The 72,089-nt window shown below is 33.9% G+C and overlaps 4 protein-coding genes, 1 long non-coding RNA gene and 1 other non-coding gene across 6 annotated transcripts; 4 read left to right on the forward strand and 2 right to left on the reverse strand.

Moving 5' to 3' along the window:
• Positions 1–981: 981 nt before the first annotated feature.
• Positions 982–3,659, forward strand: LOC112766073 (uncharacterized). The gene is made up of 4 exons (XR_003184098.3): positions 982–2,243; positions 2,850–2,919; positions 3,012–3,088; positions 3,283–3,659. It is a non-coding gene; the product is annotated as an uncharacterized lncRNA (long non-coding RNA).
• Positions 3,660–6,420: 2,761 nt separating this feature from the next.
• Positions 6,421–12,904, reverse strand: LOC112767113 (myrcene synthase, chloroplastic). The gene is made up of 7 exons (XM_025812995.3): positions 12,719–12,904; positions 12,210–12,465; positions 10,256–10,637; positions 9,555–9,773; positions 8,936–9,077; positions 7,873–8,121; positions 6,421–7,185 (listed from the first exon to the last, which is right to left on the reverse strand). Exons 1-7 carry the CDS (start codon positions 12,800–12,802, stop codon positions 6,889–6,891), a joined length of 1,629 nt encoding a protein of 542 aa, XP_025668780.1. The 5' UTR covers positions 12,803–12,904; the 3' UTR covers positions 6,421–6,888.
• Positions 12,905–16,063: 3,159 nt separating this feature from the next.
• On the forward strand, positions 16,064–18,278 carry LOC112762720 (protein MAIN-LIKE 1-like). The gene is made up of 5 exons (XM_025808576.1): positions 16,064–16,135; positions 16,663–16,731; positions 17,171–17,544; positions 17,662–17,749; positions 17,844–18,278. Exons 1-5 carry the CDS (start codon positions 16,064–16,066, stop codon positions 18,276–18,278), a joined length of 1,038 nt encoding a protein of 345 aa, XP_025664361.1.
• Positions 18,279–40,729: 22,451 nt separating this feature from the next.
• On the forward strand, positions 40,730–42,140 carry LOC112765969 (uncharacterized). The gene is made up of 2 exons (XM_025811832.2): positions 40,730–41,147; positions 41,573–42,140. The coding sequence occupies exons 1-2, from the start codon at positions 41,045–41,047 to the stop codon at positions 41,839–41,841; spliced, it is 372 nt and encodes a 123-aa protein (XP_025667617.1). The 5' UTR covers positions 40,730–41,044; the 3' UTR covers positions 41,842–42,140.
• Positions 42,141–44,203: 2,063 nt separating this feature from the next.
• On the forward strand, positions 44,204–44,632 carry LOC140180475 (uncharacterized). The gene has a single exon (XM_072221661.1). It carries the CDS (start codon positions 44,204–44,206, stop codon positions 44,630–44,632), a length of 429 nt encoding a protein of 142 aa, XP_072077762.1.
• Positions 44,633–65,221: 20,589 nt separating this feature from the next.
• On the reverse strand, positions 65,222–65,329 carry LOC112768358 (small nucleolar RNA R71). The gene has a single exon (XR_003185794.1). It is a non-coding gene; the product is annotated as a small nucleolar RNA R71 (small nucleolar RNA).
• Positions 65,330–72,089: the final 6,760 nt, after the last annotated feature.

The raw sequence follows: 72,089 nt of genomic DNA on the forward strand, positions 1-72,089 counted from the left end.
AAGCAGTCTAATGGTATGAGAGCAATATTCATGTGTGCTGTAGAACCATGTTCTCAGAGGAAAATATATTGGTTTAGTAATTTTTCATATTAAGCTTCAATTATAATTACCATTGATAAACACAACGGCAACAAACAAATCCATACAATTACAATAAAAGAATACTAAAATAAGTATAACGAAAATTAGGTAATTATGCAAACAATAACTCACTACAAGAAAAAGCGTATTTATCGCCGCAAAAAATCGACGGCTATCTCTCCCGTCGATATTTTTCGACGGCTTGCTGTCGATATTTTAAAAAATAAAAAATAAAAATAAAATAATAAAATCGACGGCCTGTTCGTCGATTTTTTTATGATGCATTAAATTCCTATTAACTATCGTCATATTGTCAACGGACCGGATGGCGAAAATACTTTTATTTTAAAATCGACGGACATTGCGTCTATTTTTATATTTAAAATATCGACAACCTTTCCGTCGATAAATTTAAACAGTTCAAATTGCTTTCTTAAATAAAAGAAAGGGTGTGGATTTAATGTATAAAATAGACGCTAAAGGCGTTACTTTTTTTCAAATTAAAATCGACGTGAATGGCGTCGATTTTAGTAACAATGTAAAATTCCCAAACTCATATTATAAACAGAAACAGTGTCGATCTCACTACAAGAAAATATTAAAAATAAAATATTAAAATCGACGACAATACTGTCTATTATTTTAGCAACTTTCAACACCTTCTCCCTCCAATCACATTGCCGACAAAGGAACGGATAATAATTGTTTTTCTTTAAAATCGACGGATCTTCCGTCTATTTTAATAATTAAAATATCGACAATTTTTTGCCGTCGATAAATTTTAACGATGGAGATCTTCTTTTACAATAGGATGAACGGTTTAAATTTATTATATAAAATTGATGGTTAATAGGTTAATTTTTGTTTTAACTAAAATCGACGAACCTGCCGTCGATTTTTATCTAACAAAAAATTATGCCCGCGTTTATTACCCGCGTCCTTCGTTTCAATCAATTTCCCAAACATTAACCCCAAACCTCCAGAGACTCAAAGTTCAGAGTGAAGCTGCTGTTGCTTCTTCTTCTCCAACGCTTGAGAGTAGAGACCAGAGAGGAAGTCACCGTCACGGAGAGAGGCAGAGAGCAGATCAGTAGAGCTTCTTCTTCTCCGACGATTGAGAAAACCCGCCGTCTTTCGTCGGAGAGCAGAGCTTCTTCTTCTCCTCCTCCGCCGAGCCCGCTGTCGCGCCTGCCGCCGCGCCATCCTGTTCATATAAGTTCCTCTCAGTCTCTCTGATTATTATACTTATTTTTGCAGTTGTTGTATCTACTATTTTCATAATGAAATTTTGAATTTGCATTTGTTAATAACAATCGCATCACTGAAACCTAGTTAGCATAATCAATTCATCACATTTCATCAATCGCTTCATCTCTCTGTGCCGTTGTTGCTGCTGCCTTCAATTGACCGTGCTCAATCAAAATCAGTTACTCTCTCTCTTTCGTTCTTCAATTGATTTTTTTCATCAATAAAAAATTTTCAGGGAAGAATCATATCTTGCATTTTTAGGTAACAATATTAGGCTTATGACCTCTTTCCATCGCATTATCACTCGAATTGTGAGCTTAATTTCTTTTATTGATAATTTCTATGGTGTAAATAGTTGATGCATTACTAGTTTGTGATGAAGAAAATGCTCACAGTGTGTTGTGTCGTGTGATGTGATTGAAAGAGTTTATAAACCTACTTTTGATACTTACAATGCTTTGATGTCTGAATGTTATTTGAAACTGTAATGTGAATAAGGCAAGAAAATTATATTGTAAAAGTGTTCAAGAGAGGTTGTTCCCTGATGCTAGGAGTTATAACTGATAACTGATTAGATATATGCCATTGGAGTTGGTGTTGAAGGAAACTGCAGTTAGTTAATCCCTGTTATGGTTTGTTCTGTCTTCTGTGAACATTGATGAATGTTTTGGAATGTGCTAATGATAGGGAACAATGACGGCGCTTGTTGACTGCAACTGGTGCCACAATGCCATGTTGCTGTGGAATTCAGTTATAGCCTATTGATATAATTTAAGATTCTGGTGTTTATACACATGTCATTTGAATTGTTTTTGTTATATTTTAGCTGCTAGATTGCTTGCAGGTTGCATTCTTTTCTATTACAGGTACATAAAGTTTCGGCTGAGGAAGGGTAATACTGGTCTTATTTCAAGGTAAGGGTTTATCTTCAGGTTCAATGAGTTCGTCCACTAATGGAAAAACCTAAGAGTCAAATCCAGTTGAGGGTGAAGTACAATTGGAATTTGGAAGGACCGAATTGCCGAAGTTTACATTCTTTATCACCATCTTTCTCTTGCTGATTGTATCCTTCTTGGTTGTGTTTATATTAAGGCTCTGGAATCATATAATAGCATTAAAGCAAGATGAGTTCCATCTCAAAGTCTGCATTTGACTTTCCTATTGAAGAGGGTTATACCTGCTAATGAGATTGTCATCTATTGATGTCATAATAAAAGATTAAAAGTACAAGCATATGTATGAAATGCTTAAAAAATACACATTATTTGATTGCATTTGGAAGACTATTAAGATGGTAGGAGCTAGAGTCAAATACTTTTGCTAATGTAGTCGAATGTCTATATAATTTGTATTAGCCGTACTATGGTAGTTTTAGCCCCATTTGTTTAGGCTGTGACTAAAAAGTTGTAACTTTATGTTTCCAGAACTAACCTGCGTATTAATCCTTGGTTTATTTCCTTGTGGTCCATTTCTGCAACTTGAACTAACCTGTGTATTAATCCTTGGTTTATATTTTTCAGTGATTTAGTTGTAGCTTCTCCTGTGGAGGATTACTTTTTATACATTGATGATCAGAAAAATCCTAAAAGGGTTAGAATTTTGTTCAAATTACTTTTCTACTTTATCTCCAAAGAAAGAAACTCTTTTGACTCAATTCCTTTCCTCGTCATTGTTAATGGTAGGAAGAAGCTGAGAAAATTACACAACCAATTTTAGATGCTCTTGGTGAAGACTAAAGACTATTCTGTTTGTTGCCAAGGTAATGAATGAATCACAGTTAGTGTTAGCCTACTGATTGTTGAAATTATGCAGTTTTATTTGTAATTATACCTGAATCCTTTTAAATTTTACTGTAGGAGCTGCTTTTTTTCCTTTGCAAAGCTGCATGAACCATTCTTGTTAGTTTTTAGATAAATTAATCTCATTAATTTTCTGTCTTACCTTTTAATACAGTATTGAGAAGCAGCCCCCACATCAAAAAATTTAAAAAGCTGGAATAAATATGGTTGTTTGAGACGGAGATTGCGGCTGTGGCTGTGGCCGTGGCCGAGGCCGAGGCCGAAAGGGGAGGCCTAGGTTATTTAGACTCGGATGATTCTGACGATCTTGATGACTCGGATGATTATTTAGACGAGTATGAGTAGGTTATTTAATTATTTTACTTTGAATATTTTGTATTATTAGTGGATTGCAATTTAAACGAATATAAGTCTAAGTTTAGTTATTTATCTTGTCTTAAGTCTTTTATGTTAGAGGATTATTTATTATTTTGATAAGTTTGTAAACTCATTATCTAATATTTAGTATAAATTTTATTTTTATATTTAAAAGTTTATTTGTCTTGTTATTTATATTCTATATAAATTTTATTTCTATATTTATTTGCATTAATTGTTTACTATTTTTTAAATAGAAAAAATAATTAAAACATATCTATTAAAATCGACGGAATGATTGTCGCTTTTTAATTTTAAAATAGACAAGAAAAATTAAATATAGACAAAGAATTTGTCGGTATCTAAATAATAAAATCGACGGCAACTGTGTCGATTTTATTGGATCAAATATCGACAGTCACGTTGTCGATTTTAGTAAGCATATAATGAACGAAAACACTGTCGATTTTATATAATAATATCGACGGCAACCTTGTCGATTTTAGTAAGAATATAAAATTCTCAAACTCATATTATAGACAGTAACGCAGTCGATTTTATTAAATTATTATCGACGGCTAGGCAAGCCGTCGATTTTATTAGAATTTTGAAAAATCGACAAGCTTTATAGTGACCACCTCCGCCGTTCATTTTACCGTCGAAAATTAATATTATCGACGGCTAAGCCGTCGATTTTAACGATGTTTCTTGTAGTGACTAAGAAAATTTGTAACTACATCTACATATTAACAACATTATTTCTCAACAAACCATATACTCCTCAATCCTCATACTCAACTAAAGAAACGTCCAATTAATTAATTAGTTAGTTAATAATCAGTATTAAGTGACAAGTGATAAATTCCTAATCTCTTAACTTCTTACCAACTTAATGACACATGCTTCTACGATATTTAGCAAGCACTCATATTCTCCATGCTGCACCAAATCCTTCCTTAGATTATAGGCAACAACAAGAAGCAAAATTTTGCAACAACAATTATATGCTTATTTTCTGATTCGAAGTTTAATTTCAAAATCAGCGAAAAGATATAAATATTAATTGCACACAAAAAACATATCAAACATAGCAAAACTCAAATCGATGGGAAGAGAAGGAGAATACCTTCTTACGACGGAAAAATAAGAAAAGGGGTGCGAGTTAGAAGCGACAGTGGAGAGTGAGATCGAGATCAAGGTGAGAGAGATCTTTAGAGTGAGATCGAGATGAGAAAAATCATAAGAGCTTGACATCGAGAAGAAGGTGAGAGACGGTGAGCTATCAAGAAAAAGGGTGAGAAATAGTGAGCCAGCGACGAAGAAGGTTGAAGGCTTCAGGCAGTAGACGGCAGCTAAGGCGACAATGGCGCAAATAGAGAGGGTGTTGTGCTTCAGACGGTGGTCACATTAGGGTTAGTGAGAAGTGTGAGGAATCTGAAGATAGTGTGGCTAGGATAGGGCTAGAGTAACTGAGTACTTTCCCTTTTATTTAAACTAGAGATGGATTTAGCGACCGATTAGTTTATAACACTATTTTCATATTTTTGTCGCCGAATCGATCGCTAAATTTAGAAATAACGACCACTTTAGCGATCAACATCTTTATAACAACATTTTATAATTGGTCACTAAAATTGGTCGCTAACTTAGCGTAGCGACGAAATTGGCGACCAGCTAATTTTATCCTTTTTTTTTTGTTGCTGAATCGGTCGCTAAATTAAAAATAGCGACCGATTTTGTGGCTAAAGACAAATTTTTCTATTTTGGTTGCTAAATCAGTCGCTAAAATAAAAAATAGCGACCAATTTTAGTGACCAACTTCATTTCGGTCAAAGAAAAATATTATTGGTTGCCAAACCGATTGCTATTAGTGACCATTTTTGTTGGTCGCTAAAATTGATTGCTGAATAAAACTTAGCGACCGATTTAACGACCAACATTTTTTTTTGTCCTAAAAATCTTATATCGATCGCTAAATCAGTCGCTATTAGCACTAATTTTTTCAGTTGCTAAAATCGATCACTGTTCTAATAATTTTTTGTAGTGTGTGTTTGGATTGAGCCATATTGGGTTGGTTGATCGAGTTTACAGGTCACACCCGAAAACAATATATATATATATATATATATATATATATATATATATATCAAGTATTAATTATTTAATCCTTCATTTAGCATAGAAATGGCACATAAGTAGGATAAAGTAGAGCTTAAATTTTACCTTCATCCTATTAGCGAATTTAAATTCTCAACTCGAAATTTATTCACACTCTAAATCTCTCGATCTTACTTTACTCGATTTGCAAAAAAAAAAAAAATTATTTTTACTCTGATACAATATTTAGTCCTTCTTCCATAATTTATAGTATCAAATATTATATATTTATGATTAGTGAATTGATCAATTGCTTCCTTAGTGGCATTATGTATTTGTATAAAAGACAGAAATTTGGATTTAAATCTTTACTCGCTCATCGTATTTGATGTATTCATGCAAAAGATAAGAATTTGAATTCAAATATTTACTCATTTATTATATGTATATATATATTTTTAGGAACATTCAGGTTATATATTAAATAAGATGTGAATTGAGAGGATAGGATTGGCTTGGTATTCAAACTTAATCCTACTTGCTATAAATTGAGTTATCAACCTGTTTTAACTATATTGAAGTGGATTAAATATTCACAAATGTAAATTGTATTATTGTCGGATCTAATTTAGCATGACAAAACTCTCTTCATTTACTTTTTTCTAATTTTTTTAGTGAGGTTATTTTCTTTAGTTTTGTAAATATTTATAAATAGAGTAACGATTTTATAGAAAAAAAAAATTGAATAAGGATTTTGACTTTGTGTAGTATAAATGAACTTGATTAGAATGATTAATTAAATTGAGTAAAGTAATTTATGAATTTCAGTGAACATTAATTTAGTAATAGCAACATACATCTTTATTATAGAGCAGGTATTACAATAGATACACTGATAGAACACAAGCCACAATACAACAAATGATGAAAAAACTAAATGCAAAATACAAAAAGATTATAAAGACAAACAAATAAAGCAACAACACCTTATGAAGCAAGTCTTCAAATAGAATCTTACTTGCTCTCATCCACCATTCTTGCATCTAATTCTCATGTGCTTTTATTTGTTCCTTTATATCTTGTCTTATTCAAATAATGTTAAACACACACACACATTTAACAATAGAAACATTATGATTTTTACCTTTGAATTTTGTTTTTATTTATAATTTTGTTCACATTAAAATCAGCAACTAATATTTTTCTCTGACAGAAAAATTACTTGCAGATTCATGTGAAAATAATTCGCAGGCAAAAATTTGTAAATAATTTGCTATATTTTTTAGTAGTTCATAGACAAAAGACATTAACATGTAAGAGGAATTGGTCGAATGATTAATGACAATATACCACTCTTGGCTTCAGAATCTTGAAAAGTATGGTAATCTCCATGATCATACATGGCTAATACCATTCTTGTAAGGCCTAAAATAGAGTCTATGAAATCTTGAGAGAGAGAAGAATGATGAGCTTCTTTGTTTATGTTCTTCCAGAGTGTATTTATAATTGATCTAACATGCTCACATGCCTCTGCCTCTGAAGCTCCACTTTTGTTCATGTAGCATTCAATTGATGAAGGAGCATCTCCAGTCTCTTTCTCACGCTAAACATCAACAACGAAAATACAAAATATTATTCGTATGCTAAAATTAGTCACTAAAATCAATCATTAATATATTTGTGTATAAATATATGTGTGGTTTAATTTATTTTTGATATATATTTGTATTTTAATATACATTTTATACTAATAACTAATTTTAGTAGCTGATTTCGGTAAAAACGTAGCATAATCGATACACTAACATTGTTAAACCATTTTAAATTACTGACAAATTAAATTCAAGGATTTGAATTATCATTCAAGTAAATGGAATGATGGACATAACTGTATATATTATCGAAGAAGAGCATAAAATATTTTATATTATCAGTTATTAATATATTATTTAAATTGAGAATTTAATTTTAATATATAATTAATTATTATAAAAAAATATTATATTTCTATTTAATTATATATTGTTATAATGACAAATAATAACTATTTTATATATATATATATTACATAAATAACAATTCAAAATAACATATATAAATGAATGATTGCGTGGTAAAAAAATTTAAATTATTAATGAATTAAATTAAACTTCCAAAATAAATCTTAAAAAATGTTAAAAATAAAAAAGTTTAACAAGTAAAATAGAAGATAGTGCTGCTTTTTTAAGACAATTCTTTTGTTCCAATGAATAATCATCTTTAATAGAAGAAGATATTTTAGTTTCCGTACCTTATATGTACCAAGGTCATTAACAAGGCGGCAAAACAATGACGTAAGACGAATCATGTTGGGATATTCTTTTAAGGAATCCAATTGCTCCTTTTTTAATGCATTCGGAAGTGTGAAATAAGCATGAAGAAAAAGAACATGTGAGCTTATAGATCTCCAACCATTCTCCAAGTACTCTTCAAAAGTCGGTATATAACCACTATAGTACCATTTTGCCTCAACAAAATATGCCTTACATAAATCTGCCCACTGAACAAATTAAAAGCGGTCAAAAATTGTAAAAATAAGCCCAAAATGATATTAACGCCGGTTTAGATACACAGTTTAATTAAATTTTTTTAAAAAATAATTTAAATAATAAATATTTATATTAAAAATAATTTATAAATAAATTATTTTATATTTATTTTTTTAATTTTAAAAATGTTTATTTTAAAAAAATATAATAAAAAAATTTTATTATGAGAGAAGTTATTTTTTAAGTTTTTCTATAAGTACTTAAATAGTTTTTTAAAAAATTATAATTTTATTTTAAAAAATTGTACCAAATATTAATACTACTATTTTTCATAAATAAAAAATAAAAAATAATTTTTAAAATTTTTTAAACAGGTCCTAAATAGATTTTTAATTAAGAAATTGCAACATAGAAGTTATATATGTATGTCATCATAATTATTAAGAAATTTCACCATAAAGTTGTATAAATTTTGACGAAACTTGAAAGTAATTTGCTACTTCATCATAAAATTAAACTTTATTTTGATTGAGGATTTGGTTTTAAAATATTGGGTTACAATCCTATTTATAATGTTCAAATTTTATGAAATTATTACATATATATGCCTAATAATAGTTAAGATAATGTAGGTGATTCAACAATTGGATTAATTAAAAAAAGTTATTCAATTTGTAAAAAGGTTTGCATGACAGGCATGGCTTATTATATCTTTTGTTAACGAATTATATATATATATATATATATATATATATATATATATATATATATATACCAACAAAGGTAATTATTGTGCAAAAATTATATTAAATAATATATACTTACCGATTTTCTAAGGAAAGGAACAATATAAACTTCATTATTTTGTAGACTTTCGAAGGCTACTTCATTAACAAAGTTATTGAGTGCAAGGAAGCACATTTTCATGTGGTATGGAAGGTTGTCCATACCAAAACTTATATCCCATCTAGAATTCATGAACGAAAATTTATGAATTAATAAGAATTTTATATAATATAAATAAGGTTTAATTACTCTGTTGGTTCTTATAGTTTCGTAAAATTTTTAATTAGGTCCCTATATTTTTTTTCTTTTTAATTGGGTCCCTGTACCAATTTTTTTTTTCAATTAAGTCCCTCTTAGTAGTAATTGGCTTAATTTTATAAAGACCCAACTAAAAAAAAAAAGAATTGGTAAAGAGACCTAAATAAAAGAAAAAAAAAAGTGTAGGGACCCAATTAAAAAAAAAATTGGTGCAAGAACTCAATTAAAAGAAAAAAAAAAGTAATACCAAAAAAAAAAAAAGAAAAAAAAAGTATGAGACCTAATTGAAAATTTTGCGAAACTATAGGGACCAGTAGAGTAATTAAACCTATAAATAAATATCATTTAGCAATAATAATAATAATAATAATAATAATAATAATAATAATATAATACTTACCTCTCAATAGCTTTGGTAAATAGCTCTAAATCTTCTAAAGTGCCAAAGATCTCATACATATCATCTATTGTATTTACTAAGCAATTGACTTTTGTTACAGCTCTTCTAAAAGAACCAAATTCTGGATTAAAATTTATTCCCACGGTCCAAAAGAAGTTTTCCACCAACCTATCTCTAGCAAAACTTAACTTCTCTGCTAAGTTGGTTCTTTTCCACCACCTAATTAAAGATACAATAAAAAAAATAATTAGGGTTAGTACACAATATTTGAAATAATGATCATAACTCATATTTGAAAAATAATAAAATTTGTTATTAAAATTTTATATATGATAGCAAATAATAACAAGTTTAAAAAATACTGTAATAATAGAAATATAAATAGTAGCTAGTATTTATGTGTTTTTCTAAAGAGGAAGTATAGGGAGCTAATGGAGTATCTATACAATGTGTACAATGGAGGTATAGGAATGTTCGATTCAGTAGGATATCAGATGTTTATTATTTTTCATACCCAGATGGTTATTCTGGATAGCATGGGTGTATTATGTTTGAGAAATTAGTAGTATTTTATCCTGGAAGTTCATTTTTTAATTCATATTGGGTCAAATTAAATAAATAGCTCATTGTACACATTGTACAAATATTCCATCGACTCTCTAGTGGGATTCTTTTCTAAATTCATAATCTCTTGTTATTACCTTGACATATCCTTCAACTCTTCTTGGTAAATGCTTTGAACGATGTTAAAATCCAATTTAGCAAACTGAAGAAGTGTAGGATTTAAATTGAGACTTTTTTCATATGTGTTGATGAACCAAAGAGCCTCCCATCTTGGCACCCTCCAATGCAATGGATACTCCAATGAATGATTGATTAAGAGGGATGTGTAGCTACCATCATCATTTCTTTTTACATGTTCTTTGAGAATTTTTGAACTATATTTTTTTGCATCATCTAATATAGTTTCTTCTTCTACTAAATAAAATGAGGCTTCATATAGTGACAAAATTCCCTCAATGCCAAGTGAAGATTGATGTTCGTTGAAATTGTTTGTTTCTTTGAGAAAGAAATCAAACACATCTACAACAATAAAAAGAGATAGTAATTTAATTAAGGTTAATACTTATGTACTTGCTTTTAAATATCTTTTGTACGTACAACCGTAATTGGGTTTCATAAAGTTAAATATTAAAAAAATATATAGGTAAATAACTTTTAATTAGTTAATTTTAAATAATGGTAATTAATAATTAAAAATTTTGAGGAAAAATGTGGTAGTTAAATAGGAAAATGTGTAACTTTTGAAAAAATTGATAACTATACAGAAAAAGATGAAAAAGATATTGTGAAAAAATAGATAAAAAATAGAAGCGAAAAAAAAAAAAGGGTAAACTATTACTTATATTCCAAATATTAGGAGTATATAGTAATCTTGTCTCAAACTATTTTTCATTCTATTGGTGTTCCAAACGTTTCATTTGAATCACTCAATGTTAGCCCATCATTAACATAGTTAAAAATTACTAATAAAGTGTGGCATATATAATAAATGTTTCATGTAAGAAGCTCCTATAAATTTCATGTAAGAAACTCCAATATGTTACCATTGTTAACAAGAGTTGAACTTCATATATTTTAGTAAAAAAATCTTTGATGCCATGTAAAATGATTTAGAAAGTGAAAGCTAGTTGCAATGTTTACCACATTTTAAACAGTTACATACTTATTATATTTAATATTACATAATTATTTTAATAATATTCAAACATATAAAATAAAATAAATAATAACTAAAAAATATAAAATAAGATAATCTTAACATATTTTAGACTCATTTTTAATTTGTTATTGTCTCCATATGACCCTTAATTATATATAGTTGATGAACAGTCACACGTATATTATCCACTATATCCAACAATAATTGTGTGGATCACAAATTAACACTTGTACTAGCTACTTGCCATGGTTTTTTATCCACTATATCCAACTATCATGCCATCACTATTATTGCAAGGAATTTGCTATATATTCACTTATTTTATTATCTGTTTTATTAATAAAAATATCTTTTAAAAAATATTAGGAATCATTATATTATTTTTATTAATATTAATAATATTTTAGACTAACATCTTAATCTTATACTATTAAAGTTTAGTATTCAAAATTTAAAATTTAAAATTTAATTAACAAAAAAAAAAAATTTTATTAATCATGTAACACTGTTTTTTTCTTTAACTAATAATATTCGATGAACAAAGTAATAAATGAGTAAAAATTAGGAAAAGAAAAGAATTTTTTTAAGAAAATATTATTGATTATTGAACAAAAATTAATTTTCAATCTTTTTCCTTTTATTATTTACATCCACATATTTATGGCATGTCCTCTAATTTAAATTTATTAAAACTTTTGATAAAAAGTGTGAAAAAATATTTTTAAATATTTTTTATTTTAATAATAATAAATTCAAAAATATTTTTAAATATTTATTTTAACAACCAATAACTGTCAAAACTACTAATATAATTTTTTTGGAAAAATGAATAAACATAAAAATTGTTCTACTAAATATATTTTTTTAGTGACTCTAAAAACTATTCATGTTTAAAAAGGGGATCAGATTATATATAAGGGTTTAATGAAAACCTGCAGATATATCATATCCATGCTGTCTTAAGAGCCTGAATCCAAGTGCTGTAGTATACAAAATATTCGTATTGAATATTTGCATGTTGTAAATGTTGTCCAAAATGCTCTTTATTTCATCTTTAAAATGATAAGCTACTCCAAGTCTTTGTAATATATCAATAAGCTCAAGTTGATGAACATGATTTTCCACTTTGTAAAGCATCATTCTTACTTCTTCCCTTAACACTTCCCTTTTCTTTATGTATGATTCTTCCTGCATTAATTTTGCAATAATAATTGAGAGATAATAAACAAATAAGTTCAAATAATCTAAAATTATTTTATTTAATATTTATTAATTATTATTAAAATAATTATGTGATTATATATATAATAAACATATATCTATAAATATTATATACATAAAAATATAAATATTAAATAAAATAATTTTAATTATTGTCATTATAATTTTAATTAAATAAATATTAATGGTTGGATATAAAAACATATATAATACTATATACCTTATATTCACTTCTCAGTGATTGAATATATTCATACTTCCAAATGGAAGGTTGCAAATCTCCAAATCCTCGTTCAGCAGCCATTGATGGATGTAAAAGACTGAGACCTTGCTACTTTGAAAGCTATTGTTAGCTCTGTGTGAAGTTTGTTTTTTCTGTGAACTAGTATGTAGTAGTGAATCGTCCTTTATAGAGATTTTCAAGAGCATAACCAGGCTTTGACTTTTCTTAGTCCATGGATGTAAATTAAAAAAATATACAATATATCTAATTTAAAAACTACTTAGATAAAAATGTCCAAAAACATCTTTTTTTTTTAGATATTTTTTAATAATTAAAATTCAATAAATATAATCGATTAAATTATATTATTTTTATTAAAATTAGACCGGATAAATCACTTTAGTTGAAAAGCCAATAAATTAAATTTTGAACCAGTTTAAATTAATATTTTTTTAATAAAAAACAACAACAATATCTCTATTATAAAAAATAATTAAAATACCCCTATATATATATATATAATTTTAAATTTCAAGCCTACGACGACAGAAAAGTAAATAAAGGACTAAAATTTATGATTCTTAAAATTAATATATATAATAGGAGTATTTTAGTTATTTTCTATAATAAAAATATTGTAGTTATTTTTTATAAAAATAATATTAATTTAGACCAAATCAAAATTTAATTTACGATTCTTTCAGTTAAATTAATTTATTTGGCCTAATTTTGATAAAATAATATAGTATAATCAATTATATCTGTTAAATTTTAATTATTAAAAAAAAAGATATTTTAGATGTTTTTATGTGAGTGAACTCCATCTAACTTCAGTAAAAAACAAACATAATTCATATTATTTTTCTAAAAACTATCAACATCTATATATGTGTTTATTATTATTATTTTTTTTTAACAACAAAAGAACACACCAAATATACTGTACATTAAATAATAAATTATGCTTCAATTCCTTTTTTTTTTTTTTTGGGTTTGATGGATTGGACAGCTTCAATTCCTTTTAGTCCTGATAATTTACATGCAAGGATGCTACCCAATTTGCGATTTTGTAATGGAAGGAAGCAAACAAACTTCGAAGGAAACAAAAAATAGAGGGAGATATTTTTGGACAGGAAGAGGGGCACATTTAGTTTAATGTGCAGCATTTTAAATGGGCAACACGAGTAATAAAATGTCAAACTTATAAGAAAATCTCTGAGCATTGTATTAAACATGGTCGCGGTGGCTTCATGTGTCATCTCAATATACAAGTCCAAAAACCTAGCTGGCCCACTTCTAATGTGATCTCGTTTTAAATGTTAACGAATGTTTTCATGACAAAAAAAAAAGAGCAATGTTTCCAGACCTAGTCAAAAAACCAAAAACACATTTTTATAATCTTTAATCACTAGAGTAGAGTGGCCGAGGCATTGCACCAATGGCCAATTAGTTGGCCTCGCAGAAGCCACATCTCAGGTTCGAATCTCAGCTATAGCTGGATAATGATAAAACTTTTAGTGTATATAAATAGATGTGTTGTATAATTTAGAATTGGGAGGCTCATATGATAAATGGCGAGAAGTCATCTGAATGCATTACTGAACTGTACGGGCGCACGGGTCATCAATGGAGCACCAAGCGTATCTGACAAACATTGTTGAGCCAATTAGCAAGTCATCAATGGACCACAGGTTAAAAAATAATAGAGTGAATACCCATCCATCCGACCCTTGACAGGGGCCTCGTTGTCCTTTCGAAGTAATTGTCAGGAGTCGGGTTGGATTTTTTTTTGTCAGGGGCCGAGTTGGAGTTTTTTTTTGTCAGGAGCCTCGTTGTCTTTCGAGGTAATTGTCAGGGGCTGATTTGGATTTTTCTCAAAATAATATTTAATTTAAAAGATATAATAATAAATTATTTTTAAAAAATCAAAATTTATTATAAAAAGTAAGTTATGCAAAATTTAGACACCAACTCATAAGAGACATGCATGAATTGAAACTTCATTATAACTAGGGCAGCTCAGCTAACACATTGGTAGTTTTAATATTTTTATGAACAAACTATTATTTTTAGGAAAAAAAATAATTTTCATATGTTAGAGGTATATAATTATTTAGGTATGATTTTTTATTAATTTAAGTTTTTCTAAAAAATAATTTATAACATAATAAAAAAATTTCTAAACCTTAAAAGTTTAGAATTCGATTTTTATTATTTCTGATGAAAAGAAAAAAATAATATAAAATAAATAATAAAAAAACTTATGCAAGAATTTATATAAATAAAAAAAATTTGTCCAAAAATGTGTTAGAAATTTAATTATTTATATATTTTTTTATTAAATTAAATTTTTGAAAGAAATGATTTTATAATATAAAACTGATAAAAGCATGTCACAAATTTTTTTCCCACTTGTAGGAGAAAATGGGGATTATTTGTTAGGAATTAAAACACTTTACCTCATTTCTTAGCATTCTATTTACTTGTTCTATACACAAGCATCTATCTATCATTTTATATATCGTATTATTATTTATTAATATATAAATTTCCATTTTATTTTTTATTTTTTATAAATTATATTTCCTTTTTTTTTCTAGCACCCCAAACTTCAATATATTCAAGAAATTCACGTATTTAACCATAGTTTATTTAGGTATTTCACCATATTGTTCCTTTTATAACTAAATTTTTTAGCCAACACTAACAAGTCTTCTTAAGTTTTAAAATTTCTTTTAGGTACCATGGATGTGGAGATTAGGATCCACGCATGCATATATAGGATGCTGCCGTCAACCCCGCCATTTCTGTCGCATTAAATTTCGGGCAAAAAATCCAAATGAGTCAAGGGGAGCTCATTTTGTCCCAAATCAACCAAATCAAAATTTAAAACCTGAATCCACTAGAACTAATTTTTATATAATTCGAATCAATAGGATTTGAATCAATTTTCCAAGTAATTCGAAATGATTTGATTCGAATTACTTTCAAGAACCATTTCAACGTAATTCGAATCAATAAGATTCGAATTATGCATGTAAAACTCCTTAGTAATTCGAGACAATAAACTTCGAATTAGGATAGTGTAGTTCGAATTATATCAATTCGAATTAGTGGGAGAATGGCACACGAGTGAGGTTCGAATCAAATTGATTCGAATTAGGTGAACTTGGTGACTCAAAGTAATTCGAATCTACTTGATTCGAATTACAAGGATTTCGGCTATATAAGTAGTTCGAACCAAGTTCATTCGAATCACTTTCTCATTCCCATACCCCACCAAATCCCAGAGAAAACGACCAACATTCGGGCCGAGTTAGACCGGAGCGGCATATTCAGGCGATGGGGGACGATCCTGGGAGGCTTTATCGCTTGGATGGAGTTGCTCATATCGCCGGGGTGATCAACGACGAGGTTAGTGGTTTATGATGTTGCGCTGTTGATAGTGTTTTTTGGTTAGTGGTTTATGGTAGTAGTTGATGAAAGCGGTTTATGATAGTCATAGCGGTTTAGGATAGTGGTTTAGGCTAGTGGTTTTTTTTAACGATTTTTTATAGCGATTTATGTTAGTGATAGCGGTTTAGGATATTGGTGTAGGCAAGTGGTTTTTGTTAATGTTTTTTACTAGCGGTTTATGTTAGTGTTAGCGGTTTAGGATAGTGGTGTATGGAAGTGGTTTTTGTTAATGGTTTTATATAGCGGTTTAGGTGAGTGTTAGCGGTTTAGGATAGTGGTGCAGGCCAGTGGTTTCTGTTAGTGATTTTTGTAATTGGTTCTTGTTAGCGGTTTTTGTTAATGGTTTTGGATAGTGGTTTTAGTGACAGTTAGTGGTTTAGGTTAGTGGTTTATGATAGAGGTACATGCTAGCGGTTTTTGTTAACGGTTTTACTTGTTAGTGATTGTTGTATTTGTTAATGGTTTTTGCACGTGGTTTATGTTAGCTGTCTGTGTATACAATGTCGATCGCTGGTTTACTATATGTTGCGTTGCACGATTTATTTTTTGGTTCTGTATGAAGTAAATTGTATATGTTAGTGGTTTGTGCATCTGTTCTAATTATGCGGTTTATCTACTGCCCAGTCTCGGCGTTGCATATCCAGCGTTAGGCGGCAGCAGGGGATGCGTCTTGATGAGAGGTACGTTCCGTACTTGCAGATGGCCGGATTGTACCATCTTGCGAGACTGAACGACAGATGGTTTCGACTTGACGAGCCCCTAGTCAGCGCATTCGTCGAGAGGTGGCGGCCTGAGACACACACTTTCCACATGCCGTTCGGAGAGTGCACCATCACGCTTCAGGACGTCGCATACTAGCTGGGTTTGCCAGTGGACGGACATTACGTCAGTGGTTGCCTGACAGACTTCCACCTTTACATTGAGGGTGGGAGGCCAGCTTGGTAGTGGTTCCATGAGTTGCTTGGTGTTTTACCTCCCGAGAACCAAGTTCAGAAATTCGCAGTGAACTGCACCTGGTTCGAGGAGACATTTGGAGAGTGTCCCGAGGGGGCTGATGAGGAGACAGTTAGGCGCTTTGCCCGTGCCTATATCATGATGTTATTGGACACGCAGCTGTTTGCCGACAAGTCCGGCAATCGTATACACATCAGATGGCTACCATATGTTGCTCGGCTTGAGGAGATGGGTGGCTACAGTTGGGGGTCGGCGGCCCTTGCATGGTTGTACCGGTGCATGTGCTGGGTCGCCAACAGACATGTTGTGAAGTTAGCTGGACCTTTACAGTTACTGCAGTCTTGGATCTTCTGGAGGTTTCCTTCTTTTAGGCCTACTGGGTATGAGGCGTTTAGCTGGCCCCTTGCCTCGAGGTACCGTTATTGTTATGTATTATGTTTGCTTATTGTATTTATTTGTGATTATGCAAGCAATTTCATGCATTGTAAAGTGACCCATGAACGCATTAACATCTTTAACTTCTTACGCAGATGGTCTGGTTACAATCCTGGGATTAGCAACAAGGGACCTCGGGTACAGATGGCTCGCCTGAAGATCGACTTGTTACAGCCTCGCGATGTAAGTACGCTGATCCCATATCTTTATCCAGTTGTCCTTTCAGTTTATATTTTGTACCATAATTATCAAATTGTTTTTACTTGGTTTTTTTCAGTTCATATGGATGCCCTATAGCGCAGTAGACGTCATCCAGGTTGTCCATCCGGAGGTCTTGGAGCCTCAGCATACGATGTTATGGCGGTGTGTGACGTCCCTGATTTATTTCGCGGTGGTCGAGTGGCATCAGGTTGATAGAGTTCTACCCCAGTTTGGCGGCGTTCAGCCCCCACCACGTCCCGCCCTGAACATCGACTTCTTGATGTTGAAGGACGGGAGAGGAGGTGACCGTTGGTTCCCATCGCACTTACCTGACTGGCATCTTCACTGGCAGGAGCGTGCGGAGCACATTTTACAGTTCGACATCGTGGCCGACCTCGGTCACTCGCATGATTTCTTGGCATGGTGGCATCAGCACGGAAAGAGGTTCCTATCGCCAGAGATGCTCCTGGGGGATCCGAGAGGTATTCCTATTCCAGAGGAGGCGACGTAGAGGGGTGCAGGCCGAGTTCCAGAGATGGACCGAGTCGATGATGTTCCTGACAGACGTCGTATTGAGAGGAGAGCTCGAGTCGGGACACGTCGTAGCCAGCGTGAGTGGAATTGGGTGGAGCATGCTATGGATGACGTCGAAGATGCAGTTAGGGGTGGCGGGAGACGACGTGGTCGTCGAGGCAGGAGGAGAGGGGCTGCTCCTAGAGAGGGTGCCCATCAGCCTGGGGGGATGCAGCTGGAGGAGGTGACGCAGCGGGGGTTGATAGGCCCCATCATGGCGAGTGGTATGGATCTGGTATGGGAGATTCTACGAGTCACACTGACGCTAGGCTTGGGGGTGGACCTCTTGGAGATTATTTCGTCGGTGTTCCCGGTGACGATTAGACCCTTCAGGAGAGTACTCCATGGGTGAGTCCGGGCTCCATGTTTCCAGACTTCCTTGCTAGTGATGGCGTTGTCGCCGAGTTTGGTGGACCGCATTTCCTTGAGGATATCCGGACCATCATGCAGGAGGATGAGGCTACACCAGGACGGGTTCACACGACAGTGACACAGGCACCGCTAGGTGTAGATCTGAACGAGCCAGCCACGGTACCTCCTGTGCCTACTTTTGGCCTTGGTGGGACACTTGCATCGGCCCAGACCATGGGGTCACATTCAGTTGCCGGCCCTTCATCATCCAGACCCGTCCATGTCCCGCCTAGGACCCCGACACAGCCAGCTCCGGATGACGACAGCGACTCCATTGAGGACGAGGAGCCGATGATACGGAGAGGTCAGAGGACACGGGTTCCACGGCGGTGTTTCACGGGGTCGCACCTCTTTAGATGATTTAGGGATAGTGGTGTATGTCGTTTCTGTTATGTTTATATTATGTACCTTCTTTGTTGGTTATCATTGTTATGTATGGTTTCGTTAATGTATTTGTTCATCCAGCATTTAGCTTTGATGTTATGTTATGTATTATCAGTCATCCCATGAGATTGTGTAGTTTGTTTAAGTAAGTTAACTCCGTAATTAGAAAGACATTCAACATACATATGTGGTACGAGTTACAAGTTTCATCACTTATAAATTACAACTCAGTTCCACGTAGAACACTGCTTGATAACTGAAGTAAAATACATCTGCTGATAATAAAATAAATAAAAACAGACGCACCAACGCTCCTACTCATTCCCAGCTGTCCCGGTGGGTCGTCCGGCTTGCGGACAACTCCGACGAGTGTGTCCTGGCTGCCTGCAGAGGCCACATCTCTTTGGCCGGTTCGGATCTGCATCATCCATGTTGGTGCGAATGCGTGTGGACCTTGGAGGACCCTCCTTCGCACGCCTCATGTTCGGATCCGGTATAACGGTAGGCCCGGCATACGGTGGCCAGAAACCTTCCGGAATCGGAGGTGTAAATCCCATCTGATAGACACCGAAAACCGAACTAAGGCGATAGACCTGGTGGACGTAGGGCTACCAAGTAAGACGTGAATAAGCACAGCATGCCAATGCGTGAGGACACGGGAAACGAAGTGCTTGGAAGTATCCACAATCACAAGTCTGAGACCCTAGTGAGACCCTGTAGGTACCAAGTGAGAATGAACCTGTCGGAGTCGTCTCTGCCACGGTGTACTCCGAGTTATCCCTATCATAAACAGTCACCGTGAAGCACCTGGCTGTCTTCAGGTTGGCCTCAATACACTTTATTAGGTATTGACTGAATTGTTGTCCGGTACGCATCTGAGCCTCGCCCTCCCTCCCCTTACGGACAAATAGCTCAGCCAGCCTTCCGTATGTGGCCTTCACCAGCGAGCACACAGGGAGGTTCCTTACCCCCTTCAGGATTGAATTCACACACTCAGAAATGTTGGTCGTCATGTGCCCGAATCTCCGACCCTCATCACAGTACTGGATCCACAACGAATACTCAATTCGGTTCGCCCAGTCACACATTGCCGGATTCTCAGAGCGCAGAATGTCAAACCAGTAGTCGAACTCCACTTCGGTCTTCGCATATGCGGCATTAATGAGAAGCCTCCGGGCATATTTTCCCTTGAAGGTTAGGGCGAAATTCGCTGCAACGTGTCGAATGCAGAATGCCCGGTATGCAGCCGGAGGTAGCCATCCCCCATCAGGAGCCTCGAGCGCTGCCTTGATGCCGTTATGCCTATCTGAAATAACTAACAGACCCGGCTGAGGTGTCACGTGCTCACGGAGGTGGGAGAGAAAGAAAGACCATGACTCAGCATTCTCACCCTCAACTAGTGCAAATGCCACAGGGAGTATGTTGGAGTTTCCGTCCTGTGCAATGGCGACTAGCAATGTTCCCCCATACTTGCCATATAGATGGGTGCCGTCAATACTCACCAACGGCTTGCAATGACGGAATGCCGCGATACAAGGAGGGAAAGTCCAGAACAGCCTATGAAAATAAGCCTGAGAATCGTCCACCTGTCCCCCAACTAGAACAGGGGAAGTCCTGAGGACAGCTACAGTGCCAGGCATGGTCAGCTGAACTCCTAACACCCACCGAGGGAGCTCGTTGTACGACTCATCCCAATCCCCATAGATGATGGCAACGGCCTCCTGCTTCGTCATCCATACCCTCCTGTACGTAGGCCTGAACCCGAAGTGTGCGGCCGTGGCATTTTGATGCACCTTGATGTTGACGGATGCATCAGCCCTAACCATTGGCATAATGAATGTCGCTATCACATGGTAGTCCAGACTCCTATGGTCGCTGGAGATGGAGGTGGCGAGACATGTATGCGGTCTGTTGTATCGCTTCACTTCCCAGATGCCCTTCCGCTGTCGGAGACTCAACCGAATCAACCATGTGCACCCATTCCCAAACTCAGAACACTTTCCCACATACCTGCGGTAGTCAGACTCAACGACCTTGTACTGGACCCCTCGGCGGATGCTGTAAGTCTTCACACTCAACAGCGCCTCGTCTTTATCCTGAAATTGTTGGCCAACCTGGAACTCCGTCATACCTGCAGACCCTTCCGTATCTCTAGCTCCAAATCTAGCGGCCTGCCAAGGATTATCGTCCTGCCTCATTGCATCCAGGTCCAACGATGAAAAATATGGTGGGTACTGCTGTGTGCCAGAACTAGATCCACCTGTAGCTCTTCTCGGATCAGTAGTTCCAAGATCATCGCCGCTCTCATCAGCGATCATATCCGGCTCGACATCGTCGTCATCTGGATCATCAAACAAACCCTCACCAACACCAGCCGGTGTAGGACACTGCTCTTCGGTCGGAAGATGTTCCCCATCTCGAAGCTCGTCTCCAACATTGCCGCTGAGATCAACAGCAAACGATGGGGAGGCAACAGGCTGCATCGGTGACTCATACACAGGAACGGATGATGAAGCAACCGTAGGTCTCGAGCTCAAGCCGGCAACCGTGGCTATAGTATTGGGATTCCGGTTTGAACCGCCCGAGCTAGATACCACATCAACCAACTTTGCCAACAACTCTGGTGTCCTTACCTCGGGAAACTGCCTACGACAAAGAAACATGACCTGCAAATCCTCATCTCTCCCGATCGTGAAACAATCATACTTCACGGTATCATGGAGCACCGTGGTTGGGATGCGGTAAAAATTTTTTTAAACCTTTTTAACTCCTACCAGACCAAGCTTCTCCAGCACAGAGCTAACGAGAGCATCATAGGTGGTTATTGGCCTCACAATAATACATAGGGGATCTTTATCAGTGAACTTCACGCTAGACCGAGTTTTCCTCTTAATCGTGCCTCTGTGGTGTACCAGCACTAGAAAACTATCCTCACTGACCATCTCTCCTCTTTGTTGAGAGCAACCTCAGTTCACAGCATATATATATATAGAGCTCCGGTTCATTGTAATTCGAATCAACTAATTTCGCACTATATATATATATATATATATATATATATATATATATATATATATATATATATATATATATATATATATATATATATATATATATAATTCGAATCAATTGATTTCGAATTACAAACCCAAACTAATTCGAAACAATATGTTTCGAATTATGTTCACGTTCAGCCTATCTTAGTAATTCGAATTTACTTAATTCGAATTATTCAAAGCTAATTCGAGACAAGTTGTTTCGAACTACTAGGTGCTCATGCATGCATGTAATTCGAGTTAAGTCACGTCGAACTACATGTGATCTTAATTCGAATCCAGTCGTTTCGAATTATATAATATTTCCTTCTGGTAGAATGGTGTCTAGGAATTCACTTTGGCTGATTTCCGTAAATTCTCCACTCCCATGTCTTAATAAGGTTTTTTGTCCTTAAATTTCTGTTGCAAATTAGTTGTTATAAAAGTTTAATAATATTTTAAAAATATAACTAAAACTAAGTTATATTCTTTATTAGTTAATAATAATTTTTAATTTAATCATTTTTTATATTTTACTTTTTTAAATTAAAAATTTGTTAAATATAAAAAATATATATAATTTTAATTTTAATTTTAATTTTTTTTAAATATTACCAAAATTTCATAAATCACCATAACCACCGTCGGATTTAGGGGGCCTAAGGTGGCCATGGTCCCCCATTTAAAAAAAAATTAATATTATTAGTTTATTATATATATATTATAGATTAAATATATTTTAGTATATTAACACACTAAATAAATTTACATGTTAGAAACTTAATATGTATAAATTATAATGTGTATTATAATATATTAGTAGCAATTAACAGATAAGTTAAAAAAATAAAAACGTATAAATATATAAATAATTAAAAGTTATTAAAAATATAGATTTGTATTAATGTAAAAAGTAACAACTATAAAAAAATTTTTATTTTGACTCTTTCTTTGGTAATAGTAACAATTATATAGATTTTTTAAATAATAAAAATTATTAAAATAAAACTTTAAAATAAAGATAAAAAATGAATTTTTAGTAGATTATATAATTATATATACTGAAAAAGAGAATGCTTCAAAATTTATTTCAGATGATAAATTGATATTTTAGTTATATGAAATATCACAAAACAAATTTAAAAATACCAAAATTTTAAAGTATATAGTTAAATGTTAATTTTTATATAATATAATTATTAATTTTGACCTATATACTATAAATTATATTTTGTTAATTTTTTATTATATTATTTTAATTTATTTTATATTTAATTTGGCCCTCTTATAAAATTTCTGGCTCCGCCACTAACCATAACCATAACCAATGAAATCAATGCACCTTATTGTTATCCAGCGATAATTTATATTTATTTAGTAGTATATAGCATCCCTAATAAGCAATTCGTGGCATAGCTGCTTTTTTTAGTATATAGCAAGTTGATATATATAATACTCTTCAGGTTATAAATGCTTGCTTTGTTTCCATAGCCTACCATTGGTTATTATTGCCACACTTGAAAGATGGAGAAGAAGGATATTTAGGAGGAAATGAAGAAACCTTTTTGTTGTTTATGTGATAGTTCTTCTAAGTTTTAAGTAGGAGTAAACTATTATTTTTTTTATGAAAGTTTAAAATATTAACAAATGTATTTACAAATAAATAAATTATTATATTTATTTATAAAAATAGATAAAATTATTCAAATATTAAAAAATTATTTAAAAATTTTAAAATATTTTTTAACATAATCTCATTTTTTTATTTCACGTCATCATTTCTCTAATCTAAAATCTTATCACCATACCACTTAAATCCTTAACTTTTTTACTACTATCCAAATCTTTTTTTACTCCACACCATTTCTCGTTTGCTTCGCCACCTCTGCCGCCTCCTTCCCCGGCAGCCCCCCTCTTGCGCCTTGTTCGCCGTGTCACCGCCGAAGCTTCCAAGAACGATCATGTTTTATCCTTTGTCTGTAAGTGCAAGCGCCGCTCCATCTTCCATTGCTTTGTCATCATCATTATCTCTGTCATAGGTTTTCGCAAGGTCCTCTCCTACCTCGAAGCCTCCATCGATGACATGTGCTGGCTCCTCTCCATCTTTGACGTCGACAGCTCCGCCACGGCTGCAAGTGGCGGTGGCGGCATCGTCCTCTTGTTTCCATCCTCTAATCGTTAGCAACAACCCCATTTTATTTTGGGTACAGTCTTTCATTGTTAGTATTTAAATAGGTCAATTGAACGATAGGATAGAAGCTGCTAATAAACTTGCTTCGCTTGTGAATGATAATGATAAGAATAAGAAGATCATTGTTGAGGAAGGTAAGATTTGTTCAAACTCTTGAAAGAGAATAGTGGTGGTGGTGGTGGAGTTTGAAATTGAGGGGCCATGATAATATGGTGGAGTTTGTTCTAATTTTTTATAAGTAAAAATAATAGTAGTTTATTCTTTAAGTAGTTAATCTTTATTTTGTCAGTTACTGTTGTTTGGAGCATATTTAGACATATTTATTTGTGGTTCTGGAGATTGTACTTATTTTTTAAATTATCGATCTTGTTCTTATACTGTTGTCATATTAGATATTCTGTTAATTATTTAATTTTGACCTTACAGTAGGACTACATTGAAGTTAAATAAAACTTTTTTAAATTTAAATAGAACACTTTAAATCTTAAAAATCAAAATAGGATTACATCCAAACGTAGAGGACTAGTTTAGTACTTTACCCATAATATAATTATTTCAACATTTTGACAAAATAAGAGTATCCTGTGATTAAATAAAAAGTATCGTATAATGATTACACAATCTTTACCTTTTATAATAATTTTTATGTCTGATAATCTTTAATTTGAATAGACACATTTGTGCTTCAAGGATCAAAAAATAATGAGAGAACGAGAGAGTGAGAGAGCGAGGGGGGGGGGGGAACACCGGGAGGGGTAGGTTTCAAGAAAATGGTAAGGATCCTAGGGTTTGGAACAGAGAAGAGTATCGAAGACTGGAACACGAATCTTTCTCCATCTTTGTGGATCAACTCCCAGAAGACATTTCAAAGAGAGAGTTGTATCAAAGAGAGAGTTGTATCAGTTATTCAACTGGACTGGGCGCATCAATGATATCTATCTTTCCCGAAAACGAAAAAATGGAAACATCTACATGTTTGCATTCATACGCTACACGACGAAAGGAGGGGCTTTGAAAGCGATAACGGAGATGAATCAGCTGAGACTGTGAGGTAAGGTGATCTTTGTGGGAGAGGCGAAGTACAGAAGGACGTCGGAAACTGCAGATAGTGGAGAAGGTTGCCGAGGAGAGGACAAGCAAAACCCATCATCTCAGAAGGTACCTGGGGAATTAGGGGTAGACGTCACTATGCCACTTTCACATGGGTTAAGCACGAAGGAAAACCTGCAGAACATGGTGGGGAGGACAGATATGACTAAGATAGAAGCTGCAGTGGAGGTAGAAAATTTGGAATGGCTGCGAAGAAGCCTGGTGGGGGTCACGACGAAGCCCATTGATTTCGCATCGCTGAGGGAAATGGTAGCGAAGAACTTGCCTTCTGTTATCCAAATTCGGGAAATGGGGGCTTGTAAAGCTCTGTTGACGTTTGATAGTGTTCTCCATGCAGACAAAACATACACTTTTAAGTTGAATGTTCTGCTACAAGCTTTTCACAGGGTATGGAAGTGTAAGGAGTCGGAGCGGAGTGGATCTCGAAGAGTGTGGCTTGAATGTTTCGGGGTTCCGCTTTGCGCATGGTCTGCTGACACTTTCAAGAGGATAGGAGGACAATGGGGAGCAGTAGTTGGGTGTGCAAAAGAGACAGAATTGTGCAGCACATTCACGGTAGGTCGTGTACGGATCGATACGTGTGTCATGGATGTGATACAACAGAGGATTCAGATTATTGTTGGTTCTAAGGCTTATGAAGTTTTGGTAAAGGAGTGTGGGCATGAAGCGTCGAACATGCAGTACAAAGAAGATTTATTGGATAATGGAACCACCAACTGGGAGTCCTTGTATCATGATATAGCAATTACGAATGTCGGAAGGGATGTGCCGGGTCCTTCTAAGGAGACCATTCACGACGAAGGATTGCTGATGATGGTGGAAAGGAGGGATGAAGACGACAAGGGTAGAGTTGTAATTTCTGATGATTATTTGAATGAATGGATTAATTGCAGTGTCAATCACAATTACGGAAAACTAGTAACGTATCAAGATGTTAGAGGCACAAATCAGGGAATTTTTTATCTTGGGGGTGATAATATGGCAAGTTATGATGCCGAATCGGATAGGACAGTTACCTGTTTATACACTCCAAGACGTAATGGACTGGAAAGAGTTGACAAAAAGGTGAAACAAAAAAAAAAACAAAAAAATCAAGGCTGCTCAATGCGCTGGGCCAGGACAAAAAGCAAGGGGCTAGCTTATAACTGTGACGGGTTGGGCCCAGACCCGTTGGATGCTGGACATGACCCAGATGGATAGGGGGAATCGAGGCTGGCTTGCACGGCGTCCCCTGCTGTGCAGCAACGCTTTGACGTCGCTGAAGGGAGCTTCCTTGGAGACGAGGACGGGGCCAGCGGGAGACGAAGGGCAGGGCGTCGAGAGAGTTGCTCGGTTCGCGGCGGGGAGGGCTGTGACCAACCAGATTGAGAAGATGGCGCTGCTGTGGATGGGGGGACAGGACTGGTCAGTGGTGCAGCGCTCCTGCCAGATCGGGTTAGCGATGAGGGGAGGCGCGGCGATGCACCAAGGTAGGCGACGGAGGGCAGTCCCGATGCAATTGGAGAAGACGACCTAACTGCGGCTGATGGGCTGGCTCTGGAGACTCGTGCTGCTGTACGGCGCAGGGAGGTAGGCACGAACTGTGGTCAACTGGGAAATAGGCAGGAAATCATTCGGGAAGAGAATGGAGGGAGCTGGGCTGTTGGGAAGGTTGGGGAAGACATGGGAGGTGATGGGGCTGGGCAGGAAAACTGCGAGGAAGCGGGAGGGGACAATGATGAGCAGGGACTAGAGGAACAGATAATGGAAAATAAATTGACTTTGGCACTGGCAATGGAATCAGGGGCAGTGGTGTATGAGGAGGAGGATGACATTATGGCCATTCTTCAAGTGCAGAACGAGAAAATTGCTCAGAAGAGAAAGTTGGAAAAACAGAAGGCGAAGATGAGACGGTGCAGACCCAAAAATAAAAACCAAGTGTGTCATCATAGTTCTAAATGAATTTCAGTTCTTGGAATGTTAGGGGGTTACGGGGTGACGGGAAGATGAGAATGGTAAAGGACTTAAAAAAGAAACAGAACTTAAGTATGGTAGGCTTGATTGAGACTAAAAGGATGGTAGTGACGAGGTTTGACGTGGCACGGATTTGGGGGAATGATGGGGCGGGATGGGATTATGTTGGCTCGAATGGTGCATCTGGGGGACTTTTGTTGATCTGGGATGAACTGATTTTTAGAAGGAATAACTGCTATAAGGGGGATAGGTGGTTGTGTGTTAAAGGAGTCTTGTTAAAGCACAATTTCAACTGTGCGTTTTTCTTGGTCTATGGTGCACATAGTAGAGAAGAGAAGAGCCAGGTGTGGGAGGAGTTGAGCTACATAGCTGGCCTATGTCAGGTCCCTTCCTGTTTTATAGGAGATTTTAATGAGATTGCGAATGTGGAGGAACGGAAAGATACCACTAGTCTATCTCGGTCTGTAGAGGAGTTCAAGGATTGGATACAGGATATGCACCTAGTGGATTTACCGCTCTCTGATTGCAAGTATACTTGGTTTCGGGGCCGTTCATGCAGTCGTATTGATAGGGCTATGGTTAGTGTGGATTGGCTGGAAGAGTTTCCTGAGACTCGATTAAGGGGTGGTCCAAGGGGTCTATCAGATCACTGTCCTATAATAGTGGAAGATAAAATGATGCGTCGAGGTCCTAGGCCTTTTCGTAGTCTTGATTCTTGGTTTACACACGAAGGCTTTTTTAGTATGGTAAAGGAGGAATGGAGATGCTTAGGGGAGATGCAGTTTATAGATAAACTGAAGGCGTTAACGGGCCCCTTGGGGAGATGGCACAAGGTCAATTTTGGGGAGATGGACAGCAAGATTCTGAAGTTAGAGGAAGAAATCAAGAAGGTGGATGATTTGGTAGGCAGTGGCGTGTATGATGGAACTATGGAGGCTAGAAGACGGGCGCTAGTTACCTACTCTGAGAGGTGGTATGTGAGGAAGGAAATTCACTGGAAGCAGATGTCTCGGGATCGGCATGCGAAGGATATGGACAAGAACACAAGATATTTCCATAATATAGCGTCGGCAAGAAGAAGGAATAATAGGATTGATTCTTTGATCATTAATGGCAGACTGGTGAGGAACCAAGCTAGAATAAAAATAGCTATCAGAGGGTTTTACAAAGATCTATATCATCAGGAAGATTCTCCTATATTGGGATTCAGAGATGGGCTGGTAGCAAGGATAGAGGAGGAAGACTCTGTGACATTGGAGACTTTGCCTTCGACTGAGGAGATTAGAGAGACAGTATGGGATTGTGAGTCATCTAAGGCGCCAGGTTGTGATGGATACAACATGAATTTTATTAAGAGATGCTGGGATGAGATTGGGTCTGAGTTCACCGCAGCGGTAATGGGATTTTTTCAGACGTGTAGGTTACCGGCGGAGTCAAATATAACTTGGGTGGCGTTGGCACCTAAGTTTATTGGTGCGAAGGAGATTAAAGACCTGAGGCCCATTAGTATGGTTGGGTGTGTGTACAAGGTTATCTCGAAGATTTTAGTTAGGAGGATGAGATCAGTAATGCCGGGGTTAGTAGGAGAGACACAAAGTGCTTTTGTAAAGGGTAGGAAAATTCATGATGGGGCTCTCATAGCATGCGAAACGGTCCACTGGCTTAAAAGGAGGAATAAGGAAGCAGCCATAATCAAGTTAGATTTCCAAAAAGCTTATGACAGAGTCAAGTGGAGCTTTGTGGATATGGTTCTGGAGAAGATGGGGTTTGGGTGCAGATGGAGGGCATGGGTTATGGAGTGTGTGACCACAGCTTCCATGTCGGTTTTAATTAATGGCTCGCCGTCTAAACCATTCAAAATGGAAAGGGGTTTGAGACAAGGAGACCCTCTCTCTCCTTTCTTGTTTGTACTGGTTGTGGATGTTCTGCATAGGATGGTAGGGGAGGCAGTCAGAAACAGGCGTATATCTCCACTGATGGTTGGTAGAGACAAGGTGGAGCTTTCACATCTTCAGTTTGCTAATGACACTATCCTGTTCTGCCCACCGGAAGATGAAACCATGAAGAACTACAAGCGGCTGCTACGGTGGTTTAAGTTAAAGTCCGGACTTAGTATTAATTTTGATAAGTCCAGTCTGATTCCAATCAACTGCGAAGAGAGGTGGGTTCAACGCATGTGTAGCTTGTGGGGTTGTAAGGCAGACACCCTCCCAGTTAGATATCTTGGAGTCCCCTTAGGAGCAAACCCGAGGCTGGTGAAGACTTGGAAGCCTATAATCGACAAGGTAGAAGAGAAACTAAGTCTATGGAAAGCTAAGGTGCTGAACAAAGCTGGGAAGTTGGTCCTTATCAAATCTGTTTTGAACAGCCTGCCGGTATATTATCTGAGCTTGTATAAGATGCCAAAGGCGGTGGCAGAGAAATTGATCTCCTTACAGAGAAGATTTCTTTGGAGCAAGGAGGATGGGAGGAATGGTATGGCGTTGGTAAGATGGGATTTGGTGCAGGCTCCAAAGAAACTAGGTGGTTTGGGAGTTGGAGATGCTATGGTTCGGAACACCGCCCTTCTGTTTAAGTGGTGGTGGCGCTTTGCAAAGGAAGAGTGCCCTTTATGGAAAAAGGTGGTCTGCTATTGTAATAATTTGAAGCCAAATGAGCTGCTGTCCACTCAAGTGCTACCTACCAGAGGAGGACCTTGGAAGGATATATGTCAGTTACAAATAAAGGAGCAACATATAAGGGACAAGATAATTACAGGTCTATCCATGGAGATTGGTGACGGTCGCCGGACTAGGTTTTGGGAGGATGTATGGTTACATTGTGAATCTCTGAAAGATCGGTTCCCCAGGCTCTTCTCTGTTTCAAACCAGTGTGGTTCGATTATTGGGGATTGTGGGTTTTGGGATGGGTTAGAGTGGATTTGGAATTTTCTTTGGAGGCGAGAGCTTTTTCAATGGGAGTTGGATCTTCTGAGCCAATTACATGAGACTATGAGACCTGTGAGGCTAGTATTTAATAGAGAGGATAGAGTGGTGTGGAAATATGATAGGCTTGGTATTTTTTCAACTAACTCTTTTGTGCAGGTGATACAAGAAGGAACGCTACCAGAGGATATAACCAGTTACAGCTTCACTAAGTCCATTTGGAAAGGTGTAGTTCCGCCAAGAGTGGAGCTGTTTGTTTGGTTTGTCTTAATAGGCAGGGTGAATACTAAGGAGAGGCTAAGTCGATTTGGGATACTCAACCATGATGATAAGAGTTATGTATTATGTAACAAGGAGGTTGAGCAGGTCTATCACTTGTTTCTTGGCTGTGATTTTGCTTGGCAGGTGTGGAGTGCTTGGCTATCTGTGCTTGGCCGCCTATGGTCTTTTCCGGGCTTGCTGAAAGAGCACTTTCTTAGTTGGACAGAAGAGCCACGGAGAAAGGAGGATCGGAAGCAACGTTTAAGATGTTTTTGTGCGATTACATGGAACATTTGGATGGAAAGAAATAGGAGAATATTTCAGAATAAAAGCAGCGGTGTAGAGGAAATCGTCAACATGTCCATGGTTAACTACGATGAGTGGCAAGGTGTCTCTTCATGTTATTGACGGCTATGCCGAAGATGACATGGAGAGTTTCTTATTTCAGTGTTCTTAGGAGTTGATTGTCTACTTTTGTTATACGTTTCTGTTGCTCCACTTTACTGTGTCGAGCTCTTTTGTTTTCAAAAAAAAAATCTTTAATTTGAATACTAGTGTTGCGCCTACTATGAAGCACGGATACTTCGTTGAGTTGTTGTGTTCGCGTGTCGGACACATTTTGGACACGACACTCATCGACATTCGTCCGACACGAGTGTCTGCTGTGTCCAACCGTGTCTCAATAAAAAATAAAAAATTATTCTCCGGACACACTGGACACACCTAAATACCATCACGTGTCAGCGTGTCCTGTTTTATTCTTAACATATATCTTTAAAATAAATTTAGATATAGTATATATTATTATTTATTAAAACAAAAAAATATTTTAAATACTTGATATAATTAAAATAAGACATTAAAAATAATTACAAATTTTAATTTATATTTTAATATCAATAAAATATCAAAATATCATTACAATTTATCTAAAAAATACTTTATATTTTATATGTATACGTGTCCCGTGTCATGTAAGATTTTAAAATTCGCGTGGCGATATGTTCCGTGTCATGTCGTGTCCCGTGTTCATATAAGTGTCAATGCATCATAGTGCCCCTAGAAAGTTGAAAAGTCCTCCATTTTCCAGCACCCTCCACTCCTAGAGAGCATACATTCCCACTATTTTTCTCATCCTACACTACTAAACAGACAATACAACTTGATTTGAATTCTAGTACTGAAAAATGTGTTCAAGAGTAGCAATACTCATGCTAGGCCTCTTGGCCATGGTTCTTCTTATCTCCTCAGAGGTGGCTGCTAGGAACTTAGCTGAGAAGGGTGAGTTTTTTTTTAGTTTTTTTTTTTTTTTTTTCATTATGTTACAATTCTCATCATCATTGCATGCTGAAGAGCATTTCTTAAAATCAAGAAATTGTGCAAGATGGCCTTCATATATATTTAGTTATTAACACACTAATGGATGGTTTTCATTACATTCAAAATTATAATTAAATCATAACTATTTAATACACAAACAGTATTAGGCGTTTTTATTTAAATAAAAAAATTTATTTACCAATTTAAATCAGATACAAAAATCAATTAATCAATTAATTTATGCATTTAGTTTCATTTTCATCGTCAAAGATCCAAAAAATCATATTTGTTGATATTTGGTGACTGTACTAGCAAAAATAAAAAATATTTAATTTTCTATTTTCGCACATATTGAAAGTGAATTAATATTTTTCCCAATATTTTTCCAATCACTATCAACAAAAAATGACAAAAAAGAGAGAGAGATATTTAAGGTAGAAAACGAAAAAGATAATTTTTCTCTTTTTTTTTTCATTTTCACTTAACACTTTATTAACAAATGTGCGAAAAGAAATTTGATTTTATTTATGCTTAAATTCTTTTTTATAGGATTCAATAAGAATCGAACTTTTGACATTTTATAAAAATTCTGACATTTCTTCAAAAAATTTAACATATTAAAAGAATATACATGAATGATTATATTTATAATAATATATCACTATTTTTTATTAAATTTTTATTTTTAACTTTTTGGCTGAAGTTGATAAAGAGAAAAATAGATTGGGTGATGCCAAGTATGGTGGTGGAGGCTACCCTGGATATGGCCACAATGGAGGAGGAGGATCCCCCGGCTCTCATCATGGTGGTAGCCGATACCCCGGTCACGGAGGAGGAGGGTATTGCCGATACGGTTGCTGCGGCAGCGGATACGGCGGAAGGTGCAGAAGGTGTTGCTCTTATGCTGGTGAACATACCCTTAGAAGCCAAGGGAACCAAGACTTGTTCAAAGCATACTCTACTCATGAGCATGCATTTTAATAAGTAACTAGTAATTAAATCATTTAATTTAAGTAAGTTAAATCCTAATCTTAACATAACAGGTGCATACGTAAAATTTTACAATTGTAAGTTTGTAACTCCTATACATTAGTCTAGATTGTGAATATTTTTAGATGTGTAGTCCAATAATATTGGATCATATAAATTTTGATATCTTTAACTCTAAAAATTAGCTCATAAAATAAACGAGGTCTAATACTTATAAATTCTCTAAATATTTTATCTTTGAAAAATTGTAGAATTTATAACATAGTTAAAGTGTTCAACATTAATATAGGTTAGCTCTAGATAAAACTAGTTGTAACAAGATTGCTTTATTGTTAGTTCATCTTCAAAAAAATTATATCTAAAATCAATACCAAATGGTCTTCCACATAGATATATATTATACCAGCCCAAGATCAAGCCCAAGCCCATTACAATCTTTATTTTCTTTTTGGATAAATGATGCCTTTACTAGAAATTGCAATAGCACCTAATTTTAATTTCATGTCTGAGGCAGGCCATAGGACATTAAATACAATTGAAATTCATGGATCTGAAAACAATAATTGTATATGTAACGAAATTGTATAGATCCCGTGAACTGTCCAGAAACAAACAAGTTTGTACAGTTTGTGGGGGGGTCACATATTGAATATGTTATGTCGTCGCATCACATTAATGATTTTTTGTATACACTGTTCAGATACAATTTTATCTTAAATGAGTTAAATATAGAAAGATATTTTTATTATAAATATAAAAAATTTGAAATTTCTACATTTATAATAACAAATAAAGTTAAAATTTTTTACTCTAGAAAACTTTAGCATGTGCTATCTTATTAGCAAAATCCTTTATATCGTAGAATTACATAAAAGGTATATTAAATTTATATTAAATTTTAAACTTGAAAATATATACTAAAAAATTTCAAGAATTATAAATACCTATGAAGTACATGAAATACAGATATTTTATTGAGTTATTTTATCTATGTATTGGACATACTTTGAATATGATATTCGTTTAACATACGTATTTATTGTATTCAACTGTATCTTAATAAAAAATAAAAATTTTATTTCAGACACATTTAAATATATCTAAATACAATCACGTGTCAATATATTTAATATTATTCTTAACATATATTATTAAAAAATTTAAAAATAATATATATTATTATTTATTAAAATAAAAATATTTTAAATAATTTATATAATTACAATAATATATATTATTTATTAAAATTTTTTACTCTACAAAACTTTAGCAAGTGCCATCTTATTAGCAAAATCCTTTATATTGTAGAATTACATAAAAGGTATATTAAATATATATTATATTAAATTTTAAACATGACAAAATATATATATATATATATATATACTAAGACATTTTATTGAATTGTTTTATCTACATATTAGACACAGTTTGAATACAACACTCATCGACACTTATCCGATACATGTGTTTATTGTATCCAACCGTGTCTTAATAAATTAAAGGGATAAGTATTGTTTTGGTCCCTAACGTTGAGGGTCATAATCGAAACCGTCCCCAACGTAATTTTGGATTTAAAATCATCCTTAACATTTTTTTTTGTATTAAAATCGTCCTTTTAATAAAATAATTTTTTAAAAGACAACAATACCCCCAACCTCCGTTACTGTTTATTTTGCATTTCCTGCCACCACCGTTCATTCTACATTCTCCACCATCGCCATCCCCTTATTTTCACTATCAGCAATCCGATCATTTTGCATTCTCCACCACCACTGTTCATTCTGCATTCTCCACCCAACAGAACATACATTCAAATTCAAGAATCCATTATCAACAATAACAGAACATTCAAATCAATAATAACACAACATTTAACATTCAAAAAAAATTTAAATGAACATAGAAATCAACACAAGCAGAAGCAGAAAACAGAAAAAATCAACACAAATAGAAGGCAGAAGCAGAAAGCAGAATCTGAAGCAGAAACAGATGCAGAAGTTCAAACACAAAGCCAAATCAACAAGCAGAAGAACAAATTCAACAAGAAGCAGAAGCAGAAGCTCAAGCAAAAGCAACAAGCAGAGGCTAGAGCAAGAACCACCGGCAGCTCGTGGACGACGGAGCGACGGCGACTGGGTAGATCAGCGGTGGCAACAACCCAACTCAGCCTCAGATTCATCTCTTTCCTTCGCGCGCCGTCCTCCTCGCGTCAGGCTCCCCTTCCCGGCAACGCACTCCACGGCAGCGGCAGAAGCATGCATGAACGGCGGCGACGTTTCTGGCGGTGGCTCGTGGACGGACCGACGACGATGTAGGTGTCGCGATGGTGGTGGTGGCTATGGCAGCGGCCTCCTCCCCTCCACCGGTGCTCCCTCTCTCTTTTCAGATCTCCTCTCTCGCTGCTCCTGCTCGTGCTCGGTTGCGAAGGACCCAACAGTGGCGGCGATGGCCTCCTGCGACGGTGGAGGCCCGCGATGAAGGCGATGGCCTCCTCCCCTCCCCCTTCACGTTTGCTCCCCCCGCGTTTCCTTCCCCCTTCCCCCAAAACGCGTTGTTTTCTTTTATTTTTTTAAATTTTATAATTTTTTTATTATTAAAATAGGGGTAGTTTAGGAATAAAATTAAAAATTTTATTAAAAAGGACGATTTTAATACGAAAAAAATATTAAGGATGATTTTAAATCCAAAATTACATTGGGGACGGTTTCGATTCTGACCCTCAACGTTAGGGACCAAAACAATACTTATCCCTAAATTAAAGATAAAAACGTTTACTCTTGACATATTTGGACATACCTAAATACAATAACGTATCAACATATCCAGTCTTTTTTTTTATTTCTCACGGTATTTTCTATCCCGACAAGCCAAAAATTAATTCACCACGCTCTATTCTTATTCTTAACATATATTATTATAGAAAATTTACAAAATAGTATATATTATTATTTATTAAAAAATATATTTTAAATATTTTATATAATTAAAATGAAATACTCAAAAATAATTTAAAAATTAATTTATATTTTAATATTAATAAAATAATAAAAAATATTATTAAAATTTATATAAATAATATTTTATACTTTACATGTATATAATATTTTTGTGTCTTATAAAATTTTAAAATTTATGTATCAATATATCTCGTATCATATCATATCCCATATCTTATTGTATTCTATTCTGTGTCGTATGAATATTGGTACATCAAAGATAAATACTATCAACTGAATAAGAGTGTGCTAGCGATGAAGTCTTAGTAAACATGCATTAGTTTTTTTTTTATTTTGATTTTTTTTTGTCTAAATTAGTTCATTAGTTTTTTTTTTTTGTGACTAATTAGTTCATTAGTTTGATTGAGGACAAAAATTGCTTGAACAATTAAGAAAATATAGAAACTAAATAATACTAATGCCTAGATGACAAAAAGAAGACAAGTAAAATAAAAGGAAAGTAAATAGAAAAAGTTTAGGAGTCAGCAATTTTAATGTTTTTTGGTTAGTATTTAATCATTAAAATAAAAATGAATGATCTTTTATTATTAGATAGAATCTCACATCATTAAAAATATTATTAATAACCAATTGATGATTACAAAACACTAAAATTACTGACCCTAGCATTCTTCAAGTAAATATTATCAAAATTAAAAGTATGATAAAATCGTGTGATCTGTACAATTTATACGGTATACGTGGATATTTATAGACGAGAAAAACACGTGGCAATTGCAAGTGGCAACTATATATATATATATATCCCAATTCCCAAGTAGATATACAGTGGTAATCATTTAGCTTATTCTCCACCATTGTATTATTACAAGCGTCCGTTAGCTGGTCCTGTCCTACCATTGTAAAACTCGTTCAATAATGCTTATCCATATTTCTAAAGCATGTGCCATTGTCGAATTTTTTATTTTTAATATTGGAGTGGTAGTGGTATTTTTTTTAAATGTAGATTGTTGGAGTATTATACTTAAATGTGGGATCGTTTATCTAGAGAAGTAGAAATCGAACCGTCCGATTTATTAGAGATACACAAATCAGACCATCCGATTTCTAGAGGTACAGAAATAGAACCGTCCGATTTCTGAGAGGTACACAAATCGGACCCAGGAATTTCTGACACAAATCGGTCCAGGGATTTGTGTTAAAAATAATTAAAAAATTTTAAGTACTGAAATCGGACCCAGAAATTTGTGTACTTCTACAATTTTAAAAAACACAAAAAATTACAATATTAGAGGTACACAAATCGGACCGTCTAATTTTTAGAAGTACAGAAATCGAACCGTCCAATTTTTAAGAGATACACAAATCAGACCCAAAAATTTCTGAGAGGTACACAAATCGATCTAGAAATTTGTGTTAAAAAAAATTAAAAAATTTTAAATACAAAAATCGGACCCAAAAATTTATGTACTTCCACAATTTTAAAAAATACAAAAAATTATAATATCAAAATATACCACCACTTTTATTTCTAAAACAAAAAAAATTAGCCGCCATTGTCACCAAAACTCCAGATTTATTGTTTGTGGTCTACAAACAACCACAATGCCCAAATCCCAATAATTGAAGGTGCCCCTCGATTAATTATATTGGATATATTTACTATTTACTAGACTAAACCATTAAATCAAAGTTTTCCCTAACACGTGTCATAACCACATAAATTAAGATGGTTAGTAATACAAATTTTTTTAAATAATTTATTTTAATAAATATATTAAAATTTTAAATTTTATATTTTTTAAATAAGTTATTTAATTAATAATTTTATCATGTGCTCTATGTAAAAGCACATACTAATTAAACGCTTAAAATAATATTTGATTATATAATTAACAAAAAAATTTTCAAAGATATAAATAATAAATAAATTCTCAAAAGATTAAATAACAAAAAAATCATATTATTTATAATTAGCTTATAATTTATGCATTTAATTCAAATTTTTATATAAATATTTAAATAACTATTTAAAAGATAGATGTATATAAAAATCAGGACAGAATTGGATCTTTAAGTTTTTTTTAAAAGATTTTTGTCATTGACAAAAAGATAAAAAAAATTACCAGGCGTAAAATCATCAAATTTTAAAGATAAAATAATCTTTTTTTAAATAATTACAAAAAGTAGCATCAAATTTTAATCTTTAATTTTTTTTTGAGAATATATTATATCTAATATTTGATTCTTTTGTTATTTTTTAAACTTTTTTACTAAATTTATTTGTCATATATATTTTTTAAAATTATTTTTCTAGTAATATAAATTTTTGAATATTAATCAATTCAGTAAGCAGTAGCTTCGTAAGTCGTAAATAATAATAATAATAATAATAATAATAATAATAATAATAATAATTTTATTATCTTGTGTCTTAAGAATATATTTTAAAAGTATAATAATAAAAAAATTTAATTTTTTAATGTATTAAAAATATAAAAATAATTTGATAAATATACACTAAAATTAATCAATAAAATATATATTAAAAATAAATTAAATTATATATATTTATATAATATACTAATAATTAATTTTAATTAGTATCCACTTAATAACATGTATCTTCATGATACAAGATAACAAAATCCATGCATGTCCAGACACAAGTAACTAAAAGTCTAAAATCCAAGCTAACTAGGAAGCTAGAAAAGAGTCAACTGACGATGACTCTCTCACTGCACAAAGACTTTAAGATGGAGTTAGTATCACTGTATCAGCTAACATGTTGGCCCAGTTAATTAATTAAGAGATCAATTTGATCTGCTAGTTTTCTATTTGGAGTAGAGATATTTGTTTGTACCGTCTATTTGTTGGACTAGCTAAGGGAGAATTATTTTGAGAGGAGTGTTACGCACAGTAAATTTTGTGATTTGTAGTCATTAATTAATTATTATTAAAATTTTGAATGGTGTAAAATTATATCTAATGATAAGAATTATTTATTTTTTATTAATTAAATATATATTTTAATAAAAGTGCTAATCCCCTAAATTTTTTCTTATTTTTATTTTACAAATTATGTGAAGCTCTCCCCATATACAATGATATGGATATTATACCCAAGTATACAGTCTAGTAATCTAGTTTGCTTCTGTTTAACATCCATCCACCACTACCTATAAATTTTGTGTTAAAATAAATTATTTTATTAATCTAAATTATTCATATTAAATCACTAAAAATATATACTATAATATAAAGTATACTTATATTTATAAGAGTGATTAAAAAAATTTAAATTTTTTTTAATTAAAGTTTTTTATATTTTTAATAAAACTGAATCACAATTCTTTAATGAAAAAAGAGCTACGAAAAGATTTTGATATCTTGAAAACTGAAATCCTGAAGTCACTATTTATATTTAAGCATGATATCCATTAGACCTTAAAACCCAAATAAAAATAGTATATGTCTATCTGAAATCGTAAAGATAATATCTGATTTTATTTTTATTTAATTTCAAATAAAAAATAATTCTGATTTATTCAATTTAACATTTATACAGTAAATAAATTATCGTTATATAAATCATTTAATTTAAAATAGTATAATTTAAAATTATAATTAATATATATTGTCTACAAATAAATTAAAAAATTAAATAATTTTCCAATATTTTGGTGTAGGATATAATGCAATACCGTACATTTTTTTTCCTTTTGTTGAGTTTTCACCTTACATCTTGTTAGTTAGTTATTAGTTATTAAAGATATTGATTTTTAAATATTTAAGATAAGAGACCAACTAAGAAATGAATTATTTATCAGTTAATATTAATTAATTTTTAAATTTTTTTTAACTCGTAATAACATCTAAATAAACATTCAAAATTATGAATAAAAAACATCTAAATTAAAATCTCACCAAAAGAACATCGAAAAGTAAAATAAAAATCTATCAGATTCATTTCAATTCATACATTCAAAATTTAAAATAAAAAAATATCCAAAACTTACTAAAAAAAATCTAGAAGTATTTATTGTGAAGCACATAAAACAGATGGGTAGAACGACGGCTCCAAATTAAACGGCAAGGAAGAGTAAGAGAAGAGAATAGATAACAGAGAGAAGGGTATGAGAGGAAGAAGAAGAAGAAGAGAGAGGGACCATATAAGAAGTGAAAGAGGAAGAGTGAATGGGCGAAGAAGAGAACACTATATGAAAGAGAGAGGAGTTGAGAGGAAGCTAATAAAAAAGATATTAACCAGAAAATAGTTAGTAACGTTGGCAAAAAACCCTACATAATAAGTGTTTATTACTTTATTCTGGTGTTTACAATTTCGCGTTTAATTTATTAAAAAATTAATATTTAATTTAAAAATATAAAAACTAGTAAATTTTAAATATTTTATATGAATTAACTATTAATTTAGTATCTTATTAATTTAGTATCCGAAAAATTCAAACGCCAACAAAAAATTTTAAAAAGATATTATTGATAATTTTTTTAAAAAAAAAAAATATACATAAAAAATAATTAATAAATATTATAAAAATAAAAAGATATTACTAATAAAAATATTTTTAAAAAGATAAAAATATACATAAAAATAATTAATAAATATTATATTTTTTTATAAGTGATAAAAATTTTTATTTTTAACAAAAGTCTTGTTTATTTTGTTTAATTTTTTATAATAATATACTAATATTTGAATAAATATTTAAAAAATACACAAAAACTTGGAATAAAATTTAATTTTAAAAAAAATTATTTGATATCAAATTGTCAAATTTTAAGAATAAAATTGTATGAAAATCTTAAGTGTAAAGTAGTTTTTTAATATTGGGACTACTTGCTCTGATCCGTATCCATCAAGTTGATGAGCAGTTAAAGGCAATTAATGCTTCTTCACTTACATAGCCTACAAGTTTTTACCATGTGGAGAACAAGGAAGCTGAGTTGGAGATTTAAAGAATTTCTCAGGGTTTCCATTAGATAATATCCAATTAATGTTGGATACACTATTCCAACTGCAAAGTTGAAAAGTCCTCCATTCTCCACCACCTTCCATTCCTATATATAGAGCACAATTTCTCACTATTTTTCTCATCCTTCACTACTGAACACATAATACAACTTAATTTGAATTCTACTGAAAAATGGGTTCAAGAGTAGCAATACTCATGCTTGGCCTCTTGGCCATTGTTCTTATCTCTTCAGAAGTGGCTGCTAGAGACGTACCTGAGGCTTCACCTAACAAGGGTAAATTTTTGCTTTCTACATTAATTGTACTTCCCATAAACAATAATATAATAAACAATGGCATTTTTTAAATAATTTTAGTGTCAGAATGGCCTACTTAAATAATGATATTACTAATAAAAAATATTATGTGAATTTATTGAAGTATTTATTACATAATATAAGAATCTTCACTTATTATTATCTTATGTAATCATAAAAAAAAATTCAGATCAGTTTTTCAAAAAAATAAAATAAAATAATAACTGATAAGTCCACATAATATCCTTATTTAGAGATACTATGACTAAAACATGGTATTTTATTAATGTAGGTGTTATATATAACAATTAACTAACTCTCTCAAATATTAATATAAGTGAATACACAATGAACTCTGATTTTCTGCATTTTGTTGAATGATGAATCCATGCATGTGCTTGCAGATGAAGCTGGTACAGAGGCAAATGAAGTGGGTGAGGCCAAGTATGGATACGGTGGTGGTAACTATGGCCACGGTGGTGGTTATGGCCACGGTGGTGGTTATGGCCACGGCGGTGGAGGATACGGTCACGGCGGTGGAGGATACGGTCACGGCGGTGGAGGATACGGTCACGGTGGCGGAGGATACGGTCACGGTGGCGGAGGATACGGTCACGGTGGAGGAGGGCACGGCGGTCACGGTGGAGGAGGGCACGGAGGAGGAGGGAATTAATTATTACATATTATGCTTCAACAATATGTAATAAATAATTATTATTATAATGGCATTTCAGTGAATAAATGAAGCTCGTGGGATGAGAGAGAGACATATACATGTAGAGAAAGAGAGATATAGTAGATAGGACTAAAGGCTATTTTTGACTTTTTCCCTAAATGCTATGATCGATCTTTCTAATGATCTTAGCTTGCCATATTAAGATGTCTTACTCTCTCCACAAGTGGAATGTTGAATGTATATGCATCCTATGTTTCTGTCATAATGAAAATAGTAACCAAAGTTGTTCTCAACTACGTTCATTTTGTCTATTACCATTCAGAGATAAGTTTTTTTTTAAGGGTATAAGTAGACAATAAAAATATTAAATAATGTAAATAATAGATATATTAAATGTTCAATTTATTAGGTATGCGGATGATTATCCTAATATTAAGATTTAGGTGAATAATTTAAAAGATGTAGTATGTTTTTATTTTATTAGATTAATTTTAGAGTTTATTGTTCACAAAAGTCATTATCTATCTAACAAAATTATTTTTTTTAACTTCAAAATTGATGAAAAATGTTGAGAAGGGATAGTCGAGTTAATACTCAATTTGGTCCCTGAACTTACACATGAGTCTCAATTTAGTACTTAAGATTTTAATTACCTCTATTTAGTCCATAAAATTTATAAATGTAGCTCATATTAATTCCTGAGACGATTTTTAGTATAAAAACGTTAATGGAGCGCTGTTATAGACTATCAAATGTTACGTTAAAACTTGTAAAATGATGCATTTTTGATTTTGGCATTTAAATAACTCAAAAAGGGCATCGTATCACTTATTTTATTAGGTAAAATTTTAATAAATACTATTTACAATGTTGTTTTTTGGTTATTTGAATGCCAAAACTAAAACGACATCATTTTACAAAGTTTAGTGTGGCATCCGGCTGTTCACGATAGTGTTTTATTAACGTTTTTACGTTAAAAATTATTTCCAAAACTAACATAAATTATATTTACAAAATTTTGAGACTAAATAAAAGTAATTAAAACTTTAGGAACTAAATTAAGACTTACATATAAGTTCAAAGACCAACTAGGGTTCCGACAGTACCCTTCGCATTATTAGCGGAAGGGGTATTGCCATTTAATGGAGTACTACCTAACTTCCATGGTTTGATTCTTTTCTTAATTATTTTTACGAAATAAATAAAATAAAATAAATAACTATTAATAATCTTTTTTTCCTAGAGAACAAACGTGTTAGTTTCTATTTCTCAAATTAATTGTTCATTTTACTTTTTAAATAATTGTTTATTTCAGAAGAAAAGAATATTAGAATTGCTTTTATTTTTTTGAAAAACCATATTTACATCGATCGAAGCTGGTTGTTTACATCTTGGTGAAGAAAATATTATTTCAGTTAAACAAGAAATTAAACGACAATATTTGTTGCTTCCGAAACTTGAAAACTAATTTCCACACTTCAGGAAAATACTAGAATTTCACTAAAGAAAAAAAAAAAAAATCTTTGACCGAAAAACCGCTGTTTTTGACTGTTTGTCCACCTTAAATCAATGTCACTTTCAGACTTTCATCGTTTGAAGCTTAAAGTTATAAGAGTGTGTCGTTAGAATGGGAGAAGCATGTTTCAGCTTTTTGAACGCTTCAATTTTAATGTTATTTTTTTTTATCAGTTTAAATTTTTAAAATGAATAATTTTTGTTATATACTATCAATAAAATTTCTAAGTACTCTGGTTAGTGATAATTCTCTGTCTTAACTCTTAATACTTAGCTTCGAGTCTTCATGCATGACTTTCATCAATTATTATCATTTCTAACATTTCTTTGTTTCTTTGTGATGGTTCTCATGCACGTAGATATACATATATCGAGAAGGAAAAGTCTAGCGGCCAGCAACTTTGTTAAATTCTGACCTGCATATAACCAATAAAAAAAAGTGAGCCATTGGATGAAATCTCACACCATTAAAACCATCATTGATGGCTATTTGATGGCTACAAATCACAAAAGTTGCTGGTCCCTAACATTCCTCTACGAAGAATGATGTAGCTATAGAAGTTGAAGCAATGCTGGAGAACGCACACCATTTGTTTACAACTCAAAGCTGCTGTATCTACAAAGTACCCCATAAAATTCGTGAGTCAAACGAAGATGCATACACCCCAATAATGCTTGCTTCAATTGGCCCCCTCCATCGTGGCAATTCAAGGCTGGTAATCATGAAAGTCCACAACAGGTTTATTGTAAACGTTTCATTCGAAGATCGGAGGCATTTTTATTCGATTTGGTGAGTTGCGTTCAACACTTGGAACCAAAAATCCGTACATGTTATTCTGAGAAGATGGATCTCACAACAGATGAGTTGGTGAAGGTGATATTCATAAACTGTTATTTTGTAATTGAGGTTTTCAGCAGAGAAGAGTGGACAAGAAATGATGCTATACATGATTTGTTATTGCTTGAGAATCAAGTTCTTTTGTTTGTTTTTGAGAAGATATACAATCTAGCTTTTACTTCTCTCTTAAATAATGGTGCTGATGAATTCCCTTCATTTATGAAGCTTGTTTTTTATATGTTTAAAAATCACAAGAAACAAGGAGTGTCACCACCACCGCCGAATGGTAGAACTATATCACACTTCACTGATCTGCTTAGATGCTTCATCTTGCCACCATCTCATAGAATACCTTCAAGGAACCATGAAACTGTAGTTCTTGGTAACAGTGCATTTGAGTTAGTTGAAGCAGGAGTAAAGTTTCAAGCAAATTAATCTAGTCATGGATGCATATTTGGCTTGGAATTTGAGCATGTGGTATTCTTGAAAGGGAAACACTAACGTCTAAGTGTGTGTTTGGATTACAGTTTGCAAACGGGAGTTTGCATAAAATTGATTTTGCAAACTTGATTTTGGTCAAAAGTAGGTTTGTGTTAAAAGTAATTTATGTTTGGTAATTTTTGTATCAAAATGGATTATAGTAAAATAAATGTTGTTTGGCTTATACCATTCAAAATCACTTTTAGATAAAAAATTACTAAAATGGACATCAACTTAAATTTTTTTTATATTATCCTATTGTTTTAATTTAGATATTTAAATAGATTTTATTAGTTAATTTTATAATAAAATTAATATTTACTTACTAAAATAAAAATAACATATAAAAATAGACAAAATATTTTTTTAAATAAAAATAAAAATTATATATTTTAGATATATATATATATATATATATAAAAGAATATTTAATCAAATATGTTACATTTTTTAAGTATTAAATGTTACTTTAGTATTTTTTTACATCGTACTCTTATTTTAGTACTCTCAATAATTTTATTCTTAATATTAATTTGAAATCCAACGTTTATGATTTTATTATTATATATGATTAATTTTTTATTTAATTTATCTTTTTTAATGGAATCATAATCTATATTATAAAAAATTACACTAAAATATAGTATAGGAGAATTACAATTACAAAAGATAGTACTGAAAATAATAAAAAAAATTAAATATTTACTTTATAGTGATTGAAACAAATCTAAAAGTTCTTAATGATCTTTTTATATAATATATTTTTAGTATTTTTAGTACTCTTTTTTTAGTATGTTATAATTTTTTACTATTATTATTATTTACAGTTAATTTTTTTATTTAATTTACTTTATTTAATAGAATTAATAAATTATATTATAAAAAGATAATAACAAACATAATACACAAAAATCACGATTATAAAAGTGTATAATGTCAAACAAATAGTTAAAAAAAATAAAAATAATAAATAATAGAAAATTAGAGCTCATATAAATAGAAATAACAAGAATTTTATAAATAATACAATAACATATACAAAGGATAAAGTTGGTAAAAAGTAAATAAAAGGTTAGTATCTATGGCTAAAAGCCTGTTAAGAAAACGCAGAAGCTAAAAATAGTTGCTTCTTATAAACGCTGGTTTTGGCAGCAGAATCACTTCTGCGTTCATGAAAAAAAAATTTGCCAAACCAAAAGTTGAAACTTTCAAAAAATTTAAACGTGCTTCTTCCCTTCCAATGGGTTTCCCAAACACACCCTAAAAAGTCTAAAAAGTTTGGTTAAGGAACATTGTGGCTTTGGAGAATTGCACTAGGTGACGTCTTTGGTGGCTCAACAATCAAGCTGAACATGGCTAAAGGTTGACTGGCCATTTAAAAGATGACATGTGGTAAGTGAACTCATTATTATATATTTAAAAGAGTATAGAGGACTGTAAATAAAAAAAGTTTACTGTTTAAAAAACTGAAAATTAACTACCTAAGAATGGCTAACCAAAAAACTTATGTATCTTGAGCAAAGAGAAACAAAAATTCTTGTAACTTCCTGTTTAAAGAACAATAAAATGTCTAAAAAAAAATAAATTCACTTAAATAAATGTTGATGATTCGAATCCTGCCTTATGTATTCAGTAATCTATTAGTCAATAGCAAATAAATTAGTCATTGACTGCTGAATTAAAAAATACCGTAGAAAACAAAAAAAATGTTTAAAAAAAATAATAAAAAACGATGATAATAAAAGAGAAACATGATGATAAATTTACTTTATTTAAATATTTTATATTTGTAAAATATATATTATAAAAAATTATAAATAAAAAATACAAAAAATGTGATTTTATATTATAAATTTAATTAACATAATTAAATACTAATTACTTACACATTTTTATTTATTTAAGAGTAGCTTTATCTATTCATAATAAATTTAAATTTTACTAAGATTTAATTTTATATTATTATATCATTTGGACAATTTTTTAAAAATAAATAGATTAGATTATATTAAAAGAGGTATACTTTCATTGTTTTTGTTATCAATTACTTTAACCTTTTTGTTTTGTTTTATAATTTTGTCTCCTTTCAATTTTTTCCCAACATAGGTACTGTTATTGGTTTTGAATAATTATTTTAAAATAAAGATATGATATCATATCTCAAACGGTTTTGTTAGAGAATTAATTAGAAGAAAAACAACTTAAATCAACTAATTAAAAAATAGATCTGTTATAAAAAAAATTCACTATTCTAATTTTTTAACATTGCCATTTTGTAACTATTTTTGACAATAGTTTTAATATCATTATTTTTTGTAACTTTTGACAAGAGTTTTTTGTAATTATATAATTCTTTATTTACAATAATTTTTTTATATTGCGTTGAAATTAGTTCCAACTATTTTTCTAATTTAGTGTCAATAAATAACCTTAACTATTTGAATCAAATTACTAAAGAAAACTAATTGAACATATACCATCAAATTTGATTTATAAAGTATTATGTAAGATCCACAATCACATTATATCATCATTGCAAAATACTATAATACTAGTCTAAGTCATAACTACTTCTAATTATATCATCATTATTTTTTAAAATACCATAATACTAGTCTAAGTCATAACAATCTCAAACTATATCATCTAATTTTGCAAAAAATACAATAACAAAAGAGAGTTGAAATAGCTAAGTCTTAGCAAGTAAGTTTATCATCATGTTCACAAGTTCATGACTTTTACTCTCTAACATTTGCTCTTCAAAATTTGTCACCATAAGTAAATTCGTTTTTCCCTTCAACATGATTTTTCTGTAAACAAAACAAAAAATAGTAAATCAAATATAAAACTACAAATTTCTAATACTAATAATGTTTAGACTAACAATAAGTGATTTTTCCCATCAAGAGCTTATTAATTCTAAAGGATTTCTTGAAGTCAACCACTAATTCTCAACAGAAACATCTCGAGCAACCATGAAACTAACAATTCGTATCTAACAAAGTATGCAAAAAAGCTTAACCAATCAATTAATCAATTACTAAATGTTCTTAATAATTAAAATTTTAATATACTTCTAATTTTGTGAATTTATTTTGTTACTATTTGATTGTAATACTCTAGTTTTAAAGAGACAAACTACAACAACAGCAAAAAAAAAAAAAAAATGAAAGGTTTCTTTAGTAGCTATTTGTGCCATATTTTAAAAACCAAAAGAAAAGCAGTACACTAATATAAGAAAACATCAAATTAAAAAACTAATTGTGCCATGTTTTGAAAACCAAAGCTAGTTTGGCATTAAGAATGTGTATGCTCCTAATTCTGTTGTACCAGTTCCAAAATACCATTAGGAAAAGTTTTCGTAGTAGTTCCATAAAGTTATACAATTATTTATCAGTACATACCATTAGATAAGAACAATAGCATAAAATAAAATTTTATAGCCTTCAAAGCTAAATTCTTTAAACTTCATAATCATCTCCCTACCATTAAATCAAGCTAGTTAGTATTCAGATTTGATATTTCTTAGTTTTATTCCACCAAAGCAACTAAAAATTATGCTAACTTTCCAACAACACAATGAAGCTTTGCAACTACTGAATATATGTTATTTATAAAAATATAATTAACTTTTAAATTGAACTATATATTATACATACTTATACCAATTTCAAAATCGCATTTGTTTAAGGAGAACAATAAAAGAGAGGTCCTTCTGAAAGATCTCACAACATGAGAGTGAATTGATAACTTTGACCATGCTATGCAACAACAATACCTAATACTACCGTACTTACCAGTTACCGAAACTAGTTACCTAGATTGCAATTTCATACAAACCTCACATATTTAAACCCTGCAATCGTTATTTTAAAAGTTTTCATCTAACTAACAATTTGATGTCTAAATTATCAATATTAGTGATTAGTGAAGGTTAACATTTTTTCATTGGAAACTTTTCAAACAAGCTATTAAAAAATCATTATAAATTTTGTAATAGTCAATCATATTAAAAAGCCAATACCATTTTTAATAAAAAAGTTACATAACTTGGAAGCTAGGTAGAAATAAGTCAAAACCTGTTTTAGAAATCAGCAAGCTTAGTATCTTTCAACTAGCACAACTTCTATTACAAAAGTTCAATTAAGCTAAATTTTGGTTTGGAGACTCCTAACTTTTCTAGCTAGCAACAAATGTATCTTGGTTGCAACCCAATTGCTATTCAATTCTAAGAGTTACAAGCATTAGAAGTTGATGTATAACTTGCTGAAAACTTATTCTTTTCAGCTTTGACCACCAAAATTGATTAACTCAAGTTGCTGCCATATTCGAATTTTTCTGTAGCAGGACAAATTCAACGACCCGACTTTAAAAATTCGCCATAAATTGTATATTTAACGAAAATGCCTCAAATTTTTCAGTCCAATTCCATATATTCCCAAGTTTAACCTAGACTTGGTCCCATGAAATTATGATCATCACAAAATTAGTTATAGCTTTTCAAATTTTCTAACTTTGTTTAAAAGTAATGCAGAAAATCAGATTTCATAATTTAACTTCGAAAAATCATAACTTGAGAGTCTTCCTTTTTCATTAGTAACGGTGATTCCATTCTTGTTACCAGTTGTTTCATCCTCGACACTAACCTTTAAGATACCATCAAAATCAAGCTCAAAGTTAATATTCATAGGATGGCCTCCAAGAACATGAGGAAGGCCCGAAAGCCAAAACATACCAAGCAAATTAAATAAATATTCACTTTAGAATGAAAATAATTATCCACATATCTAATAAAATGAATATCCAACAAATTTTATTGTAATTATTTAAATCTATTCCAAATGAAATAAACATCTACTTTAGAATGAAAATAACTATCTGCATACCTAGTAAAATAAACAACAATTCAAGGCGGCAATCCTGACGAGCGGATGCGCTGCTTCTTCAACAGGCGTGACGTTGGGGAACAGAGGGCGGCCTTCTTCGTTGTCAGAAATTAATGCACCGCTCGATGCAAGGGAGCAAAGGGCAGCCTTCTTCGTCGTCGGGAACGCATAGGGGATCAGAGGCATTGCGGCTGCGTTGCTTGCGGCGCAGTGGCGCGACTTGCGCGCGAGTGCCATTTTAGCCTAGTGTTTTCCTCGTCATGAGTGGGGAACTCACGGTGGTGTTTGGCAGTGTCTCTACGCGTGGAGGAAGTCGCGGATGTCTTGCCTCGTGTAACACCCTCACTACCAGAATGTCACGTTTCCGGCTGCGCCACTCTAATAGCAAGAAGTATTACGACTACTTTATATACTTAATATTAAAATAGGAGCCTATGACTCGACACCGTATCGCTGATTTTTTTGAAAATTGGAAATAAATACTTTACCTTAAAAAAAAACAAATAGGCATAGATTCATATACAAGACTTCTTATATAATAGCTTATAATGTAATATACAAATAAAACATACAACTCCTATCCCTCTTATAAAATTGTAATCACAAAGGCAAGGGAAGAAAAATTATCTAATTAATACAATATCATATAAACCAAAACACAGTATAACTCTCCATAATGCTCCTTCATCCGATTCCTGAAAAGGTAAAGCTGTAGGGGGTGAGAACCTAACCACACAGTCTCACCACGGAGTTTTAGAATTATCATAAGAAGATATTTAATAAGAAAACTGTTTTCAATCTTAGTGATTATCATAGCCTTATGAATCTTTTAAAAACTAATAGCTAATCATTCAAAACCCTTTCAATAGAAACAATATTTAATCTTTCAGAAATCCAAAACATTTCTTTTCTTATAAGAGAATCTTAATCAGAAACCAACCATGCAATCAATCAACACAATCATCAATTCAGCACCAAAGCTCATTCTCAAAAGTAGCACAACAGGACAAACACAGGAAAAACAGACCAGGAAAGCACAGATTTAGGTAGCAGTTACAGCAAATAGTTCAGGTAGCAGTTAAGAACAGTTTAACAATTAGACAAACCAAAACAAATTCAAACCCAAGCAAAGCTTACAAATGCAGATGATACATACCTGCCCTATGGCTAATGAGCTCATCTGTCGATTATACAGCCAACCCGACAAGTCCGGTTTGCCAAACCATTGGACTGTCTCCTGACGCGTATCCCCATGAGTCTATGCATAGCTTTTACTCACACACACACACACACACACACACACACACATATATATATATATATATATATCAAATCGCTCAATGGGGGTACCATTCCCGGAAATTTATAAGTGCCCGGTCACCCTTACGTCGTAGAGTCAACAGAGTATCGAGTCTCAACCTGGAGCAAGTGGTGGAAAGCCATTGCGTCTATCCAGGGACACTCGTGTCTCAGATAATTCAAATTCATAAGCCATATGAATAATTCATTTAACATTCATCAATATCTAAGTCATTCTCAATATCATCATTATTCATCAATCCATATCTCATCTCTAAATTCATTCAAAAATCATATCTCAAAGTTAATCATCATCATCCTTCTTTCCATTCCGTTCATCAACAACCCCATTTCAAATCATAATTCTTTCTTTGATAAATAAATCAATCTTAAAACATATAATATTTAAAACCAAATCTTTTTAAATAATTACTTCAAATGAAACTTCCAATTTTATAAAATTTTGGTAGCATCTCCTCTAAAACTCGGATTCTGCCACCCTTTTCGGGTCCCATCCAAACCAAACCAAACGCATGTTAATCATTCAAATCACTTCCAATAACCATTATCACAACAACAACACTCAACCCAAGAAAATTACAAAATCCAGAATTCAATCAACCAATCCTATAAATCACAATTTAAACCAACTTCAATCAATAGCATCAATCAATAATTAAGAATTCTCGATCGTCTCAAACAGTTTAAAACCAAACCATTCCTCAAACCCTGTTCGAACCATTTCTAAAATAATAAATCATTCTCAATAAACAAACCATTTTAAGTTATTAAGTCCTTTCCAAATTTGTTTTAAAATCAGATTCCGATATCAAATCGGGTTCAATATCAAATCAAATTTCAATTTTAAAATCTTTTCTAAAATCAAACCGTTTCCAAAATTAAACTAAATTCCAATAATAAATCTCTTCCAAAAATTCAAGGAAAACCACTTTAACAACATCAATAATCAACTAATCAGAATATCCAACTTTCTCAATCGATCAATCTATCAATCAAACTAATAATCTCATTCAACCAAAACAACTCAATTCAATTTATAAGTCTTACGAAATCACAAAAAATGTATTTTACGCATTAATATAGATTTATAACAACTCTGGAAAGTAAAACAAGTTTAAGAAAAGCATCCCTACCTCAATGTCAAAATTTCAGAATTTAAATGCGACAAACCCACTTATTTCAATTTCACAACAGCAGCGGCAACAGCGTTAGAACCAGCAGTAGCAATTCCAGTCACCCCAGCAACAACGATTCTTTCAGAGCATCAACCGTCACAGTCCACAGTTGCAGTAGCTTAATCCTAAAACATCAACGCCTTAAACTTCTCAATCAACGGATAGCATGACAATGGCAGTGGAGGTTCAGAAACAAAAATGACTAACAGTAATTAAGGAAAACAAGAAAACGAAGCATAGCAGTGGTAGCACAGTGACCGCAATAACAACAGGGAAGATGGCCTCCTTCCCCACCTAAGCTCGTGACTCCACAGGCGACGAGCTCCACAAACAGCGATGGCGGAGAGAGCAGCGGCGGCAGAAACCACCTCGCAATGCCTTCTCTCTCTCCTTGCGTTGTTCTGTCTCTCTCTATCTTCGCATCGGGTCCTGCTTGTGGCTCGATAGCAGCTCGCAACGCCGGTGCGACGGCAACGACTCCACGGCAGTCCGACGGCGATGGTGATGATGAGGTGCAACAAAGCTAGTGGCGCATGGCGCGACGGTAGTGGCGACGCTCCTCACTCGCACGACGCGACGGCAGTGGCGACGCTCCTCACTCGCGCGAGCTCCCTCTGCTCCGCGATACCCTCTCACTACTAGAAAATTAGTTATTACAGACAGATATTTCCGATGGATTTTATCCCACGAAAATACATATAGAATTTCAGAAGAATTTTTTTTCGAAAAACAAAAAAATTGAATTAGCATAAATTACAGACGAAAAAGAGAATCCATCGATAATTGTGTCGAAAAAATTAATTTTTTTCGTGAAAAATGGTTACAGATAGAAAATTTGTCTGTAATTAAATGGACAAAAACGCTGTATTTTATTAAATTATTACAGATGGAAAATCCGTCTGTAATTTAAAATTTTTCGTTGGAAATATTAACTTAAACCTAAACTCTACTTCTATCCCCTCGAGCTCCACAATCCACACTCCAAACGAGCTTCACAGTCATCTTCCTCTCCATTCACACTCCAAATCTTTCTCCTCAGCGCCGCATTCTTCCATCGCCACTGTTTCATCACCACAGTCATCCACCGCATTCTTCCATCATCAACACCTTTGGGACTTCCATCACTCTCGTCGTCGTCAATCATCACTCTCGTTAAGCCTAACTCTACTTTTATGGGTATAAACTTTAATCCTCCTTCAATGACTTTTTCTTCTCTTCAAACCCAACATTGATGGCGAGTATTTGAATTTTTTACTATATTTTCTTCCAGTTAGTTTAATTGCTGCTTGATTTCATTTCCGATTTGGGATTAAGCTAGCGTTTGCTTTTGATTTTGTGATTTATTTGGTTGTTGTGATGAATTTTTTATTTAATCAAAGCATTTCGAATGATGCATGTAAGCTGTTTGATGAAAAGCCTAAAAAACGGGATTCTTCTCCTTCATTTCCTTCTGAGCTTTTTGGTTCCAAAGAGTCTGATCTCAACCATCACTTTCTTTTGGGATTTTTGGCTCTATATTTTCTCCTCAGTCACCTAAGGTCAATGAATTTTCCTTCATTTTTCCTTTTTCATTCTTATTTATTTAGTTCATTTTGTTTCTATCTTTCTGCATTTTATGCTTAGGTTGATGATGATTTCTCCTATGTAACAGATTTTCTTTTACTTTTGCATTTATTCTTTGATTTTGTTTTTGTTGTTCCTGCAACATAGTTCCAAAGAACAAAGATAAGCATTTAATTTGTACGTGAAGATGAATTGAATTCAGTTAGCTTTTCCAAGTTCTTTGAATCATAACAAAGTTTTCATTGCATATATTTAAACCAAGGTTCAGAAAATCAGACCGGTTATCAAACCGCTCTAGTCACTGGTTTACTGGTTCACTGGTCTAACCGGTCCAACCGGTGGTTCAACCGAAAAACCGTTTTAGAATAGAAAAATAAATTATAAATTCACATCCTAAAATATAATTATAGTCTAATATAAATCTTAAAATATCTTCAAAATTTAAAACACTACATAAAATATCATCAACCAAATACATATGATCTTATCAAAATCCAAACTCAAAAGTTAAATAGTAATAAAAGCATATCTAAATATTAAAACCAGAAGAAGCAGATGCTTGGCTAAGAACTATATATACTGCAATGTTTCATAAGGCCTAAACATTAAAACCAAGGTAATAATAATAATGCTACAACTTTTAATTACAATATAAAAATTTATATAGACAGGATTCTCTCTATAGGTGACAAAAACATAACTAATCACTACTTTCCTCTTATGTTTTATGCACAGAAGTTGATAGAATACAAGAAAGAAAGAATAGGAACTTGAGATTTGAGAAGGCATATGGGATATAAGAAAAAAGAAGACAGAACAAATAAACCCTATGATCATTAAACTAAACAACCAAAAACCAAAAATAATTTGACAATTGCAGGAATAATACTTATGATAAACTGTGTATACTATAAACAAACATTAATAAATTGGTTGTCCTACACAGTTAATAGAAACTATTATTCTACTACCCTAGTTCCAAATGCTTCTCTTTTTAGATCCCCCAACAGTATAACAAAATTATCTTTGTGAGCTATTCACATCCTTGTTGGGATTTAATTACAAAGGTGTGAAATATGGTGTCATTTGCAGCTGCTGAGTTTTGAATCAATAACATTGATTTGTGCCTCTTGGAATGTTTGGATCACTCTTGAAACCGGATGAGAATCAAGAGGGCAACTCACCCTAACAATCATCTCATCCTGTGTTGCTTCAATATCCACATCAGCATTAACAAAACAGAGTAACAAATTAATAATTACAAAGTAAAAAATTAAACAAGGTAACAAATTAACAGTTACAGAGCAGCAAAAGTGCAAAACACTAAATTGAAGACCGAAGAAATTGAACAGAAATCAAAGTTCCCAGAATTGGCTGTTGATCCCAAATTTTCATTGCATTGGCAGCCATTCAACACAACACAATTCTGCCTAGTGCCTATAGCATTCAGCCATTCAACACAACACAAAAACATCAATTGGCTGGAAAACACCAAAACAACAAGACACATTAGGCGTTCTAAAGCAACAAAACACCAAAATTGCAAAGCAGCAAAACACCAAAACAATACAACATCAACATTAGGCGTTCTGGAATCAGAACCATACATTCTAACATAGAAGATAAAAGTATGAAACAGAGGATTCACTCACCTGGGTGCTGACGAAGCGAAGACCAGCGACGACGAAGGGAGAGGCCAGCGAAGACGAAGCGGCGGTGCTGAGGAGCAGGCGACGGCAGTGGTAGCCTGAGGACCACGGGGACGCGGGGAGCCTGGGAATGCTTTAGAAGGGGATAGGCTGAGATGAATAAACGGGCGAACTGGGGAAGAGACCACGCGACGGTGGTAGCAGTCACGACCAGCAAACCCCGGCGACTGGGCTGGGGTTTTCGAATGCTTCAGAAGGGGCTAGGGTTCACCGTTCACGCCTAGAATCTGGAGTGAGACTGAGATGAATGAACGGAAGAAGAGACCATGCAACGGTGGTGGCGGTCACGACCTGCAAACCCCGGCGACGGCGGTGGCGTCTGGGCTGGGGTTTTCGAATGCTTCAGAGGGCTAGGGTAGGGTGTGAGAGTAACTGAGTAAGAGACAGTGAGAGTGAGACTGCGATTTGGGAATGGGGAAGAAGGGGCCAAGGGGGGTTCCGAGTGGTAACGGGTCGGGCGGGTCGGGTTTCAGCTTTTTTTAAAAATACCATTAAAAACGGCGCCGTTTAAGTTTTTTAGAAGAACCAGCCGGTCACCGGTTCGGTCCAACCGGCCAATTTTGAACCGGTTCAGCGGTTTCTTCGCGGTTTTCTCCCCGCCGGTTAATACAGAAGGACCGAACCGCATGCATTACCGGTTTGCGGTTAAACCGGTCGAACCGACCGGTCCGGTCCGGTTTTCAGAACCTTGATTTAAACTCATATTAATAAGCATCTCTTAGTTTTTTTTTTAATTTTATTTATTTATTTATTTGTGTTGAGTCAGGTATTAGGTAAAGAATCTTTGAGTCATATTAATAAGTTTTATTTATTTATTTTATTTAGTTACTATGATACATTTTTGAAGAATTACAAAGACCTTGCAAATACATGAAATTGGATTCAACCATTACTTGGTAAGCATTTATTCCTCCTAAGATGACATATTTTTCTTTGAACCAAATCAAGTCTGCATTAATATCTCTCTTTATCAAACAATTTGGATTTTGGATTTGCAGTTGCTCTGTCATATTCGGAACAAATACTAGATGGGAGTTTATGGGGTTCGGAACAAATTTTTTTACTAATTTAATGTTATATAATTGAATATACTTATAGAACTATTTTACATTACATATTGAATTCATCTTATTTTGCCTGATAGATTAATAAGCATTATATATATTATGAAGAATGATTTTATTAATATAGTGTTTCTTTTCCTTATCTATTTATTAGAATGGAGAGAGAGCAAGGGATTAGGAGGGTGTAAATTAATCTTTATTTAAGAGCTTCAGCAGTGAATGGTACAACCGTTTTTTGACATAGTTTCTCACATACTTTTACCTCTTCTCTATCTGTCTATCTACGGCGGCCATCAACAGGTATCCATCAACCAACCCCACTTATTTATCTTAAACTCCTTCTAGCCGTTGCGAAGGCCTTAAGGCAAGTAGCTGAAGGAAAAGCTTCTGCTCAAGCTGAGGCCGCTGAATGGAAACGGAAAATTAAGTTGGAGAGGGTGCAGAATCGGTAGTTTGACTCTACAGGTTCTTATAATTAAATAATGCAAGTTTCACTTTCTGTGTACACATTTTCTGTTCTATAACAGTTGATATTGCGGAAGAAACAATAAAATTTTTTCATCTTCCAGAACAGCAAAATCAATTTTATTTGTTTACTTGAGATTATTTGTTTACTTTAAGTTATTTTAATGTAAAACAAAATATTATATTGATATAAGGTTTTGGGTTTAACTTAATGTGCTGTTTTTCAAGCCTGGTGTGTGGGGAAATGAAGGTGGTCAAGTGTAGCAAAATTATTTCCTCATCAAACTATTCATTTCATATGGTTAATGGAATTATTCAAGATCGGATCAAGAGAAAGCTTATATAAATAGCATATGAAACAACTAGCTCAAGTTCTTGGAAGGTCCTTCTTTCTCAATCTCAATGCCTAATTTGCTTCTTTTTTCTTTCCTCCTGTTTTGATTTTTGAGTTTTCTGCTAACAATGTAGTGAGGAAGGGGCTCAGAAGAAGATATACTCTGTTTTCACTACTTGGCGCCCTCATTTCCGAAGAGCTTTCTTACAAAGTTAAAGGTAGGTTTTACAGCTACGTTTTTTCTGATTCCTCTTCCCATCAGTTCTTGTCTTTCATTAATGTCGATGCTTATTAGATTTGTTTTCATTGCTTGCATGTGTTAAATTCTGATTTGCAAAGCATTTTTGATATCACAATTGCTTTGTATTTAAAAGACTCCTCAATACTCTTATTTCTTGATGAACCAACAAGTGGACTTGACACTGCTGCCTCTTACTATGTCATGAAAAGAATTAAATCCCTTGATCATAAAGATGCCATTCAAAGGACAGTTATTGCATCAATCCATCAGCCTAGTGCTGAAGTTTTTCAATTCTTTGATAATCTCTGTTTGCTCTCTACTGGCAAAACAGTTTACTTTGGACCTGCTTCTGCTGCAATTCAAGTTAATATACAACTAAGAACCAACTAACTAACTAGTTCATATTTTCAATGCCCATCATTTTTATAATACTATCATAAGAACATCATCTTATATGTAATTTTTCACTTCCAATGGTTTTCCTTGTCCTGCTCTTCAAAACCCCTCAGATCATATGCTAAAAACTATAAACAGGGAATTTGATCAGGTAATAATCTTTCCAATGTCACTTTTCTTTTCTTTAACAATTCAGTTGTTCTAAATGAGAAACTTGTTGTGCAAGGAAAATGAGCTGGCTCCTGATGATGGTGGGAATGGAATCATACCAACGGAAGAAGTAATCCAGATTCTTGTAAACTCATATAACTCATCTGAGATGAACCAACAAGTTCAAGCTGAAGTAGCAATGCTTTCTGAAACGGTATATGACACTTAAGGAGGTTTTTGAGAGTTTGGATTTAACTGGGTATGAATTATTTTTCTGCTAAATTTTCATCTAATGATTTGTAGAAAGATGCTTGCATATATTTATGAGCTTTTATCTTGTCTGCATGTTTCTAATAGGAGGTAATCGTAATGCAGGTATGATCTGAATGTCGATTTGTTGGACGTCCATGCAGGTATGATCTGAATGTCGATCTGAATTATTTTTTTATTTTTGGTATACTTGCTTCTGCAAGGGTGTAAGTCATCTCTTTACCAATGTGTTGTCTGCTTTGTTTGACCAGATATTGCCCTTAGCAAGCATGGAGAAGTTGCAAAAGTCGTTTCGGAGGAACAATTGAGTGCTACTGAAATGGGACAAAGAATTAAGCTATTACAAAAAGATAGGTATTTATTTTACAAAAATATACTTTTCTATTTATACTTATCTGGATAGGTTCCTCTTGAGCTTCCATTTTCAAAGGGAGAAGCCATGGATGATCCAACTTGCCTCTGTCACTTGCATCTCTTTGGTTGCTAAAGTTGAAGAAACTCAGGTGCCTCTTCTATTGGACCTTCAAGTACGTATTTTTTTTCTCCTTTATATCAGAAAACTCATCATGACGTATCTAATAATGTGATTATTTGATCATGAATCATCATCAGGTAGAAGATGTAAAATATGTGTTTGAGGCAAAGACTATTCAGAGAATGGAGCTTCTGATTCTGTCCACCTTGAATTGGAAGATGCACCATGTGACTCCACTCTCATTTCTAGATCACATTATAAGGAGGTTAGGACTCAAAACACATCTTCACTGGCAGTTTCTCAAGCGTTGTGAGAATCTTCTTCTCTCTTTGCTATTGGGTAAGAATAATAATTAACAACTAATTAATACTCAATTAGATCTCATTATTTAAATGAATGCTTATTATTATCTATGTTTGAGTTTAAATCCAAGATTCGTTGGTTGTCTTCCTTCTGTATTGGCCACTGCAACAATGCTGAATGTAATAGGCCAGATTCATCACAGCACTGAGGGAGTGGAATACAAAAACTAGCTTCTTAGTGTTCTCAACATGAACAAGGTTAGTATATTAGTTATGAGTAATGAGCAGCTTAGAATAGATTAGATTAGTAGTAAGTGGTGATGCAATGAATGTAGATTAATTAATTAATTACAATGCATGTGTATAGGAGAAGGTGCACTTTTTGGCTTGCTAAGAGGCATCTTTCAGAATTCACTACTAACTGGTCTATATATGATAATAAGGTGCTTATTGAATGTATCAAATTTGAACAAAGTTTTATGATCTTACATTCTTCAGTGCTTAGTAAACAGTTTTACAATTATTTATTTTTTACCAAAGTTTTTTTTCGGATATTAATAAGATATATGTCTACATGTGTTGAAGAATAGCTAAATTGATTTAGTGTTCAATAAGAACAGCTACTATGACTATTTGAGTCTCAGAGGGTCGAAAAGGACCCAATTTGATTGAGGTAATACAAGAGAGAAACTTCTGGATTCTATTGAAGATCTGAAACTGGACTCAATTGTACTGGGAAGCAGGGGACTTAGCACAGTCCACTTCAACCAGGTTATTCTTGTATTTATTACAACTTGTTGTTGGAAGTCCATGAATTAAAATATATAGAAGGCCAGATTTTTTTATTTTCAACTTTTGAATTGAGAACTAATTTACTAGTTTCATTTCATGGCAAATTAGTTAATTCATATGGTCCCTTTAAGCTGCTGGAAGCACCCCACAACTGGTGGCAAGAAGCATGAGCCCTTTTCCAATTTTTTCATGTATTTTTCACTATTGACATTTTTTCATGTATTTTTCACTATTGTGTACTTTTACTGACATGCAGTACTTTAAAATATTTTCAGGCAAGAACTGTAGCCCTTTTCCAATTGCATTAAGAGATATAAAGCAACACGACATTATTCAAAGCATGCGCGGGATACTGGTTGATTGGCTTGTAGAGATTTGCATAATGTAATTTTTCTCATGTAATACAATGTTATGAATTATAGCTGATAAATTTAGTACGGTTGAACAATACATTTTGTTTATATTTTGAATTATATTGACTTGCTTGTTTATAATACTTTTCTTTTAGTTTGATAATACGATGAATTTATTTATTTTTTAAAATATTATAAATATTCAAATACAAATTAGATAAAATTTTGTATTTATTAGATTTATATTTATTTTGTATGAAAACAGGTTTATTTTGTAGTTAAAAAATTAAAAAAAATTCTATTTTACCTTACTGACAGATTTACAGACAGATTTTCTGTCTGTATTCGGAATTTGGAGTGGTTTTCCAAGGCTCCAATTACCGACAGAAAATTTGTCTCTAATTACCGATGAAAAATCTATCAAAAAATCTGTCTGTAATTACAGACAAAAAATCTGTCAGAAAATCTGTTTGTAATTACAGATAAAAAATTTGTCAGAAAATCTGTCTGTAATTACTGACAGAAAATCCATCAGAAAGTTTAACGCCTCAAGGAAATGGATGGAGAGTTTATAGAGGAAAAATCCGTCGGTAACTAGTAAAAATCGGTCGGTAATTTTCTGACGAAAAAAATCCGTCGATAAATAATTTCTGACGAGACTTTTACAGAGGGACAAAATTCGTCAGTAACAAAAAATCCGTCTGTAATAAAGATTAAATCTGTCTGTATTAATCCATTTTCTAGTTGTGTCTCTTCGTTCCTCCATCATCGGCGACGACGGCGGCGTGACGAGCGGCAATGACTCGTCGGCGCACTCTCCCCCCTTCTCTCTTCTGATTCACACCCTCTATTCTCTTTTCTTTCTTTCTGTTGATTTTTGCTGCTGCTATGTGTTGTGTTGGTGAGTTTGATTTTGGAAGAAAAGGGAAAGGGGTATGGCGGCTGAAGGGAATGGGAAAGTTAGGGTTAGTGTTTTGTGTTTAATTTTTAGGATTAGGGTTTGATTTGGGGCAATTTGAAATTAAGGATATTTTGGTTAATTGGAGTTTGGCAAATTCTAAATCAAATTAGGTTATTGATGAGCGGATAATTTATACGCTTTTTGGCATTGTTTTTAGTATGTTTTTAGTAGGATCTAGTTACTTTTAGGGATGTTTTCATTAGTTTTTATGTTAAATTCACATTTCTGGACTTTACTATGAGTTTGTGTGTTTTTCTGTGATTTCAGGTATTTTCTGGCTGAAATTGAGGGACTTGAGCAAAAATCAGATTCAGAGGTTGAAGAAGGACTGCTGATGCTGTTGGATTCTGACCTCCCTGCACTCAAAGTGGATTTTTTGGAGCTACAGAACTCGAAATGGCACGCTTCTAATTGCATTGGAAAGTAGACATCTAGGGCTTTCCAGCAATATATAATAGTTCATACTTTGCCCAAGTTTAGATGACGCAAACTGGCGTTCAACGCCAGCTCTCTGCCCAATTCTGGCGTCCAGCGCCAGAAACAAGCTGCAAAGTAGAGTTCAACGCCCAAACTGGCACCAAAACTGGCGTTCAACTCCAGGAATGACCTCTACACGTGTAACACTCAAGCTCAGCCCAAGCACACACCAAGTGGGCCCCGGAAGTGGATTTATGCATCAATTACTTACTTCTGTAAACCCTAGTAGCTAGTTTATTATAAATAGGACTTTTTACTATTGTATTAGACATCTTGGAACATCTTTGGACGCCTGGTTCTTAGATCAGAGGGGCTGGCCATTCGGCCATGCCTGGACCTTTCACTTATGCATTTTCAACGGTAGAGTTTCTACACTCCATAGATTAAGGTGTGGAGCTCTGCTGTTCCTCAAAGATTAATGCAAAGTACTACTGTCTTTTCATTCAATTCAACTTATTCCGCTTCTAAGATATCCATTCGTACCCAAGAACATGATGAAGGTGATGATTATGTGACGCTCATCATTATTCTCCCTTATGAACGCGTGCCTGACAAACACTTCCTTTCTACATGCAACAAGCTAGAATGAATATCTCTTGGATCCCTTAATCAGGATCTTTGTGGTATAAGTTAGAACCCATGGATGGCCATTCATGAGGATCCGGAAGGTCTAAACCTTGTCTGTGGTATTCCGAGTAGGATTCAGGGATTGAATGACTGTGACGCGCTTCAAACTCGCGATTGCTGGGCGTAGTGACAGACGAAAAAGGATAGTAAATCCTATTCCAGCATGATCGAGAACCGACAGATGAATAGCCGTGCCGTGACAGGGTGCGTTGACCATTTTCACTGAGAGGATAAGATGTAACCATTGACAAAGGTGATGCCTCCAGACAATTAGCCGTGCCGTGACAGGGCATTTGGATCATTTTCCCGAGAGAAGACCGAAAGTAGCCATTGACAATGGTGATGCATTACATAAAGCTTGCCATGGAAAGGAGTAAGACTGATTGGAGGAAGACAGTAGGAAGGCAGAGATTCAGAGGGACGAAAGCATCTCCATACGCTTATCTGAAATTCTCACCACTGATTTACATAAGTATTTCTATCCTTTATTTTATGTTTATTTAATTATTATTCGAAAACTCCATTATCAATTTATATCTGCCTGACTGAGATTTACAAGGTGACCATAGCTTGCTTCATACCAACAATCTCCGTGGGATTCGACCCTTACTCACGTAAGGTATTACTTGGACGACCCAGTGCACTTGCTGGTTAGTTGTGCGAAGTTGTGAACCATGGTATTGGCATCATGTTTTTGGCGCCATTGCCAGGGAAAGAAAGAGCAATGAATTTTACATAATCAAAGTGTAATCACAACTTCTGTGCACCAAGTTTTTGGCGCCATTGCCGGAGATTGTTCGAGTTTGGACAACTGATGGTTCATCTTGTTGCTCAGATTAGGTAATTTTCTTTTTGTTTTATTTTCAAAAATTTTTCAAAAACCTTTCAAAAATTTCTCACCTGTTTTCGAAAAAAAAAATGTTTTCAAAAATATATTTTTCTTCAGAATTTTTAAGAATGAATTCTAGTGTTTCATGAAGCATGTTGAAGCCTGGCTGGCTGTTAAGCTATGTTTGACCCTTTGATTGGAGCTTTAGACTAAAGAGCATAAGATTCCTGGAATTCATATTAAAAATTTTGGAATCCTTATTTTTATTTTTCAAAATGATTTTCAAAAAAAAAATTAAAAGAAAATACAAAAAATCATAAAATCATCAAAATCAAAAAAATATTTTTGTGTTCTTGTTTGAGTCTTGAGTCATGTTATAAGTTTGGTGTCAATTGCATGTGCATCTTGTATTTTTCGAAAATAATCATGCATTCATGGTGTTCTTCATGATCTTCAAGTTGTTCTTGGTAAGTCTTCTTGTTTGATCTTTGCATTTGCATGTTTTGTGTCTTTTCTTGTTTTTCATATGCATTCTTGAATTCTTAGTGTCTAAGCATTAAAGAATTCTAAGTTTGGTGTCTTGCATGTTTTCTTTGCATTAAAAATTTTTTCAAAAAATGTGTTCTTGATGTTCATCATGATCTTCATAGTGTTCTTGGTATTCATCTTGACATTCATAGCATTCTTGCATGCATTCATTGTTTTGATCCATAACTTTCATGCATTGCATCATTTTTCTTGTTTTTCTCTCTCATCATAAAAATTCAAAAATCAAAAAAATATCTTTCCCTTTTTCTCTCTTAAAATTTCGAAAATTAGATTTGACTTTTTCAAAAAAATTTAAAATCTAGTTGTTTTTATGAGTCAAATCAAATTTTCAATTTAAAAATCTTATCTTTTTCAAAATCTTTTTCAAAAATCAAATCTTTTTCATTTTTCTTAGTTATTTTCGAAAATTATAAAAATATTTTTCAAAAATCTTTTTCTTATCTTTATCACATAATTTTCGAAAATAACGTCATCAATTAATGTTTTGATTCAAAAATTTCAAGTTTGTTACTTACTTGTTAAGAAAGATTCAAACTTTAAGTTCTAGAATCATATCTTGTGATTTCTTGTGAATCAAGTCATTAATTGTGATTTTAAAAATTAAATCTTTTTCAAAAAACTAATTTTTATCATATCTTTTAAAAAATATCTTCTCATCTTATCTTTTTCAAAAATTTGATTTCAAAATATCTTCTCTAACTTCTTAAATTCTTATCTTTTCAAAAATTGTTTCAACTAACCAACTAACTTTTTGTTTGTTTCTTATCTTTTTCAAAACCACCTAACTAACTCTCTCTCTCTAATTTTCGAAAATATCTTCCCTCTTTTTCAAAATTTCTTTTTAATTAACTAATTATTTCAATTTTTAAAATCTTAATTTTCAAAAATTACTAACATTTTTCAAAAACTATTTTCGAAAATTACTAACTCTTTTTCAAAAATAATTTTCGAAAATTCTCGTCTCTCTCATCTCCTTCTATTTGTTTATTCATCTACTAACATCTCTCCCTCACTCACAAAAAAAAAGAGGATCTCTATTATTATTATTTTTCTGTGCCCTCTTCTTTGTCATATGAGCAGGAGCAAGGACAAGAATATTCTTGTTGAAGCAGATCCAGAACCTGAAAGGACTCTGAAGAGAAAACTAAGAGAAGCTGAATTACAACAAACTAGCAAGCACCTGTCAGAAATTATCAAACAGGAAAAGGAGATGGCAGCTGAAAATAATAATAATGCAAGGAGAATGCTTGGTGACTTTACTGCACCTAATTCCAATTTACATGGAAGAAGCATCTCCATCCCTATCATTGGAGCAAACAATTTTGAGCTGAAACCTCAGCTAGTTTCTCTGATGCAGCAGAACTGCAAGTCTCATGGACTTCCATCTGAAGATACCTTTCAGTTCTTAACTAAATTCTTGCAGATCTGTGATACTGTTAAGACTAATGGAGTAGATCCTGAAGTCTACAGGCTCATGCTTTTCCCTTTTGCTGTGAGAGATAGAGCTAGAATATGGTTGGACTCTCAACCTAAGGATAGCCTGAACTCTTGGGATAAGCTGGTCAAGGCTTTCTTAGCCAAGTTCTTTCCTCCTCAAAAGCTTAGTAAGCTTAGAGTGGATGTCCAAACCTTCAGACAGAAGGAAGGTGAATCCCTCTATGAAGCTTGGGAGAGATACAATAAACTGACCAAAAAGTGTCCCTCTGACATGCTTTCAGAATGGACTATCCCGAATATATTCTATGATGGTTTATCTGAGCTATCAAAGATGTCATTGGATACTTCTGCAGGTGGATCCATTCACCTAAAGAAAACGCCTGCAGAAGCTCAAGAACTCATTGACATGGTTGCTAATAACCAGTTCATGTACACTTCTGAGAGGAATCCTGTGAGTAATGGGACGCCTATGAAGAAGGGAGTTCTTAAAGTTGATACTCTGAATGCCATATTGGCTCAGAACAAAATATTGACTCAGAAAGTCAATATGATTTCTCATAGTCTGAATGGAATGCAAGCTGCATCCAACAGTACTCAAGAGGCTTCTTATGCAGAAGAAGCTTATGATCCTGAAAACCCTGCAATAGCAGAGGTGAATTATATGGGTGAACCTTATGGAAACACCTATAATCCATCATGGAGAAATCATCCAAATTTCTCATGGAAGGATCAAAAGCCTCAACAAGGCTTTAATAATGGTGGAAGAAACAGGTTTAACAATAGTAAACCTTTTCTATCATCCACTCAGCAACAGACAGAGAACTCTGAACAAAATACCTCTAATTTAGCAAACTTAGTCTCTGATCTGTCCAAGGCCACTGTAAGTTTCATGAATGAAACAAGGTCTTCCATTAGAAATTTGGAAGCACAAGTGGGCCAGTTGAGTAAAAGGATCACTGAAATCCCTCCTAGTACTCTCCCAAGAAATACAGAAGAGAATCCAAAAGGAGAGTGCAAGGCCATTGACATAAGCACCATGGCCGAACCTGTAAGGGAAGGAGAGGATGTGAATCCCAAAGGGGAAGACCTCCTAGGACGTCCAGTGATCAATAAGGAGTTTCCCTCTGAGGAACCAAAGGAATCAGAGACTCATCTAGAGACCATAGAGATTCCATTGAACCTCCTTATGCCATTCATGAGCTCTGCCAAGTTTCTTGGTGCAATCATGAAGCTGAATGCCAAATTATTTGGTACTGAGACTTGGGAATATGAACCTCCCTTGTTCACCAATGAACTAAGTGATCTGGATCAACTAACATTGCCTCAAAAGAGACAGGATCCTGGAAAGTTCATAATACCTTGTACCATAGGCACCATGATCTTTAGGGCTCTGTGTGATCTTGGTTCAGGGATAAACCTCATGCCTCTCTCTGTAATAGAGAAACTGGGAATCTATGGGGTGCAAGCTGCTAAAATCTCATTAGAGATGGCAGATAATTCAAGAAAACAGGCTTATGGACAAGTAGAGGACGTGTTAGTAAAGGTTGAAGGCCTTTACATCCCTGCTGATTTCATAGTCTTAGATACTGGAAAGGAAGAGGATGATCCATCATCCTAGGAAGACCTTTCCTAGCCACAACAAGAGCTGTGATTGATGTGGACATAGGAGAATTGATCCTTCAATTGAATAAGGACAACCTTGTGTTTACAACTCAAGGATCTCTCTCTGCATCCATGGAGAAGAAGCAGAAAAAGCTTCTCTCAAAGCAGAGTTAACCAAAGCCCCCACAGTCAAACTCTAAGTTTGGTGTTGGGAGGCCACAACCAAACTCTAAGTTTGGTGTTGAACTCCCATATCCAAACTCTAAGTTTGGTGTTGGAGAGTCTCAACAATGCTCTGTACATCTGTGAGGCTCCATGAGAGCCCACTGTCAAGCTATTGACATTAAAGAAGCGCTTGTTGGGAGGCAACCCAATTTTTATTTATCTAACTATATTTTTCTTAGTTATATGTCTTTATAGGTTCATGATCATGTGGAGTCACAAAATAAATATAAAAATTGAAAACGGAATCAAAAACAGCAGAAGAAAAATCACACCCTGGAGGAAGACCTTACTAGCGTTTAAACGCCAGTAAGAAGCATGTTTTGGGCGTTCAACGCCAGAACAGAGCATGGTTCTGGCGCTAAACGCCAGAAATGGGCAGCATCTGGGCGTTTGAACGCCAGAAATGCACCCTGGAGAAGAGCTGGCGCTGAACGCCCAGAACAAGCATGGTTCTGGCGTTCAACGCCAGAAATGGGCAACAAATGGGCGTTGAACGCCCAAAATGGGCACCAACCTGGCGTTGAACGCCCAGAGTTGTGTGCAAGGGCATTTTACATGCCAAATTTGGTGCAAGGTTGTAAATCCTTGAACACCTCAGGATCTGTGGACCCCACAGGATCCCCACCTACCTCCACTCACTTCTTCTCACCCCTCTTTCACAAAATCCCATAAACATTCTTCCCCAAAACCCCTCACCAATCACCTCAATCTCTCTTCCCCATCACCTCTTTACCACTCATATCCATCCACTCTTTCCCATAAACCTACCTCATAAACTCCACCTACCTTCAAAATTCAAAATCAATTTCCCACCCAAACCCACCCTAAATGGCCGAACCTTCACCCCCCTCCCATCCCTATATATAACCCTCCATTCTTCCTCATTTTCACACAACACAACCCTCTCTTCTCTTCTTGGCCGAAACACAACCCCTTCTCCCTCTCCTCCATTTCTTCTTCTTCTTCATCTATTCTTTCTTCTCTTGCTCGAGGGCGAGCAAAATTCTAAGTTTGGTGTGGTAAAAGCATAAGCTTTTTGTTTTTCCATTACCATTGATGGCACCTAAGACCGGAGAATCCTCTAGAAAAGGAAAAGGGAAGACAAAAGCTTCCACCTCTGAGTCATGGGAGATGGAAAGATTCATCTCCAAAGCCCATCAAGACCACTTCTATGATGTTGTGGCCAAGAAGAAGGTGATCCCTGAGGTCCCTTTCAAACTCAAAAGAAATGAGTATCCGGAGATCCGACATGAAATTCAAAGAAGAGGTTGGGAAGTTCTAACAAATCCCATCCAACAAGTCGGCATCCTAATGGTTTAAGAGTTCTATGCCAATGCATGGATCACCAAGAACCATGATCAAAGTAAGAACCCGGATCCAAAGAACTATGTTACAATGGTTCGGGGGAAATACTTGGATTTTAGTCCGGAAAATGTGAGGTTGGCATTTAACTTGCCTATGATGCAAGGAGATGAACACCCCTACCCTAGAAGGGTCAACTTTAATCAAAGGTTGGACCAAGTCCTTATGGACATATATGTGGAAGGAGCTCAATGGAAGATTGACTCTAAAGGCAAGCCGGTTCAACTAAGAAGATTAGGCCTCAAGCCTGTGGCTAGAGGATGGTTGGAATTCATCCAATGCTCCATCATCCCCACTAGCAACCGATCTGAAGTTACTGTGGATCGGGCCATCATGATTCATAGCATCATGATTGGAGAGGAAATAGAAGTTCATGAAGTCATCTCTAATGAACTCTACAAAATAGCCGAAAAGTCATCCCCCATGGCAAGGCTAGCTTTTCCTCATCTTATTTGCCATCTATGTTACTCAGCTGGAGCTTTCATAGAAGGAGACATTCCTATTAAGGAAGAGAAGCCCATCACTAAGAAAAAGATGGAGCAAGCAAGAGAGCCCATTCATGGAGCTCAAGAGGCGTATGAAGCTCATCACCATGAGATCCCGGAGATGCCTCAAATGCATTTTCCTCCACAAAACTATTGGGAGCAAATCAACACCTTCCTAGGAGAATTGAGTTCAAACATGGGACAACTAAGGGTGGAACATCAAGAGCACTCCGTCATCCTTCATGAAATAAGAGAAGATCAAAAAGCAATGAGGGAGGAGTAACAAAGACAAGGAAGAGACATAGAAGAGCTCAAGGACATCATTGGTTCCTCAAGAAGGAAACGCCACCATCACTAAGGTGGATTCATTCCTTGTCCTTATTTCTTCTGTTTTTTGTTTTCTATGTTATATGCTTATCTATGTTTGTGTCTTCATTACATGATCATTAGTAGTTAGTAACTTTGTCTTAAAGTTATAAATGTCTTATGAATCTATCACCTCTCTTAAATGAAAAATGTTTTAATTCAAAAGAACAAGAAGTACATGAGTTTCGAATTTATCCTTGAACTTAGTTAAATTATATTGATGTGGTGACAATGCTTCTTGTTTTCTGAATGAATGCTTGAACAGTGCATATGTCTTTTGAAGTTGTTGTTTAAGAATGTTAAATATGTTGGCTCTTGAAAGAATGATGACTAGGAGACATGTTATTTGATAATCTGAAAAATCATAAAAATGATTCTTGAAGCAAGAAAAAGCAGCAAAGAACAAAGCTTGCAGAAAAAAAAAATAGGCGAAAAAAATAAAAAGAAAAAGCAAGCAGAAAAAGCCAAAAGCTCTTAAAACCAAGAGGCAAGAGCAAAAAGCCAATAACCCTTAAAACCAAAAGGCAAGGGCAAATAAAAAGGATCCCAAGGCTTTGAGCATCAGTGGATAGGAGGGCCTAAAGGAATAAAATCCTGGTCTAAGCGGCTAAACCAAGCTGTCCCTAACCATGTGCTTGTGGCGTGAAGGTGTCAAGTGAAAACTTGAGACTGAGCGGTTAAAGTCAAGGTCCAAAGCAAAAAAAGAGTGTGCTTAAGAACCCTGGACACCTCTAATTGGGGACTTTAGTAAAGTTGAGTCACAATCTGAAAAGGTTCACCCAATTATGTGTCTGTGGCATTTATGTATCCGGTGGTAATACTGGAAAACAAAGTGCTTAGGGCCACGGCCAAGACTCATAAAATAGCTGTGTTCAAGAATCATCATACTGAACTAGGAGAATCAATAACACTATCTGAACTCTGAGTTCCTATAGATGTCAATCATTCTGAACCTCAATGGATAAAGTGAGACGCCAAAACTATTCAAGAGGCAAAAAGCTATAAGTCCCGCTCATTTGATTGGAGCTATGTTTCATTGATAGTTTGGAATTTATAGTATATTCTCTTCTTTTTATCCTATTTGATTTTCAGTTGCTTGGGGACAAGCAACAATTTAAGTTTGGTGTTGTGATGAGCGGATAATTTATACGCTTTTTGGCATTGTTTTTAGTATGTTTTTAGTAGGATCTAGTTACTTTTAGGGATGTTTTCATTAGTTTTTATGTTAAATTCACATTTATGGACTTTACTATGAGTTTGTGTGTTTTTCTATGATTTCAGGTATTTTCTGGCTAAAATTGAGGGACTTGAGCAAAAATCAGATTCAAAGGTTGAAGAAGGACTGCTGATGCTGTTGGATTCTGACATCCCTGCACTCAAAGTGGATTTTCTGGAGCTACAGAACTCGAAATGGTGCGCTTTCAATTGCGTGGGAAAGTAGACATTCAGAGCTTTCCAACAATATATAATAGTCCATACTTTGCCCAAGTTTAGATGACGCAAACTGGCGTTCAACGCCAGCTCTCTGCCCAATTCTGGCGTCCAGCGCCAGAAACAAGCTGCAAAGTGGAGTTCAACGCCCAAACTGGCACCAAAACTAGCGTTCAACTCCAGGAATGACCTCTACACGTGTAACACTCAAGCTCAGCCCAAGCACACACCAAGTGGGCCCCGGAAGTGGATTTATGCATCAATTACTTACTTCTGTAAACCCTAGTAGCTAGTTTATTATAAATAGGACTTTTTACTATTGTATTAGACATCTTGGAACATCTTTGGACGCCTGGTTCTTAGATCAGAGGGGCTGGCCATTCGGCCATGCCTGGACCTTTCACTTATGTATTTTCAACGGTAGAGTTTCTACACTCCATAGATTAAGGTGTGGAGCTCTGCTGTTCCTCAAAGATTAATGCAAAGTACTACTGTCTTTTCATTCAATTCAACTTATTCCGCTTCTAAGATATCCATTCGTACCCAAGAACATGATGAAGGTGATGATTATGTGATGCTCATCATCATTCTCCCTTATGAACGCGTGCCTGACAAACACTTCCGTTCTACATGCAACAAGCTAGAATGAATATCTCTTGGATCCCTTAATCAGGATCTTCGTGGTATAAGTTAGAACCCATGGATGGCCATTCATGAGGATCCGGAAGGTCTAAACCTTGTCTGTGGTATTCCGAGTAGGATTCAGGGATTGAATGACTGTGACGCACTTCAAACTCGCGATTGCTGGGCGTAGTGACAGACAAAAAAGGATAGTAAATCCTATTCCAGCATGATCGAGAACCGACAGATGAATAGCCGTGCCGTGACAGGGTGCGTTGACCATTTTCACTGAGAGGATGGGATGTAACCATTGACAAAGGTGATGCCTCCAGACGATTAGCCGTGCCGTGACAGGGCATTTGGATCATTTTCCCGAGAGAAGACCGAAAGTAGCCATTGATAATGGTGATGCATTACATAAAGCTTGCCATGGAAAGGAGTAAGACTGATTGGATGAAGACAGTAAGAAAGCAGAGATTCAGAGGGACGAAAGCATCTCCATACGCTTATCTGAAATTCTCACCACTGATTTACATAAGTATTTCTATCCTTTATTTTATGTTTATTTAATTATTATTCGAAAACTCCATTATCAATTTATATCTGCCTGACTGAGATTTACAAGGTGACCATAGCTTGCTTCATACCAACAATCTCCGTGGGATTCGACCCTTACTCACGTAAGGTATTACTTGGACTACCCAGTGCACTTGCTGGTTAGTTGTGCGAAGTTGTGAACCATGGTATTGGCATCATGTTTTTGGCGCCATTGCCAGGGAAAGAAAGAGCAATGAATTTTACATAATCAAAGTGTAATCACAACTTCTGCGCACCAGTTATATTGTATTAATTTTGAAATCTAATTTAATCCCTCAAAATTACTTTAAAAATATTATTTAATTATCAATTTTCTAATTGGCTTTTAATTAAGTATTTTAATTACAA

This window comes from Arachis hypogaea, chromosome 17, assembly GCF_003086295.3.
Source record: "Arachis hypogaea cultivar Tifrunner chromosome 17, arahy.Tifrunner.gnm2.J5K5, whole genome shotgun sequence".
NCBI lineage: Eukaryota > Viridiplantae > Streptophyta > Magnoliopsida > Fabales > Fabaceae > Arachis > Arachis hypogaea.

Bases quoted from the DNA above. Each gene is read 5' to 3' on its own strand.
- LOC112767113 (XM_025812995.3), bottom strand. From the start codon at position 12,802: ATGGCTGCTGAACGAGGATTTGGAGATTTGCAACCTTCCATTTGGAAG. The intron at 12,466-12,718 runs GTATATAGTATT...AAATTAATGCAG, and splicing joins CACTGAGAAGTGAATATAAG to GAAGAATCATACATAAAGAA. The intron at 7,186-7,872 runs GTACGGAAACTA...GTTGATGTTTAG, and splicing joins ATGACCTTGGTACATATAAG to CGTGAGAAAGAGACTGGAGA.
- LOC112762720 (XM_025808576.1), top strand. From the start codon at position 16,064: ATGGGGGACGATCCTGGGAGGCTTTATCGCTTGGATGGAGTTGCTCAT. The intron at 17,545-17,661 runs GTACCGTTATTG...CTTCTTACGCAG, and splicing joins AGCTGGCCCCTTGCCTCGAG to ATGGTCTGGTTACAATCCTG. The intron at 17,750-17,843 runs GTAAGTACGCTG...GGTTTTTTTCAG, and splicing joins ACTTGTTACAGCCTCGCGAT to TTCATATGGATGCCCTATAG.
- LOC112765969 (XM_025811832.2), top strand. From the start codon at position 41,045: ATGGGTTCAAGAGTAGCAATACTCATGCTTGGCCTCTTGGCCATTGTT. The intron at 41,148-41,572 runs GTAAATTTTTGC...ATGTGCTTGCAG, and splicing joins TGAGGCTTCACCTAACAAGG to ATGAAGCTGGTACAGAGGCA.
- LOC140180475 (XM_072221661.1), top strand. From the start codon at position 44,204: ATGGATCTCACAACAGATGAGTTGGTGAAGGTGATATTCATAAACTGT.